Source organism: Cydia strobilella, chromosome 6, assembly GCF_947568885.1.
Source record: "Cydia strobilella chromosome 6, ilCydStro3.1, whole genome shotgun sequence".
Classification (NCBI taxonomy): domain Eukaryota; kingdom Metazoa; phylum Arthropoda; class Insecta; order Lepidoptera; family Tortricidae; genus Cydia; species Cydia strobilella.
The window spans coordinates 6,973,242-7,045,330 of NC_086046.1; the positions used below are offsets into that span (position 1 = coordinate 6,973,242).

General features: G+C 36.3%; 1 protein-coding gene across 1 annotated transcript; it reads right to left on the reverse strand.

The window, feature by feature from the left end:
• Nucleotides 1–21,424: 21,424 nt before the first annotated feature.
• On the reverse strand, nt 21,425–60,245 carry LOC134742044 (uncharacterized). Its single transcript, XM_063674971.1, has 3 exons — nt 60,111–60,245; nt 54,909–55,091; nt 21,425–21,848 (listed from the first exon to the last, which is right to left on the reverse strand). Exons 1-3 carry the CDS (start codon nt 60,204–60,206, stop codon nt 21,456–21,458), a joined length of 672 nt encoding a protein of 223 aa, XP_063531041.1. The 5' UTR covers nt 60,207–60,245; the 3' UTR covers nt 21,425–21,455.
• Nucleotides 60,246–72,089: the final 11,844 nt, after the last annotated feature.

The window sequence follows — 72,089 nt, forward strand, 5'->3', positions numbered from 1 at the left end:
CCGGTATGAAGCTAGGAATTTCGACGAATACATTGCTCCTATCGATTAGCCGCCTCTTTTATAAGGCATATCGTGATATGCCTGAGTTAATCTCAGTCAGATCATGAAATGACGGCGTTTCATGATATGCCTAGGAATATCTCAATGAAATTATTTTACGATGCGCCCGGTATGAAGCTAGGAATATCAACGAATGCAATTGGTATGATCGATCTGCCGCCTCTTTTATTAGGCAGATCGTGATATGCCTGGGTTAATCTTAGTCAGATCGTGAAATGGCAGCGTTTCATGATATGCCTAGGAATATCTCGATATGCCCGATTTTACGATCTACCGCCGACAGAAATAACATAACAAATTAACAATGCCCAAATCTAAAAATAAAATAGTGTACTTTAAATAAAATGGCCCAAATAATAAAAAAAAGTATTGAATATTTAAATACTTGTATGACTTTTACCTCTATAGTACAGTCAGCATCAAATAGATAGTGACTGCCAAAGTTTGATTGTCACTATCTATTTAATACTGACTGTGCCTTTTAACCACAATATCTACCTACTACTTTTACTAGGTAAGTAACCTATGACTATCATGATAGCAGACGTAATGTGTACTACGGCTCTGTGTGTCTGAGCCATAATATAATAACAAGATATTTCATAATAACTATTAAAGATCATGTGCCATTACAAATGCTTGAAAATATTTTACTATAAGGGTATTAAAGATAGTTATGGCTCATCCAAGAGGATTAAAGAACATACTCGCACAACCCTAACCCAAACTAGCTTGCGCTTCGTATATTTAGCAAATGTTGGTCTAAAAGACAGATAAGAAGCCTGAATAGGCCGAGACGAAGGCTGAAAAGCGGTTTTCCCAAGCATTATGTCTGTAAGTTTGATATACAAAACAAAAGTAAAATTTAGTTAAGCCAAACCTGTCTTATTCCTTCCGAGATGAGAAGGAGATTGTAATGGAGATTATCAGAATGCCTGTGGAAATTATTTAGGCGCACAAATAAACTAAAATAGCGATTAGTTCTGTCTAGCCAAAATAGTATAATAAATACTAGTATAATAAATTTGACGAGTTTGATGGTGCTTGATTTCATGAAATATATATTTACGTAATACTTGATAAAAGAATAAAACAAATAAATATTATAGGACATTATAAAGTAAATTTATTTTAAAAGATAAAAATGGAACCCAGCAGGGTGTCTTATTTATGCACGTCATTAATAAATAAATAATACCTCCAAAAGTACAAAGAACGGGAAAGTTAACAAAACTCGCCGATGTTTCTGATTACTTACATTCAAACAGATACAGAGAAGTCAAATTGTACTTTCCCGTTTGATTCTCGTTTGAAATTCCCGTCATTTAGATTTAGACCGATGCTCGACTCGGGCCCTTTGTTTCTGTCTATTTATTTATCGGGCCCGTAATTAAATGACCCTTGTCACTGAATGGGTAGACCCACACTTCAGGGGTACGAGTACAATATAACAAACCTGTGCTGGTTTTGCTACTGGCTGCTAGTTGGTCGGGGGTTATTAATTATATACGAGTATGCTTGAGCTGCGTAATCGATACTCAGATTGTTCAATAGCAATATACTGTAAGTACCTACAATTCTTTAAATTGTTAAGGAAACGAAAGTTAATAAGTTGAATTGATATGATAAAAATTACCGAGCCATTTATGTGTAGGTGGAGCCTAATGAATACACGCAGGAAACATAATCTCAAATTATTTCAAAGTGTTAAAAGAATTTCAAACTGAGCATCAGTGCGGGGCACACATATGCATTTCGGCATTCAAATCAAGCAATCGACGAACAGATTATAAATCGATTTCTGGTTCCGAATTGTTAACCTTTTTCCAGTTTCTTTTCAATAACTTACAAAGGTAATTTAAAAATGCAGTGGATTTTTAATAACCCAAAAAACAGATATTTTCTAAGTGCAGAAAAGAAATGGCTATAATCGTGAAGTTATGCAATACGGTGTCTGCGAGGCAGTCTCATTTTATCTTCCGTAATGGCTTGCTTAGGGCGATTAGGAAAGTTTGCTTCATTTCGTTTTGAGATTTGTTCAGCAGAAATATTAAAATGACTTAGTTTTACTATTATAGCCGGTATAGTTTGTTGCATAAACAAATGTGTATATTCGTACAAAAACGAACAAATAAAATTCTGAAAATATGCTAATTTAAACTAAAACGATTAACACTCATATTTTAAAACTAATACGGCCAAATAATAACGTAGATAACTAGCGACCCGCCCCGGCTTCGCACGGGTAGTTCAACTAATTTACACAACACCTTTACAAATTATACATATAAACCTTCATATTGAATCACTCTATCTATTTAAAAAAACCGCATCAAAATCTGTTGCGTAGTTTTAAAGATCTAATTACTATACTTATCTAATTATAGATTTAAGTTTATTCTTTAACACTATTATTCAGATGGGCAACCTTATTTGGATACGTTCTCGTTAATTTGGACGTATATGAGAACAAAGCGAAATTGATTTTTGCAATTCATGCGCTAGGTTTCGTTTTATTTGAAAAGTTTCCTGATAGGTACGTATTTCGGTAAACGTCAACGTTTTACCACAAGCGACCCTTCTCATCGTAACATAACAGCTTTTTATTTCAACCGTTCTCTCATATTCTAATTCAGGTACTGTTTTATTTCTGTTCCACGTGTAAGCGTACACGCTAAAATGTAAAACAATTAAAACAATTGTATTAAAATACAGAAAAAATAAATGCTTAAAAACAGAATCTTTACGTACAACGTACGTTTGTAAGTACAACGATACGCGTAAACTGTAGAATTTGTTACCTATTTGGTGTTTACATGATGTCAATTTGATCTCATACCCATTGACTTCTCCAATTTCTCCATGCCATAGGTTGCCGTCGCACTGCTGCAAATTCCTCATCCAAGTTTCTGAAAGTATAATTAAATGTGTCAGAATAATATCGTTATAGTAGATTGTTAACCAAGGGATGAAAGGCACTCATGTCTGCCGAGGTTGTTTGGCGCTCGAACGCAGTGAGAGCGCCAATAGCCCGAGGCTGAAATGATGCCTTTCACCCGAGTTAAACACTCTACTTTTCATTTCGAATACGAGGTAAGTAAAATGCATGTGTTATTTTAAAAACATGACTAAGTATACATTTTTATAGTATTTCTTGAGGGTACTTTCAAATAACAATTTAGGCAAAAGTATCGTTATTTATGGAATATGGATATTTATATCAGAATGGAAATTTTATAACTAATTCATTTAAACCCAAAATTTCAATTGCTTATTGTGAAAAAATAGAAAAAATCGTACTTGGAACGTAAAATGCTCTAGTGCAGACACGTATCATTTTCTGCACACCTTTTAGAACAACAATGACCCTCTTTCAGAGCATGAGAAATGAAAAAGAATAATCCGATCTTCTTTATCACACATAACAAATTTAGGTTTTTATGTACATTATAACCATGGCGGACACAGCACATATAAATAAATAATTTACCCTTCCATAGAAAATGGACAAGCCAAAATGTATGAAACAGCCAAATTTTTTTTCGCGATTTCGGGGTTGGTCCCGTAGTAAAAGTTGCTCAGTATAATCCCAAAACCTCCCTGGCAACGGCAATGCACTTATTTTTTAGCCACCGTGTATATGCATTTAAGGTGTTACGGGTTTTCGAGGTATAAAAGATAAGCAACTAACACGTTTGCATACATTTAATAAGGAACTAGTGTTATAATACTAAGTAAAATACAATTAGCGGATGAGAAACTTAAATCTAATTATTTTAGTCTAAGTTTGGTGGCGCCAGGAGCGACTTTCTACGATATCTAGAACCATGCCTATCCAGTTGCCACCGGCTAGCGACGTAAATTACACTCGGAATGGTTCTCGGTAATCTCGCTTCAATCGTTATATGACATCAAATTGTAACCGGAACTTGAAGGGCATGACAGAGGCTAAAACAATTGCACTCATTTAATTCCACTGTATTATGGCCTAGTGCTTAAATACAGATTCTGTTTTTAGCTTAATATTAACACTTACCCCTTCGCCGTACAAAACACAAACAAATTGCAAAAATGTCTATTAATTACACAGGTAAAACAAGTTTTACATTTCACATATGCTCGAATTTGCATATCATTTACACCATTGTAATTTCATCTCCATCTTGGAGCATAAACTTAACACATGACACCACCGTATTTACATCGGTGTGAACACGTCCAAGAGATGAGCGGGAATGAACCTATCCCAACATGGTTGTTATTTAAACTCATAAATCTAAACCGCCGTATTGAATGCAAACTAAAGAAAAAGATACTTAGTGCAAATTCCCAAACCTAATAAATTAACCATTAATAAGGTGAGAGGCAGTTATAGTATTTTTCAAACCCGATGGGAACGCTGAAAGATCTCATCTCTATACAATTTTGCGAGATTTTAGGTTTTAAATAATATGGATATGACACTACCCATCGAGTTCATAAAAATACTATCGTGATTGACAATTTTTTTATTTGCATCAAAAAAAAGATTGGCTCTCTATATCTAGATTGGATCGTTATAACGGTCAATGATAAGTATTTTTTTAATATAAATCAAATTCCACCTTATGAAAAGCCGCAAAAGTATTAAAGAATAGTTGAGAAGTTTTGAATTCCGCTGCGGAAATAAGAAAGAAATACTTCAACCGTCGGCCGCTATTGTTTCTGAAAGCAACCTTTGATGTGATTTCATTCTTTAGCAAGCCGGGTTATTTGTCTATTGGTATCAATAATTGCCTTTTCAGCCGTATTTATTTAATTATTTATACCAGGATACACTGTTTTCAAAGGACTAAAAAAGTTTTAGCATGTCTTTCTCCGGTAACTTCCTTTGACGTTCATCCTGAGAGACAATTCTGACGAATGTAGGTAGTTCTTGTACAGCTACAATTTAGTAGGTACGAAGTATTTATCATACCTATAAAAGTATACATATTACATTTTATTTTAGGAGTTCCCGATATTCCGGAACTGTATTAAGTAAGTAGGTACTATCTTTACGAAATAACTGACGTGCTGCGAGTTTTCATTGTGTACCTAATAGGTATTAGGTACACAATGAAAACTCGTAGTGTAATAGGTATGTAGATAAATATAATCCATTGAAATGGTACATTTTGCCTTGCATGAAATCGGGCATTCTATGTGATGAAGTGGTTATGCCAATTTTTACCAACAAGGACTTATTTTACGGCAAATGTCACTATGAACACTTTAAAGAAGATTAAATTCTTAAGAAAGTATGTTAAAGTGAGAAGGCAATACACCGAATAGTTTGTAAGATACAGATGTTAAAAAATTTCCAACATAATTTTTTTTTACGTTTTTTTAAGTTTCGTCAATGTGGTCAACTATGGACCCATTTTACGTCGCAACTCCACATACGTTATTAAAGTACACATCATTCGCAACAGAACGAGACCAATTTGGTCTATTAGGACCTGATAGTTCTTTAGATACAGCTGTTCCAAGTTGCTGAGGTGAGTAAACAAATTAATATAAGAAATGATTACTACTACTACTAGACGAAATAACAAATAATGAAATTGTTGCAATCACAACCTGTACCACGCGACCAAAACGTCGTTAGCGTCGTTAGGTCGCGAGATTCACGCTTCGCTTCTACGGTTTGATGACAAAACGGCAGCAACTCATGGCGCAAAATACTGGTTTACTGTGCCGGTTCTATACGTTAGTAATAATAGTTCAATGTTAGGTACCACTTTTATGTGATCACTTGATCAGTAATCTAGTCCGCATCGTCAGAGAATCGTTATAGAAATCCGTAATAGCACAAACACTACGGTAAGTTCTCTTGGTTACGATCACAACTCCATAAGGAACGTTCTTCTAATAAAATTTATAATTTATTGGGTGCACGTAACATGCTTTCCCAGTTTAAGAGCTGCACTAAACCGTCAGCGCGACAGCACATGACAGCGCGCTTTCCAGCCAGACTGCGCTGTATAAATTCTCAATAATTTTACGTGGCCTTGCATTATGAAGGTTTAATACTAAAAATAAATATCTATAACTATCTAGTTGGGTTCTGACAAAAAAAAATGCATCATTTATATCAAATTTATATTATGTTTATGTCACAGCGGAGGCAAAAAAACCGCACGGAAAACGGTATGGTAAACGGTTACCAAGTTCTTGCAAGCCCAAAAGGGGTCAACGTGTGCGTTGCCGACCTTTATACGTATTAAGTCATTATTAAGTACAAGCAGTTCTAGCAATATTAGAGACCACGTCAAAATTTATATAGTAATATAAGTAATAAGATCTACGAACAATTCTATGCACCCGAAATTTGAAATCCAGAAATGCGCAAAATATTCATTACGACAATTAGTTTTCTCACTATGTAAACGGAATTTGTCGTGTAAATTGAATTTATCGTATATCCCGACGTTTCGAACCCTTTACAGCGTACGTGGTCAACGGGTGACTAACCGAAGAGTGCGGCAATTAGTTTTCTGTTTTGAATGAAAATACTTTCAGGACAGAAAAATAAAACATAAATTCTGATACAGTTATTTGTCATTCCCACGCCCCTTTTAATTTAATTTAATCTAAAGACATCAAAGGTTAAAGGGAATTCGCCTAAATAAGCCGACCTCACATGTTAAAATCAAGTCAAATGTCTGAGTTCAAAATATCAATTCCTGGTCCCGGGCGGGATAAAGTATTTAATAGTGAAAGGATTTGCTTCTGGCTGAGTGCTTCCCAGCGCTGCCCGGAATCGAAACTACTAATAGACCGCGAGCCAGGAACAGATTAAACTTTTTTTTACATGTTCATATCATCAACTGACGGTCTTTCCACCGCGATAAAACCGGCTGACTACTTTTTTAAATTTATGATAGTATCTAAACTATCATCTGACAAGTATTAGCCGGGAGGCGATGACTGACGATATATGCTCCTGGCCCGCGGTCTACCTTATACTTTTTGGAAATTAATATTTTTTTCCATAATGCCCTATATTTTTACTATCGTAAATCACAGATATTTCGTGAATATTCAATGGGCTATTCCACAAAAGTGAAGCGAGTCAGATTTCATTTAATTTTTATTTATTTATAATCCAAAATATACAAATTTAAGTGTCAATATATCTTGGGATAGTTGGGATATAGTAAAATTTTGTCTAGATATAATTAAATTAACACTTGGGTACTCTTGAGTCGGAGTAACATACAATAAATTCCATACTCCACGGAACCCGAGACCTCCCATCCAGTCTCTTGCCGCCCGTTTTTGATATGCCGATGCGATGCCTATAGCTAATTTACACGCTTTTGTGCTAGCTCCCTCTTAAAACTCGTCTATAGTCTCATGAGTACTTATAGTCTGCATGTTGGCGCATGCCACGGCGCGTGCGGCGCTCACACACAATGGCACACAATGGCCGACCGCTCGCACAAAAGAGACAATGGTTTTTGTTTAATAGATTACCGTCTTAGACGAAAAAGTCCTTTTTTGATGATGCAGACTATAAGTACTCATGAGACTATTAGACGAGTTTTAAGAGCACCTGATGATGCGGCAAAACGCTACGTAAGTAGCAAAGCTGGAACACATGCTCCGCTATACGGCATTGCGATCTTATATTTACGATCTAGCTTGCATGCAAGAGTGCAAATTTAATATCAATGAAATTACACACAATAAATTTAAATCAATATAAAATGTGGGCAGAAATAATTAATTTAATCAAAACTACTAAAGGACATTAAGGATCAAATATTATAAAAATAAAACTAGAAGTAAACCTAAAAATAAAATTAATTATAATTTTACGATCTATATTTAGCATTGTCCTTGTTCAATCAACAACGTGACAGTGACCACTATAGCATCAATATCAAAGATACATATTGTAAGTGATAGTTATCACTTATTAAGTAGTTCATAGCAAGGAACGTAATAGTAACGTAAATAGATATCCAAGTACGATAGGTCCGTCACTTGACATAAATGTATGTCGGATCAGCTTCTGTTACAAAGTACAGAGCCCAAGAAATGAAACCAGTAAATAATTATTAAAATATTCAGGAAGTGATGACATTAAATAAATAACAATAAGGACATCGTGCATACTTTAAAACGACCTTTTAGGTAATATAATATTCAGTCCTCACATAAAGCGTATGAAACAAAGTCGTTTTATTTCATTGTCACGCATGGGAGGAGTTTCATTAGAACCCATCACAGCCGCATTAAGCAAGCGTCGTATCTACATTTGAAAAGTCATTCAATTGCTTACCTTTTGTACGTGCAATAGAGTACACAATTGAATACATTTTTTATGCAGTTATGAGTATTGGCATATTGCGAGCTGCGACCGAAACAATAAGCTTTGTGTCGACGTCCCTAAGAGCCCTCGCAGCCAACGAGGCATTCAGATAACCAAGAGCGATACGCCAAAAATTAACATTTATCAATCTTTTTGTCGATACTTTCTATTTTTAGCATAAATTGTTTTGTTATGAGTGTATGGCCTATCCTTATGTATATATATTGCTATCAAATTATGGTAGCAAAATGTTGGGTGTATCATAGTTATACGTACTTATACTTAGAAAAAAAGACAGCAACATCTTCTGTACAGTAAATAAATTGGGTGGTTGGGTGTTGTTGAGTTTCTGTATGAACCTACGTAGCTAATTTGCCCTAATAGAATATTTTCCACCACCAAACCTAAACCAAAAAATTCCGTACAAGCACATTTTTTTATCTGTGTTTGTATTAAATGTATCATGTCTTTGTTTAAAAAGCACTCTCGCTTTATCATAAGTTTAAGTCAATAAACGTCGGCTGCTCTGCTACTTTGATAACTTTTATTTGCAATCCGGTGGGCATAAAGTTAATAAACTGCCTATAATAATAAAGTGCCACTTTCCGGGCTTAAAGATTCTTTTTCCAAATAAACACTTGATCCGGTCAATTCGAACAACATGATAATTACTAGATACGAGAACAATACGAGATGTAATAGATACGTTAAAGTTTAGTTCTGAACTAGTTATCTTTCGCAGTTCGATTCGAGAAACGAATTGTCATTTCACGCTAAAATTATTGTGACTTTTGGGATATCCATTAGATATCCATTGGATGTCTAAGTAATATCTTAAGCAACTCTTAAAGAGATCGTTCAAGAGGACATTCGGAATTGCGGAAATGCCAAATTTGACATGACTTTCTTAAATATCTCGTTATCGTTTCTGTTTCATATCTAGTGGATATCTAGTTGATATCTAGATAAATGTTCGAATTGGCCCGGAAGAATCATTGAAAATTTCTCAGATCTTTTAGAGAATGTATTTATAGTATTGTATTGTAGTACGGGCAGGTTTCCGCAACTCGACAACTAGCGCCTATTTTGCGTGACATATATCGGTTATTTATTTTTAGTAGTAGCAAAAATAGTTATCTGATACCTAAAATCACGTGATGATGATTACACATAGTAGATATAATTGCAATTTCTGTTTGTACAGAAATAAAAATATTTTTACTCGAAAATACAAACGAGATAATTTACATATACTTAACAAAAACGTACAAAGAGTAAAGTGCAATTTCCTGGAACATGCTGATGCTTGATTATTGCTGATTTGATGATGATGATGCTTTTTTAGCGATTAGAAATAGTATTTTATACAATTGTGATACAATAGAGAACTTTTCAGTCGAGTACCGTGTTTAAACAACGAAGTTCGCTGAGTTGCTTAAGTAAGGTACGAGATTGAAAAGCTTGATTATATCACTATTGTATACAATACTTTTTCTACGAGACAAAAAAATAATACTTTCAACTAGTAGAATCATACTACCAAACCAAACCAAAACCAAAAGTATACAGCTAAGATACGCGAGCTGCCACGGCCCGCGATACCTTCATACTCGTACGCGCCCCGGCCGCCGGGCCCGGCGCCCCCGGCGAATTGGTCAACAACACCTCGTAACTCATGAGGACCTGGTACCTCCTGCTCCTTGCTAAATTCAATTTTAAGACATTTTTTTCTCGATTTTGGCCACCGTAGCCTTTGGAGACTAACAAGCAACGCTAAGCTGTTTTCGTAGGGTATGGATGTTGCTATATGAAGGGTGTCACATGCGCGTTTCTGACTTATGAAGCAATTGTTTCTACTACAACGTAAAATAAAATGTTTTTGTTGGCCACCAATCACAAAGCCGATGCGACGCAGCAGCGTGTTTAAGTAGGCTAATTTGCATTTAATCGAGTCTCCTCAAACAAGAAATATTTTATCAAAATGTATGAAGTTCTATTTAAAAAAAAAATATAATTGACTAAACCGTATCGATAAAATTCTTATGCGTGAGTCGGAAGTGCCATAGACTATCCAACGTTGAAAAGAGTAAGGTTGTAGTGTTGCATGTGAAGTTGTAATACACAGATTATACTCGACGAGTAGAAAAAGTAAATAATGTATGGGTATAACAGGTTCAAATCACATGACATGAGATTCGTTTGATACAGTTGCCGTTAACGATAGACAAATGTCACATTGCGTAGGCTTAAGTCAATGTGCCCGGTTACCAACAGAAGCCGACTTAACCAATCCAGTTTAGACGTGCGAGTTTAAAACCCAAGATTATCAAATAGAAGTTTGCCTCGTATCAATAATTTTCTCATTTGTCTATTCCCCAAAAACTCAGTTAAATGTCTAGATTGGATGATGACAATAATAAAAACTAATGCCTACACCACATCGTCATTTTAAAACCCCAGCGAATCACGAGCTCCTTTAAGTTGCAAAAGGCAAAGAGCTAACATGGACGTGCACCTGCACTCGGCAGTGATCGAGCTTGACTATCTTCATTAGGTTGCTCTGAGATCGGCTGAGTTGAGAAATAAGTACCTAACACAAATCCATTTTACGTCTCTTATTGAATCCGGCCGCTGTAGCAAATTACAGGGCGCGTCGCCTGATTGTATTTGAAGTGAAACCCGCATTTTCATTACTAACTATAACAATATCGGATCAGATGAAATATATTTATCGCGAAAGCAACCCTTCATATTTTAGAATAAGGTTCACATTTCCAATTTTTTGTAATGCGAAGGATGAGATCGGGGAGGATGACCACATTTCTAGCTGTCGCCTTGATGAGTTCGTGGCATTACGCTGCTGCAGCGGATCCTGGTAATGATGTGTCACTTACTAACCAAGGTAATTAAATTCGCTTTATCTTATACAGACGTATATTCAATTTTGCAATTAGAAAATATGTGCAGGTACGGTACTGATTTTGGAATAATCTGGGTGTAATTTATTAAATAAGGGTCGGCTGATTATCCAAGCTAGAATCCCTAATTATTTAGTTTGATAATTTACTCTGATACGAATAACTTCCATTCCAAAATAACATAACAGGTTGTAGTGCATAATTGATGTATCACTAATTAACAAAATCAACGAATATGTAGTATACATATTACAGTAGGTAATATTAACTATTTTACCCAACTAGGGAACAAATCAAATTATTTTATTATATATTTTTGGATTTGTTCGTTTAGATAAGTAGTCATGCTACTAATACATATATGTGGTATTTTCTATAGAAAAGGACCATATTCGCGATGGCGTTTACGCCATTATAAACGATGCTCCTAAGCGCCATCGACAATAAGGTCCCTTTTCATGGAAAATGCCCCATATATATATTATAAACTGAAAGATATCACACACTAAAGGAAAAACCCGCCCCTCGCCCACCGCCACCGGTGGACTTTTGTCACTTTTTCATTAGTGTATCATATCTATTTCAGTTTATAGGATATTTTACCTACTTTAACATACTTGATATTTGATACCAGTTTTTTACCAGATTACCTATGTATGAAGGGAAAGATTAAAGCAAAACAACGTGTTTATAAACTGCATGACTTAGGTAATTAGAGTGGCACATAGTCATAAATATTTCTTCTTATAAATCAACCAGTATATTCTTTAGCCTTAGCGTCGTTCCACAGTCCTAGTTCTAGAACTAATGATTTCAATCATTTTAAATTAGAACAGTTGCATTTTTGTTTCGTTCTATTTTATAACTAATTAAAATTAACTATATTGTGTTAGATTGAAATAATAATGATGAATGAATTATTTTTTCCCATATGGTGGGCCGGGCCGCTAGAGGTTATATAATCTTGAAAATGAAAGAGGCCGAACTAATACAGTACCTTTCCTTAACTTTCGGATACATAAGGAATATTCTTTTATTTTTCTGTTTGACCCACATTCCTCTGTATGATTCAGAATAGAAATACATATAGGTAGAGCTTATAGCTCAATAATAAACCTATTATTGTTTTTCAAAAGCAAACTGCTAACAAAGCATTTTGTATCTTAATTAAAAACGTAACAATTTACAAGCTTGTTTTTCCAATACAAAAATTGGTTGTTTTTTGATATATCTGATTCAAAAGATAGATGGCACTTTTATAGTGAAGTGGGGTTCACGAAGCGTTGTCAATTAGTTATATTAGTTCAGCTTAAAGCAACTAAAGAACTTTCTAGGTAGCTCGTCTCTTGACAAACACCGAGGGGTGATTGATATTTAATAGAAAACAGGTACCTACCTGCAAAGTGCTTTAACCTCGTGAGTGTAAATGTACATTAAAATGTACATATTCATTGCAATCTAAATTGAAACTTTCATGAAACAAATAAATTAGCATTTCTTTTGTTTCACTGCGTTGTAAAACAAACGAAATTCGTTCCAATTTACTTACAGCACAAGGTTCAAATTAAAAATTGCAAACCTTTATATGGTGGGTCTTACGAGGTTAAGAATCAAATAAAACATTATGCTCACACTTCTGTTCCATAGACTTAACATTACCTAAATATGTACATGTAACTATTATGTAAAGCTGAACACATGTCTGCTATTATGTATTGTAATAATTCGCGCTTTATTGAATTTTTTTTTTTGTCATACGAGTGTTTTCCTTCTATTTTTTATTTTATTTCAAAGAATTAATAATTAATCACAGTAAATCTCTCAAAACGGTGATGCAGTATATTTTTGGTTCTGGAAACTATTCTTGTTAGCTATATTGGATAAGTGCGTGACTCTCGAGCCGCATGGCGGTATTTTGCCCTAAGGGGCCCACTGACTATCAGTCCGCCGGATAATATCGGCCTGTCAGTTGTTCGGAACTGCCAATTTTTTGTTTTAACTGCTGTCAGATGGCGATATCGTCCGTCAGGCTGATAGTCAGTGGGCCCCTTTATACTTAGCTATTTAACAGTTCATTTATATCTAATAGACCCAAAATGCACCAGCTCCGAAGAATTTTACTGTTGTGTTTCGAGTGGCGAATAAGAAGCTCCCGATGATACAGCGTTGCCGATGAGGGAGATACGAGTTAGGTACCAGAATAAGTAGGTAATAAATTATCTTTTGAAGAATTCCTGAATAAAAATACAAGAGATAATAAGGACACCCAATATTCATGATTTTGGAAACATGTAAATTTATAGTCCATTGTAATTTGAAAAGAATCTGAATAATCCTACGTAGCTATAGGTATTTTCTCTCCTTTATTACGAATTCGCAGAAAAGATCATCTTTAATGTTAGAGCTGCCGCCGCCGCATTCAAAATTTCTCTAATAAATAAAAACAAAATTTCAAACGACAGAGAAGCGGTTAACCACTTTTTTAAGTCGAAAGAAAAAGAAAGTGGGAGAGTCAAATATCGTTGTTTTGCCTTTAATTTTCACCGAGACACAGCGTCGAAGTATCGAAAACATAGGCTATACTTTATCGCTGACTACTGGCGCACCTGTCAAACTAACATTGGGTAAATGTTTCCGTATTTTATAATGAATGCAAATATTGTTATTCTAAGCACAATCTGCTCTCGCAGCGGTTGTTTGCCAATATCGAGAGCTGAGACGTGTATGAGACAAAGTAAAGTGCCGTTGGAATTCAAATAAGAAACAAGGCATTGACGTTCGGGTGTTTTGCGTCTCGGATCGTTGATCCAAATAAACGTTTTATCTATCTATCATATATTACAATTGTTATATACCTGGGCATACTGGAACAGAATTCTTATAAATGTGAATGTTTATGACTGTAGGGTAGACCGAGGCGATTCGGATCACACTCTGCATATATGCAGTGTGTTACTCAACCGTGCCAAAACATATGAACAAAACCTGCATTAACTTAACATATCATGCTACTTTATCACCCAGAAGTCATCCTCTAATTGGAGTAAGGAGTTTGCATGTAGGTAATACGACACTGGCACATTAACAAGTTCCACGCAGACAAAGTCGCAGCAGTTGCTTTGTGTAAATTAACGGATGTAATAAGGAAAATTCGTATTAAACAAACATGTCGTTATATACCTTTATTATCATATCGCTTATATAAGATCTAGTATAAGTAATATCACATCTTACCCAATGTATTAAAGTGTCTAACTTCGTAGCTAGTATACGTTCTTGAATCCCAGTGAGAATCCTTTGTGACGCTCCGTCTACAAATACTAAAAACAGAATAAAATATATATTTAAGTGGGGCTCCCATACAACAAACGTGATTATTTTGCCGTTTTTTTGCGTAATGGTCGGAACCCTTCGTGCGCGAGTCCGACTCGCACTTGGCCAGTTTTTTAAATATTTACCAGAGAGTAGAGTTGTGATAACGTGTACGATACGGGTTATTTCACATAACATAATCATACTCAATACGAAGCTTTTATTTCTCACGCTTTTGAAGTGTTTTCTGGCCATGCCGCCTGGGAATAGCAAGATTGATTACTTGACGGAGGTTCTTTGTTAAAATAAATCAAGGTATTTTAAAAGCTTGTCAGGAATTTGCAAAAATATAAAAGTACTTATATCTAAGAAGAAGTCTGAAATAAAATTATCGTCCGATCAGGCGACGAAGGTCCTTGTAAGATCTTGTGAAAGCCAATTATTTATTTATTTAGTTATACTTTATTGCACATAAAATGTACAAATGGTGGACTTAACTATGTCGTATATATGGGTCAGCAGCCGCATTCGAGGGAAGCCAGTGCTGTCAAACTGGTTTAACTTGGCAGATATTCTGAATCAGATTAACTAACCACCTTAATAAACGTACACAATATCAAAATGGAAAAGTAATGACTTTAACTTCATATATGGATGATTATATTAAACAAACATAATACAAATCATTAAAAAGGGAGAGGTTATTTAAATGGGCTATTTGGTAGAAAAAGAGTACCTAGTTAGTGAGTGAGAGAGAAAAAGAGTATGAAAACGATCAGGACCGCTCCACACATATTTACATTTTTAAACGTAAATACAATACAGTACGATTTATGCGCTGCGTCCCTTCGAGTACCTACTTACTTTCTGAAAGCTTTTTGGTCAGATAAATTACTTTCACCCATATTGCTCCACTCAAAATATCAAAAAACATCCCTCTTACATATTTTCCATTCATTTACCTACTTGTACTTCTTATGACCCTGTTTAACCATATAAAATAAAATCTGGATTTTGAAGTGTTTATTTAAGGTTACCCGGAGAAGGTCGGATGGAGGATAAGATCGCATGATCGCAATTGCAATTGCTAACAACGTAGTTATTTTACATCACTAGCAATACAATGTGTGACGCAATTTCAACCCGCCCCTCTTGCCACATTGTAGAAACCGCTCAGTCGTGTCAGTCGTGGTGTAACGAACGTTTAAAAAAAAGTGAAAAGAACAGAACGGATTTTTTCAACGTATGAAACTTATTTTCCTTGCTTTAGAGCTCGAATTAGCATTAAGCCCAAGAAAGTTTTTCGGTTTGGTGTCTTGAAAAAATCTAATTCAACTGAGTTTACAATTTGCTTTTACCAATAAAGTTCTGTATTCTGCAGTGAAGATCTTTGAGTTTATATCAGAGGGCGTGTCATGTCCTATTGTTACGAACAATAATATTTAATATTTATTTTATTCCTGAACCAGAGCTGCCAAAATCACACGAAATAACCTAATTTGTGTAGTAAAATGAAATAAAAGAGCATCGCTGTAAAGGAAAATTGAGTAAGGCCAAAAATGAATATAAAATTTCACTAGTAGTGCCATGAGCTTTATCGAGCGGATGGGCAGAAACAGTAGGTAAGTGCAGGCTTTGTGGACTGGCTGTATACAGGGTACACTAAAAAATAAGTGCATTCCCGTTGCCAGGGAGGTTTTGGGATTATACTGACCAACTTTTACTATGGACCAATACCGAAATCGAGTTTCATGTTCATGTGACATTTAGGCTTTCGATTTTTTTATGTACTAGCTCCATTTGATATATGTTAGACATTAAATAATCGCAGTAATTTAGATCAGATCAAGTTGAGACCTTTAAATATAAATGCCGGCCCGGGTGATTTCCTGCAAATTTTGGCTGTCTACGTTGTCATTTTCTATCACCGATTGTCATTGTGGCTAGGCCCCCTGTCCCTTTATGTGGATAAAGTTTTGTTTCAAAATCTTACATGACACTCTATCTCTGGGTTGGTTGAGACACCTCGCTAAGTCGGTAAACTTTTGGAATAACTATTATGAGATAGATTAGACGGATAATGAAAAACATAAATGAATCAGGTTTGGGCAAAAATTTCATTTTTGGTACAAGCTTTTATCGCTGTTCTTTTTTTTTCACAGGCAACTTTTACCCATCGAGACAACTAAAAACCCCAAACACAATTAGTTTTCGTTGTTTTATCACAGAGTTCCTACGGCCACCTCCTGTCTCCATCATCAGGTCAGCTCCATTGTATCATAATATTGCATTGTCACCCGACTATGATGTATGCAAATTTTCAGCTTCTATGGAAGTCAGGAAGTAGGTCAAATTTACCTTGCAAGATTTGACCCGTACCTACATAAATACATACATACATAGGTACATTGCAAGTAATAATAATAAACAGCTTGTAAAAATGAAGTAAGTAGGCGCTTGCATTGAATGTATTGGAAAATTAAAACGGATATTTCTAATGTCGATATTTTATCGTCACCACGCTAACCGATAGAGGTCCACCGCTGTAAGCATCATCACTAATAAGCGATAGTACACAGTATACATATAACATAGGATACTCTGTTTAGACTTGAAAGTTCAATACCTAAAAAAAGATAATGGGCCTTTGAAAGATCTAAGAGCCTAATCTGTCCTAGCATTGAAAGTCCCTAATGTTCAAAGGGTTCATGCGATTTATTCTCTATCAACGACATTAAACTAGTTGAGATTACTTGAGATTCCCTTCAGGATACGGAGACAAACATCCTTGATCCCTTTAATTGAAGTGTGAACAAATACTGGAAACATATGTATTACAAATTAAGTGCGGTTAGGGTTGAATGCAAGAAAATATCTATTTTTAAATCATCATACGTGTGCCCATTAGGCCAAGCAATAAGAAGGTATAGAGGGAAATGCTTGAAACACAATTTTAGACTTCGTAACTTTGTTTAGACTATTTTGGAGGTGAACATATCAAAAACACATTACATAGGTTTATTATACTACCGAAAATTCTATGACTATTTTAGCAAGTACACTATTACCTATTAGTTTTTAGTGCGTTAGTTATAACGAGTACACAATTAATTAAGCGTCAGTGTAAAATGCAAATTACTGGCAACAACTGGCCGCGCAGTCGTCTGTACACGAAAACATCGAGGAATTAACTTGCAGAGCAACTGTTGCATACCAGCAGCGGAGCAGGTACTCCTATGCCTGTTAAGCTTTAATAGTACATTACTACAGAGGCCGGGAAGGAAGGGGTTGCCGGCCGAATAGAATATACGGCCGAACGTAGTGAGGTCGGATAGTTATGAGGCCGACAACCCGTTTTCACGCCGATGTATGTATAGTGCTTTTCTCAAACGTTTAATATAGGTATATAGTTTGTCAAAGGACTGTCTTATTTCAAACATAGACAGAGAGAATCATACTATCTTTGTCTTACACTAGTACTAACACCCAAAAGAAAACGATGAGTATAGTTTTTTTTGTTCTTATTTACTGACAAGATTTGCTTGACCAACTATATTGTATATCAATCAAATATCGTTTATTGTTTTTTTTTTAATAGGCGTATTGGCAGAATGTCATAAACGAACCAAAAAGCAAATATTGCTTATAGTTTTTTTTAATGGCTGAATGCCATGATGCTGTGCCACAATTATATGTGAAATAGAAATTTAAAAAAAGCCACTTCCCGGCCTAGGCCTGCAACTTTGTATGAAATTTCATTACAGACCTCTCGTCTAGCCGTGCCTGAAACGTGATACTTCCCAGCCTAATATAAAGAACGTAATATCAATATTACATAGCATGTTTGAGAAAAATACTATTACAAGCCAAGGTTACAAAAATATATTTACCTACTCGGCCTTATTGTCAGTGTCTTAGAGCGTGTAAGCACATATAATTTTGAAAAGATGTTTCTGAATTCGACTGTACCAATTAAGGAGGTTTGAAATCACGACCTTCCCTTCTTTGTGTCAATTTAAGTGTATGGTAATATGAGCCTCACGAGAGTAGGTATTCTAGTAATTACTAGCGAGCCGCCCCGGCTTCGCACAGGTTAAACAAAACTTCAACAAATTGTACACCTAAACCTTCCTCAAGAATCACTATATTGAAAGGTGAAAACAGCATGAAAATCCGTCTAGTAGTTTTTGAGTTTATCGCGAACATACATACATACAAACATACAGACGCGACGGGGGACTTTGAGGTGTAGTGATTATATAAAAGCTTTTTAATATACTATTTAAGATGCGCTCAAACTTCCTTCCAGTTGGTGGAAATCCTATATAATTGTTTACATACGCACAGCGCCTGTATGGCGTGCCTCTGCGCCGTGCTTTGCATTATAAAATGTAATAGTGGAATTCCAGAGCACAGTTGCTTTAAGCTGAATCTCTGTAAGTTATTTCTCTGTAGCACTGATGACATATGATACTACTATACCTACTAAACTTGTACCGCATTCAAGAAATGAATAAATTACGATTATGATTATGATTAAAACTACACAAGATGGCGGATGTCACGTGACAAATAACGTATGTAATGTATCCCATAAGGTAGCACCTCTGTTATTTCTTAAAAAGAAATTCGGATATTACTATTTTATTTGTATATTCTAAGTTTACTTGGGCACAAATTGTACATAGTATACGAACCTACATACAATAGGGCAATATCCGGTAAATAACATCTGGTAAATAAAGCTTCGAGTATATGAGATTTACTAGTGTTAATTATCTGTGGTTTTGTATCGATGGTTTCGTGCTACTTTTAAGTAAGAATAAAAATAACCCATTTGTGTTTTGCAGAAATATCGGGAAAAAAACGTACTACGTAACCACTAACCACCAACTCTAAACCTACTTTTTACTGTTCAAAGTGAACTGAACCTTCACTTAAAAAGTGTACTGAACCTAAAGTAGAAAATTTTATGTAGATTACTTATTTAATAGAACATTGTTGGCTCCGTAGCACACAGTTTAAGAATTATTTACGAAAAACTATAAAAAGGGACCTATAAACCTTTCCTACCCGTTAGCTTCACCCCCACCCACGGCGGGTACTTTTAGTATGTTGTTTAATACACCATTATGTATGTAGATTACTTATGTAATAGAACATTGTTTGCTACGGGCCACCGTTTAAGAATTATTTACGAAAAACTATAAAAAGGGACCTATAAACCTTTCCTACCCGTTAGCTTCACCCCCACCCACGGCGGGTACTTTTAGTATGTTGTTTAATACACCATTATGTATGTAGATTACTTATGTAATAGAACATTGTTTGCTACGGGCCACCGTTTAAGAATTATTTACGAAAAACTATAAAAAGGGACCTATAAACCTTCCCTACCCGTTAGATTCACCCCCACCCTCGGGTACTTTTAGTAAATATGTGGTTTAATACACCATTCCCTAATCCTACAACTATGCCAAAATTTGCTTATAGACGAATTACTTCCTTCGATTGGCAATGTTTGGTCTTCGTTTGGTGGCCTAGTTAGCAACAATCAAATAGCTAGAGCGCAAACGACCACTTTGTAGCGACACTAATAGCGACGTAATGTGGGTTTTATGATGTTTTTGGACCAAAAATTAAGTGTTTTATTAGTAACAGCATTTGTCCCACATTGCGTTTTAGAGTTCCGTACAAAAAGGTAAAATAGAACTCTATAATGCAAATTTGTTCGTCCGTCTGTTTGTCACATCGCTAATGCGACTAAAAATATTAGCAGCTAGTTAGCTACAACAAAAAATGCTATTGGTACGCAATGAAAAACATATGAGAATAACAAAATATACCGATATAACTTTCTACACCAAAATACGCGCGACCGCGAATAGGTGAATGGCTGAAGGATTATGTTAGTTCTTTCATCTTAAATTCGTATTCGTACGAGTACTATTTATTGCATCGCTTATTATTAACGAATAGGTTCACTTCAGAGATAGGAAAAGGTGCCTTACGTTATTATGTAAGCCTGCTACATATATTATGTAGACTGGTAGGATAGTATTTTTAGAATCTAATGCTTAATTTTTGACAAGCGAAATTCGAAATATGTTCTTAATGCTGCTGTCCGCAAATTTTCTTTTAAATTCAGAGTGAATCCTTCGATTTTATTGAATTATGTCCACTTTTAACTTTTATCCTTGAAGTCATAATCGAATTCCTATCAGACTTTAAAACGCTAACTTATTATTTGACTTTGGCAGGCAAATTGGTGACTCCATCAATTAGATTCGAAATTGATAAAAAATGGCCTTTAAAATTTGTGATTTTTCGTTTAGGTATTATAGACTAGCATCTGCCCTCGACTTCGATAGTAGTTGTTAAAAACATGCAACTCAATTTCCAACCTTTAAAAAAATATGCGTTCTAGCTGTACAACATTAGTTGAAGGATATATGTTTCAAATTTCAAGGACAGTTTTCTCTCAATCACAATAAACACAATTAATCGAGAACATAGGTAGGTACCTACCATCCATTGAGTAGTTATGTAACTGCGTACTTAATTTACTAAAATTCACTACATCAGGATTAAACGTAAATCCCCTATTTTACGCAATTGAACTTCGGTTAGTTATGTATTTTATCGTTGTAATAGGTAGGTATTGTAGTTAATGAACTATAACGTTTTTAGAGGTAGGCATCGAACTTTTTGAGTATTAAAATTGTGTTGAAAAGCGTTAATCGTATTCAAAGAATATATCATACAATGTCACTAATTTAATGAAATAATATATCATATAATGTTATTAATTTAATAAGTACATGTCACGCTATCGAGTAAGATCTTTTATACGTAATTCGCTTACTTCTACAGAACTTCCGTTTAAATTTCTTTCTACTCGTAATCGCTTTAAACTTTTCACTTTGTGAAATCACGTCCACGAGGTGCGTCCACTTATCATCAGAATCATCCGGGGGTCTGTCATTGACTAAGATTATAGGTTTGATGAAACGATGACTGGCATCCGCTACGTTGCTCTTTTGGCTCACTTTGGAAGAGACCCTGGATAAATCCTTATGCACGGGGCCGTTAGGAGACTGTGGACGAGGACTGTTCTTCCCACTGGATTGTTCCTCCCTCTTAGCCTGTTCAGCAGCTAAAGCTTCTTGTCTTTCTCTCAAATGGTTTGCGGTGATTGCTGCTTCCAAATCAAGGCGCTGGAACAGAAAAAAAAACGTAAAGTATGTAATGTCTAACAATTTTCTAAGATAATTCTAATAAGACAAAAAAGTCCTAAAGTATATCTAAGCTTGAATGTTAACCAATCAAACCATGGCCATAACTCATGACCCTGCGAGCTTAGATAAGGAAGTTCCAAAAAAGTTGCAACAGTATATAATATTATTTAAGTTATTATTATTAAGATTGTGTCTTATTAATTTTAGAGTCTATACAAGTATTACTCTTTTAATATTTATAATAAAATTTACGTAATTATATATTATAATTTAATAATTCTACCTCAGATTTGACGATTCTGCGGAATCGTTATTATAGCGTAGGTAGGTAGGTACGTAGAGTTTGCTGATCTGATCATTAATAGAAATGACGGTTCGTTAGCAGAATGGCGATAGAATTAACATTTCTGATTACCATAATATTTATGTATAATAATGTGAAAATATATAGATACCAATGAATATAGATATTAATTATTAAATTCGTAAGACAACTTGATGGTAGGCAGGTACTTTAAAGGTTAATCACAGCCTAGATAACAAGCCTAGGGTAGACCGAGGTGAATCGGATCACAGGCCGAATAGGAACAACATGAGAAATCCGATGATATTAGCAATATTGCATTGCTATGAGCACATTAAAATGACACCGTAAGTCTCTCCTCTTAGCTTGCGATGTCTGTCATTAGAAATATTTTAAATACCAATTTTCAGACTGATCCAATTCACCCAGTGATCCGATTTGCCTCGGTCTACCCTAACTTCAGTAAGCTTTACCAACATATTTTTGCTTGAATCTCGTGAAAACTAACAAAATAATCTAATGGCCACTAAACCTACTTACGGCCCAATTCGAACAACGCTTATAAGATATCACAGCGTTATGTACGATACAGATCTGTCAGTATCAAAAGTGACGTTTTTGGTTGAAGAAATGTCACTTTGTCAGGTGGCTTTATCCGGTTAGAACTCATTAATCGCATTAAATATTTCCACCCCCATTTCAGACATTTTGGGATGATTGTCTAGATAAAATCGGATGGGTTAATCTAGGATTTCAGGTTAAGCAGGTATGTATTTTGTGTGCTAAATTTCATTCCATATTCAATATTGTCTGCGGTTACCGCGATAGGTAAAGGGTTCGAAACGTCGGGATGGGATAAATTCAATATGAATGAATCAATGAATGAATATTTTTATTGCGTGTCATCATGGACACATATTTTATTAGTAGAACTTACAAACTAAGGGGTTAGTATGTACAACGAACTTAGATTTAAAATAATACAATACAGATGGGGGAATGCAATCCCTCACAGTGCGACAAGTAGGGACAGTCAACCCTGTCCGCTATCATTCGTAGGATGCTGTTGGGACTGCCACGCACCCGGCGCACCAGGGATGCTGCGCGTGCACGCATGGTAGTATAGAAACATTCCACGCGAGCCGTCGCGAACATCCCCGATGCGCTACAGAACCGAGGCAGCCCCATCAGCACCCGGAACGCATTATTGTACTGGACCCTAAGAGCCCTGTATGCCCTGTGCGCCCACAGATTGCAGGTGTAGAGGGAAGTGCAAAATGCCCTAAACAGTGTGACTTTCACCTCTTTAGAGCACCTTGCAAATCTGCGGGCGATCATCCGGGGCCCGGACCGACAGGGCCCTTCGTTCCCATTCCATATCCATGTCGTCTTTGAGGTCGGTCGCGATCACATGGCCTAAGTACTTAAAATGGTCCACTCTATCTATGGGGGTACCATTGAGGCAAATAGCAGGAACATCCATTGATTTCTGATTCTGATTGATATATGCGATATAATCCGATTTCATAGTTTTATTTCATTCCATATTTTCATATACCGAACCCTTAACCTCAGAACAACTGTTAAAAAGTACTTAATGAAATAAATGCATTTTTATTTGTATTTTACTTTCACGCTTAGGCGCTTATCACACTGGATGCGATTCGCACGTCACTCCGATGTTTGAACGAGACAACGCTATGCGCGTACTATAGCAACATCCCGCTCGCACATCGGAACGACGTGCGCATCGCATCCAGTGTGATAAACGCCTTAGGTACTCGAAAGTAGGTAACACACTTCAATTTCAAAGGAACCACAAACTTTCAAATTTATTAGATTAAAATGAAATCTCGCTCACAATATCTAGACAAGCAATTCAATTATGTTTAAAAAGTACTTAGGACCACTTGCACCATTCGGGCGGGGTTAACCAGGTAAACCTGGAGTTACCATGGTTACCAGTATAATTTGACACTGGGTTAACGGTTTAAATGAACCCCGGGTTAGTGCGATGGCGCTTAGTGTCCGACCCAACTTCCGCTTTCAGATTTGGCATAGTTTCAGCGTATATTTAAAGGGACCCACTGACTATCAGACCGCCGGACGATATCGGCCTGTCAGTTTTTCGGAACTGTCAAATTTTTGTTCTATATAACTGCTAGCCGATATCGTCCGGCGGAATAGTCAGTGGGGTCTGGGGTCCCTTAAGTTTTACGTTAGATGGAAATAAATAAGGATGTCGACTATTTTTTTAAACTGTTTTCATTTTATACATAGACATACAGGGACAGGGAGGGATATTGTCTTACAGGGACCTAAAGAGCCTGGCCGAGGACCGAGAAAACTGGCACATACTCCACCGACAAGAGCCATGCTCTTAAATTATGATGATGACGTAATTGTTGCAAAAAAAACTATTTTATTATTTATTCATTAATTTTTAATAAATTAGTGATCTGGATGACGTAACGAGGTGATAAACAAACGGCTGTCGGTGCCAGAGGACCACCAGAGGACCACCAGGTTTGACAACTTGTCTGTGCGTGTATCTCACGCCGTGACGTCACGCGCTCCGATTTACGTTTGCAGTCACGTGATGCTGGGCATTATTTTAAATACTTTTAATTATTTTTAATTAATTTATTATGCATATTTATTATCTGTTATAATAATTTCTGATGCGTTTATATTAAACCATTGTTTTTTTATTTATTATTGAGTGCAAATAATATGAAACTTGGATAATAATTTACAAATGTAGTATTTAGAAAACAAATTTAGATTTTGGTTTCAGTCAAAGCCAAAATTAGGTTTCAGTTTCGGCTTAACAGCTATTTTCAGTCAGATTTTGTATAACATTATAACTCCTAAACCACTCCCAACGTATTTAGAAATGAAGATATTTTCTTCGAAATACTCATTTACGTAGGTATTTAGGTAGGTAGGTAGGTAGGTAGGTAGGTAGGTACTGATACATGTAAACCTTTTCTGTTGTCATCTTATACACGTATTCTGGCAAATAAAGAAATTCTATTCTATTCTATTCTATGCCGTGACATGTTCTAAGAAAGGTCTATTTTCTTTCCATTTAGTTTTAGTAAACGAAGATTCCTTTAGTTTAGACTCATCTACTGAAACAATTTACATTTACACTCACAGACAATAATCCAGGAATAGACGATAGTTAATACTAAATACTAGCAGGAATTTATGTGCAATCAACGTCTTTCGACGACAATAGTACCGTGAACAACAAAAACAAACAGCCATGGAGTTAATACGCTTTAAAACGTGTTTCCGAAGGCAGTTAAATTGAAGCCACTAGTGATGGCCGGATTGGCGCCGCTTCTGCTTTGAGGCCACAAAATTAGTCCAGTTGACGAAGATTATGTACGGAAAATGTATTGTTTGGGCACAGAATAAATAATAGTACTAGGTACGGAAGATTCACTCTCTAACAAAACGCGTCTATTTTTTTTTTATTATTTATTCTATATTAAAATCTTACATTACATCAGACAGAAAAGTGCCGTGAAACCCTATCGGGTTTGTATCACTCTATTACGACACATATGACCGCAAGGTAGCGCAAGCGCGAGCAGGCGTCCGTTCCGTAGCGGTGCGCGGCAACTACTATGGCTAGACACCAAAATTGGTGTGGGCCGCATGTACTTGTAGCGACGCGACGAAATCGCGGAGTGAGCCACGCCTGGTTTGGGTGGCAACTGCTGCCTAATCAAAGCTTTTCTAATGTTTTGCAGAGGTTAGAAAACAGCGCATCAAATTTCCTCTCTCTGCATAATTATATTTATCTGCTAATTTACGTATCGTACTTGGTAATTCAATTACCCGCAAGCAAGATCTGATCTTGCTTAGAACGGGTAGTTAATAAGTTTCACCGCCATTTTAATTTAATTTAACCACTTATCCCTAACGTACAGGCAGCGTCAAAATGTTTCACTAGATACTTGTCAAGCTCAATAACGCGCTCTACTCAATTAGTTGACTTAGATGAGCGAGCGCAAATATTACAAGCGTCACTTCGTTTACCGAGTGTCGACTTACTGTAAATTTACGGTGTCTAATATGCGCACTGTACATATTAAAGGTCCGACCTCACCGGAATTTGCCGCAGTCTACACTTAGTGACGCGACTCATTAAGTATGCGTTGCGTTTTTACACGCTTTGAATTAGCTTGACTCTTTTTTAAATCAAGTCTTGGAAGTTAAGTTTTTACCATTTCCCGGTGATGTACTTATGTCATAATGCAGTCGGTATAGACACTATGATTTCAACTGTCGTTTGTATTCTACTCTTCAACCCGTCAGTTACTCCGTGGAGATACCATTTGCCGAAATATCAGAAACACAAAGAGGCAAATATTTATAGATATTAAATGCCCCGCTTTTAGTAATAATTTTAAAATAACAGTTATTTGTTGTCTAGTGTATAAGTTTACCTTTGGATGCGACATCGTTTTTAGGCCTACCTACTCTGTAGTGATCATTTAATAATATTAGGCTCAATGCTTTCTAGAGAACTTACTACGGCACCAAGTCAATACATTCAACTTAATTAATAACTTTAGATTTTTTGCTGAATTTTAAAAGGAGTTTTAAATTTTACTGTATCTACGTTTCTTTATTTTGCTGTATAACACGCTTTATGATTTCATGTTATTGCATAATTCACTTTGACATATACTTTGCTATAAACTACAGTTTCAATAATTAATATTATACAATTAAACCTAAAATAATCCGCCCTGGATCGTACCTGGCTCAAAGGTCCCCAATATTCCCGCTGAGTTTCCCCGCTGCAATGGATACTTGCTGAACCAGATACGACTCAGTTCGCTATATAATATAAGTTACATGTTTGATAGATAATATTGTCTTCGGTTACGGCGATAGTTACTCATGAAATAAAACTATGAAAACGGATTATATCGCATATTATATATTGAATTTATAATACATCCCGACGTTTCAACGGGTGACTGAGGAAAAGCTACAAAGTGATGATGATGATGATCTACATTTTTATGGCAGATAATAATTTACCGTCAAGTATTTTAAGATGCTAAAAAGTAGAATGGTAAATAAAAACATTCTAAAATATTCTATTATAAACTTTTTTTTATATAAAAACGCCTGCCGCAGGACAAGCAAGAAGTGTCTCGGTGTTCCAAACAGCACCAAACTACACTATAAAAAAACTTCTTGTAGATGCTCTTGAATAGGTACAGCGTATATTTTAAAAGAACCGCAAATTCAGTATCATGAAACGATTTAAAAAGTTTTTATTTTATTTAGCCTTAACAGGCCGCATTTATTGTTATTTTTTCGAGCGGCATAAACACATTGCCGCATAGCCATTAGTGAAAGTTGGGACGTCCCGTCAGTAAGTGCATCGTTTTGAATAAAACCAAAATAGTGATACATTGCGCGCTGATTTATTTTATAAGGTAAAATAAAAGTCGTAATTTTTTAGTAAAAAATATGTAAGCGTATCAAAAACACACTCTATATTTAGGTACCTACGTATCTTAATAAGAAAATTATTTTAAGGGTTCTGTATCCATTGGCAAACCGAAATCCTCGTACTTTTGTGATGCCCGGCTGGTTCGTTTATTAGTCGTAAAATATTTACCTATATCGAATATTATTTTTGTACAAAATGTTTTATTAACAAAAGATGGCCAGCAAGAGTACCACCCGACATATTCTCAGTTCTGTCGGGTTTGCGCTAGAGAATTCATAAATTAAAGGAAGTATATAGGTAGCGTTAAGGGTCTTTCGAGATTTTTTGCATTTTTGGTATCGTGTACCCTTTATGCGTGGCGAGACCCGCCCTTAGCCGGATTTTTATTCAAGAGATAAGAAAAGCAATGAACTGGATAATAAATTCCGCTCTTTACCTGTCTTCACCCAGATTTCACAGTAAATGTTAATGAAATTTACCGTCTGAGCAATGTTATCGTTTTGGCGTTCCCTCGTAGGAAGCCTTTATTACGGCGCTCCATGCTGGGTGCCTAATGAATTAGCTTTAATAGAGGCTTTTTCATAAAATTGTCTGACTTACTCCAGTCAAAGAAACTTAATAACGTTGTCGTGTTGTTTGTTGCATAGACAAAATACCTAATACGAAGTAAAGTTGTGCAAAATATTGAAGCTCTAGTTTAACAGAGAATTGTATGGACTCGTACATTATACTGTAGGTAAGCGCTTATGATTAATGGCGTTATTCATAAACGCGTTACTGGCCTGAATTAGCTATGAATCGTTTGTCTTTATCTGTCATTTTGACTTATGTATTTGTAAGAAAGGGATAAAACATAATTTAACTATATTAATTTAATTTAAATAAGGCCCGTAAAGTTTTATGAATAAGGGGGTAACAATACAAATACCACCAAATGCCTGTCGCTATTCCGTTCTTACTGATTCAGCTTTCGAAGCTTTAATTACAACTTCTTTACATGTCCTGTCCATATTCCTTTGTCTATGGTTAATTTAAAGCTTACTAACTAAGATGCATAATAAGTGTGTATCTCTAAATGTATCATCCGTCATAATTTTATATGAAAACATAGTTTTGATAAAAATGTAACAACCCCACTATAAGTTTTGACCATTGAACTAGTATTATTACTAACGTATAGAACCGGCACAGAGAAGTCAGAGAACCAGTATTTTGCGCCATGAGTTGATGTTGTTTTAACAACAAACCTTTGAAGCGGAGCGTGAATCTCGCGACCTAAACGCGTAAGCGCCATTAATTTTACGGCGCTTACGACGTTTTGGTCGCGTGGTACAGGTTATGATTGCGACAATTTCATTGTTCGGTAATTATTGGTATGGCTTTTCTATAGTAATAATAACTCAATGATTTTTCTGTTTCCGATTTTTATTTTAATACTTAATTCCATTTGCAAATAAATACCCAAAGACTAGGTATGCAAATCATCTTGATTCCCAAATAATATTTCGCATCGGAAGACCGACATACCGACACAATAGCTTTAAAAGGAAAATATATATCTCCGTCTCTGTTCACCTCGGTAAGTTTATCAATAATTTTCTTTACTATCGGTGTTGTGAGTGTTCTCATCAAAATGTTTTAGATCAATGCACATGCATGTAACGGAGATGCTAGGATTGCTAGGTCAAGCGACAAGCGAAGTAACATTGAAATAAAATGAAAATATTAACTCGGTCAGTAAGAGTATTACAAAAAAAAATTAAACGTTGTAGGGTAATTTTACCAAAGATTTACTTAAGTATATTGATTGTATTAGATGTGTAAAGTATCTGTTATTTTGACTTAGGTACCTAACATGTATTTGTAAGAAAGAGATAAAATATAAATTAACTAATTGAGTATTGTAACTATGGAAGGTAGAGGTTACTCTATACTCCATAGATAGAGAGAGATTTATTATTCAAAAATTATACATACAATTTATACAGTTTGTAACGTTTTATGAATAATTTGACTAGTTAGACCAAGAAAAGTCTGCAGAGATTTTGACAGCACACGCAATGCCAGTGTTATTAATTATATGTCATAATTTCATAGTTTGACGTATGGACGGTATAGAAATCACAATCTCTTATGGCAGAACTATTGCAAAAGTGACCAGCTTTCAGCTGTAAATAATAGTTCCTAATCTCTCCGGTGGCGCTAGTTAGGCTCTGGGACATGAGTATAACATGAACCATATAAGGTAACAAATAACTCGACCAAATTACGTACGATTAGGTTGTTTTTGGTAGTATTTCGGTGTATGGTGGCGCCGCCTAATTACTGTGTTTTGATGGACACTTTTCATACATAGAGATTTGGCTCCTTTATATAGTCTCCATGGTTTGACGTTTAAAATAACACCTGGCTCCTATTTCACCACGGCTACAATTGTCAGTGACATATGTCGAGCGACAATTGTCAAGCGACAGGTGACTATTACAATTTAATAATTAACCGATAATTCTAATTATGTCACATTTTGTGATAATTGTCGCACCTGTCACCGATGTGAAATTGGGGCCTGCACTCCGTGTGCCGTCAATATCTCTGCAGGCTTTTCTTGGTTTAACTTCTACTAGTCAACTCAGTTTCTTTTTTCGAACTGTCAAAACGATTTGCCACTATGGAATTTATATGAAATACTAGAAAATGACGTTACGGTTAAGTTACCTACTCTGTATAGTTCTATACGGTTTATAAAATAGAAATGCTGTCTACGTTTCTCTGTTAATGTTAAAGTTTCTTTTAAATACAGCCAACATCCCTGTGCTTCGAAACTGACTGCCAATTTAGATGCCACCATTGATGAAGTTGACGTTTGACATGAATTCAGTGACAACAAAATATATGTACAAAGAGGATATAATAAGATAGAGCGGTACTGTCATAGAAAATTTTGTAACCACTGTAAATTCACTGCCATCTATCGACATACTTTAAAACTAAAAATGAAGATTTATAAAAATACGTTAAAATGTATTTAAATATGGATAAATGATTTTTTATTTGCATTAATTATTTTTATATGATTTTGACCTATGTTCTTTCACTGATATGCGTTAAAATTATAAATAGCAAACGAAACCGTCAACGCCCTCTATACGAGAGTAGGCCAAAGCTAGTGGCGCCATCTGATCGAGAATCAAATTTTCGTGATTTTCGAGGAACATTTTTTCCTTAGACTGTATCCATCTATTACGGAGTTATATCTATCTTTGATATGTATAACGCCGTATAGTGTTATATAAATCGCCTGTATAACTCTGGCACGATTTTTTCTTACACTTTATATCTCTTTGTCAATAACTCTTTGATTTTACTAAAAAAGGTAGGTAGGTACCCAAGCCAGTCCATATAAAGTTCGAAATGATTTGAAATACCCAACACAGCTTTGCATCTGGCGTCACTTTTCAAAAGATAGACGATATTTTCCCAAACTCGCATTTTAGCCAACGCCTTTTAGGATTTCACGCTCGAAACAAGTTATAACAGATGGTATCATTCAAACGACAAGCGTGTAAACTTCAAATAAGGAAAATAGGCTACTGGTGACTGAGATTTTGCTTGTACATATTAGGTAGGTATTATATTATATATTTTTTACATTTTCCTAATCATTTTAAATGGCTGTTTAATGCTAAAAATCGACTTGCAATTACCACTTCTGATCACTTCAGTCATTTGTCTGAAACATAAAACCAGTCCACGTTCCACGTCAAAGTCATTGTCCATACCCATAGCAGCTTTAACGATTTCTCGGTCGTAATTATTTCTATGACTCGGTAATATACTGATACTAGCTTGCCCGCGACTTCGTCTGCGTGGAATTAGCTTTTTATTACACTACTTTTCAACCCTAATAAGGATGTCAACAAAAGTGCGAACATTCCTTATTTAGGTCTTATAATCCCTTTTTTAAGAAATTTATTTATTTTATTTATTTATTCTGTATCTTCACTTCACTTCCATTTCCAAGTTGGAGAAGTTGAAGACATTGGAGAAGTTCAAGTTGAAGGACTTGAAGTTGAAGAAGTCAAGTTGATTGGAGAAGTGCGAGTTGGAGAAGTTCAAGTTGAAGAAGTTGAAGTACAAATTTCTTTTTTATTTCGGGGATGAAATCTATTTTATATCCTTCCCCACAACTCAAACTATCACCATACCAAATTTCATTAAAATCGGGCGGTTATTGATTGCCCATACAAATATCCACCTTCCCAAGGGGTGAGTTCTGGGATAAAAAGTATCCTATGTCCTATGTATAGGTACTTTATATTATGCATTTTAATGATTTTAAGAGCAGTGCTCGTGACTGGTATCTTAAGGTGGTCTTCACATTGGATACTGATTCGCACGCCGTTCAGCTGCGCGAGTGGGACATCGCTATACGTGCATAGCGCTGTCTCGCTCACACATCGGAGCGGGGTGCGGATCCGCATCAGTGTGATAACCGCGTAAATTAAAACTGGGCGGTGATTGGCCGCGGCCGCTGCGACCGCTGCGGCTCGTTAGACACACGCTGGTTATTAAGAGGACATGCGCTCACATAAAATAGATAAAAATAATTTTTAAGAAAAAAAAACCGACTTCAATGGGGGATGCCGCTGAAAGTTCACTTATTGTTATTCCAGACAATGAAATGAAAAAGACAGCATCTTTTGCCTAATTATGTAGAAAAGGAGGTAAAACGACCCACTTTTCTAGTAGCATTTCGTTTTTGTAAGGGTCGCAGTTCTAACCTAACCTAACCTACTTTTCTGATAGCAGTTCTGTTCTGTGAGAATCGCAGTTCAAAACCCACCCACCCACCTAACCCACTTTTCTAGTAGCATTTCCGGGTCCGGGTCTGGGTCCGGATCCGAGTCCGGGTCCATGTCCGGCTGTCCGGGTCCAAGTTTGGGTCAGAGTTCGGTCCGGGTCCGGGTCTAAGTTGAGGTCCATGTTCAGACCCGGGTCCGGGTCCGAGTCCAAGTCCAAGTTTGGGTCTGGGTCCATAAGGAAGAGAACAAATCGCCAAACGTGAACTATGTGTCATTGAAGAGTTCCATTCTGATCATCATAAGCAGTTCCACTTCATCAAATGTCACTTTTTTAAATGTAGATGCTGGATTTGTTGATGAAAATACAAAAATCACTATATATGGGATCACTATATATCACTAAAATCACTATCAGGGGGGATCGTGGTCAAACACCTGCCTATTCATCATAAAAAAAAAAAATTTGAGGGGTTCCCTCAGTTCCTCTCGTGGGTCTCATCATCAGAACTCGAGCTTGACAAAAATATGTCTTAAAAACTTAAGTTGCTTAACACACAACGAAGAGGACAAATCGCCAAACGTGAACTATCATCATTGAAGAGTTCCCATCATCAGCAGTTCCACTTCATCAAATGTCACTTTTTTAAATGTAAGTGCTTGATTTGTTGATGAAAATACTAAATTAATTATTAACAAGCAGAAACGTCTGCGATCGATGCTATTAAGCTTAGAATAAATTTAAAAGAGGAAAAATTACTGCCTTGGGTCCCCTAGACCCATATAGTGGGAAGATTTGCTGACTATGGATGAGGTCTTGGTGGCTCAGTTGGCAGACCGCTGGAGTATCGATCCAGAGGCCGTGAGTTCAAGTCTCACCCAAGGCAGTAATTTTTCCTCTTTTAAATTTATTCTAAGGAAAATACTAAAATCACTATATGTATGCCTTTAACATTTGAGGAGTTCCCTCGATTCCTCATGGATCCCATCATCAGAAGTGCTTTTTGACAAAAACGGGACCAATCTGTATGTATATACTTACAATAAAAAAATATATTCGAAATCGGTCAAGAAATGACGGAGTTATGGAGTAACAAACATTATATAAAAAAGGGGGGTTGTTTTTTTTTCATACTATATCAATATGGGTACCGAATGAAAGCTAGTGAAAAGATCATTTCATAAAAATATGTAAACAGTCAGGTTTTTCATTTGTTTTAATAATAGTTGCAGTTTAATGTAACAAAAAATTATACTGTTATTCAGCTTGATGTACTTTTTTATTTTTGGGTATATTTGGTTAATTATTTTTTAACACTATGAAGAGGATATTTACAGTCACTTGGTATGTATTTTAGAATAATCCATTTAAACATTTTCAATTTAGAGCAGTTCAAAAAGTGTTTATCAAAAGATTGTAGCTTGTAATACAAGCGGAACTCACTTTTTGACAGCTTTTGTTAGAAAGGGACTTCCACTTGTATTACAAGCTAAAAGCTTTTGATAAACAGGGCACTGAACCTATCTTGTTTATTTTTAGTTTATTTTGTTGTTAATTGGCAAAAAGCATTCATCTTCAAAGTTCATTTTAAATTCAGAATATTAGCCTTCTTCTTCTTCTTCTTCGTCGTTCCCTCATGAGTGAGGATCGTGACCAAGAACTATATCCCTCCATTTAACGCGATCAAGGGCTATGTGGGCTGCCCTCTGCATGGAACCACATGCTTGTCTAATGGAATCCGACCATCTTGCCGGGGCTCTTCCTCTAGCGCGCTTGCCTTCAACTTGCCCCAGTATGATGTCACGTTCGAGGCTGTGGGGTGGCGATCGCATTATGTGCCCAAAGAATCTGAGAGCCCTCTCCTGGCAGATTGTTGAGAGTCGTTTGGTGGTTTTTAGTTCTCTCAGAATGGACTCATTTGTTCTCATTGCAGTCCATGGGATTCTTAGCATCTTTCTCCAACACCACCTCTCGAAAGCATCGATTTTGCTCTTGTCCAAGCTTTTGATGCACCAGGTTTCTGTACCGTACATAAAGATGGAAAATACCAGCGCCCGCACTAATCGTACTTTGGTAACAAGGCCTATACCTCAATAACTTTTTGAGGTTAGTCATAGCACTTTTAGCAATTCCAGCACGTCGGCGAATCTCTTGCGTGCAGCCACCACCATTCGTTATTAAGGACCCTAGGTATACAAACTGGTCCACTTTCTCATAGCCATCTAGAGCATTGGATTGGGGAAGGACTTGTGCTCTAAATATTAGTAGGTATTCAATAATATACATATTTTTGCGTTAAGTCCGTAAAAAGGTAAAAATTAAAATGTTTATTAGGGTCCTCTTTTAATTTTTTTGGTGGTGAAAGGCCTAAAAATATAGGTATCGTTTTTTTAGTAATGTTTTCAGCGGCCTACTTCCCACCTTACTACACCCCCGTTAAGATTCATGCACCACTAAGCAGAAGAAAAATGATTTCATTATTTGGATCATAAAAGAAATATTCAAGTTGCGAATTTTTTGTGACAAGTTCAAATTAATTTCAGTGAATATAAAATCAAAGATCCGTATAAGATGAATAAAGTCTAAGGAAAAAACGTGCCTCGGAAATCAAGAAAATTTAATTCTCGCACAAATGGCGCTACTACCAATACCAACCTTTGGCCTATTCTCGTTTAGATGGCGTTGACGGTTTCGTTTGTTATTTAACAATTTTAACGCATATCAGTGAAAGAACATGGGTCAAAATCATATAAAAATAATACAAATAAAAAATCATTTATCCATATATATTTTTTTTTTGTTTTTTTTATTTTTTGTTTTAATCGTGTGTCGATAGATGGCAGTAAATTTACTGTGACTACAAAATTTACTATGACAGTACCCCTCTGTCCTATTTATTCTCTTTGATAAAACTGAAATAAATAAATATTATTATATTTTTTAAGTTATCTTACTTTACGCCTTATAATAAAGGAATAAGGTCTAAACTTGTATACATATTTTTCGATATATAGTGTAAACTCGGACCACTCCTTTGTCCGCTCCATTATATAGGGTAGTTCCACGTTCCACCTGGTGTTTGATAAGAGCTATTTCAGTTATCATCTCTGAATATTAATTATGCCGCCTGTAGGTATTTGAAGTGCAACTTATTTAAATTCAGTTTAAATTTACTACTCAAACACAATAGCTCGGCCAATTAACCACAACCGAAACCAATATATGAAAATTATAATAACCACTATTAAAATTGAATTGAACAAATGAGAAAATTATTTACGTATAGAGGCACGTAAAGCCTAAGATAGTAACCGGGGTGTGGTTGCCTTGCCTCAAGCCACTATCATACCACCCGCGCGGCTGTAAAGTAATGAGAACATTGCCTACTATAATAACTTGTCATATTTAAATTACTAGCTAAACTAGCTTCTTTAGGTCACGTTAACTTGTAATTGAAATTATATTTAAACAATTAATTGTTAATTTTAGCATTTTATCGTTCCTTGTAAAACCGATAGGTAGATGTGATAATTTATTTTTTAATACAGTTGCTCAAAAAGTGGTACTTTTTGTGGCTGCGTAGCGTGCGAGAAGCTCAATTTCTCGAACTAGTGCTTTTTACTTTTTAGTTCCAAACTATACTTTCGAAACGCAGTTAAAATTGAATTTAGCGCGGAGCAACCAGGGCCTCATGAGTTATGAGGAGGTGTCGTTGACCAACCCGCGCCGGGCCCGCGGCGGCCGCGGCCGGGGCGCGCACGAGTATGAAGGTATCGCGGGCTGCGGCAGCTCGCGTATCTTAGCTGTATAAGGTACTTTTGGTTTTGGTTTGGTTTGGTGGTATGATTCTACTAATGATATAATAATTTATTATTTTTTCGCAATTGTATTAAAAAACGTCGTTTACAACACGTGTGAAATGTCTTTTCACACTAGTTGTAAAATGTACTATTTTTCCGTTATTCCAACAGCTACGCTTTAGTACGTAGCAAGTGGCAAAATGCCGTGCCGTAGCAATGACCACTCGTAGAGGAACTGGCGTAGCACTTTAACACGATATTTGACAGGCCAATTTGAGTTTTTAGTTATTAGATCAGTATCATATAGGAAACAGATCAAATAACTAATAATAAGATTGAATTGGCCTGATAGCGTCATGCATAAGAAGAATGAGATTTTGACGTCGAGATTGATTCATTCAATGCCAAGTACCGATCACCAATAAACCATATTTACTAACGCGTTATTTCCGCTCTTGATCATAGATCGAGTCTTGTACGGCATGTATGTACAAACTTTTGAATTCCAAGTAAAAAAGCGGGGAGTATGTAACAATAACAAGTCGAGCCAGACAGTTTGGTACAACCGGCCCTTGTAAGTAATTACAGCCAGGAGCAAATTGCTGTCTTGTTTTCATATTGACTATGATACATTACAAAAAAAAATATTAATTTCCCTACGCAACGCAATAAACTAGCTTAGACAACCCATCTAATAAACAGAAAATGTTTAATGAACTCACATATTTACGCTGCGCTATTCAAATTTGCTCGCAGCTTTTCAATCCAGAAATAAAAATATGTAAACACTATCGATCACCGCCTCACCTGTCATAAATTTATAAACCAACTTAAACAAACGGTACATTTAATGGCGCACTTGACTTTGTATATGTAACCTTGGCGCAAAGTATGAACAGCGAACAGTCTATAGTTACTTCCTCAAACATGAACCGTGAACTTCAAAGAGGACCCCCAATACTGACGAATAATTTCAACGTAAGACGTGTCCTTAAAACTCATTTAGAAGAAGAAGAAGAAGAAAGACATTTATTCCATAAACGATTTAAAAGATAGCTGATTTAAATATTTTTTTATTAACTGTCAGAGTATGTTAGAATTGTTAAATGTTTATCCAGTCCGTTCATTTATTGCTAAGAATGAATAATAAAATAGTTTCTTTATACTAGAAATTAGTGATAATAGTATCTGCCTGGTGTTAACTTAAGAGTCTCCGGCAAGCTCGGTTCTCCATACAAACGTAGTTACGCTCTCATTTTATAATAACTAGATTGCTCTGAAACTTAGGTCATACAATACAGGTAGTACAAGGTATATCTAGGTCTAAAATTAGTTCATGTAGCTTCAGGTACCATAGTTTAAAAAAATACACCGAATTTAAGTTTTTCATACAAAACTAGTTTTTGCTCTATTTCAATTGTTTTATATACTAGAGCTATCAAAACTAATTTCAGACCTAGATATACCTCATATCATTGTATGTGCAAAGTTTTATTACAATCCAACACGTAGTTTTAAAATGAGAACGGAACTCCGTTTGTATGGGAAGGTGACGGGCATAAATAACAGTTTTGAATGATTCACGGTTAGTTTCACAAGATTTATATCGACCGGGATATGGACCGTGATTACCTTTTGTATTGTTTTCGAGCTCCTGAAATTTCGACGCAGTTACAGGCAACTTTTTCACGAGTAACAGAACTGAAGATAGCGGGTGGGTGTCAAATACAAAAGGTAATCACGGTCCATACCCCGGTCGACATAAGTGTAGCCTATATAAACGTTTATGACGATTCGTTGTGCCGACAACATAAGACCTTGGCTTCTTAAGTTATGCACGCCACGAACCTAGGAGGATATAACCAAACGGAGCCGCCACGTCTGTAATTTGCTGTGCAAAAAAGTGACAATTCTTGCGGGGGAGGGGAACGTCAAATGTATGCGTAACGGTAAAATAGCCATGTCAGATAAACGTCAGTCCATACATTGTGTATGACCATTGGCCGACTATTTCGACAGAAGGGATTGCCTGTTAGTGGCTACTCCTTTTGGTTGTATCCTCCTAGCCACGAACCTCCAGTGTACCAAAAAGACAGTAATAAAACATAACATGTCTGTGAAAGACGTGAGAATTATGGTGACAACATGAACTAGCGTATATGTGAACTAGCAAACTGTGGCAAGCTTATTTGGATCTAGGCTAGCATTTAGCTACAACTAATCAATTAGAATTTAATTTAAATTCAAACAGATTAACGGCCGTATTCGAACAATGCTTATGTCACGAATGTCACGATACGACGATACCCATCTGTTAGTGTCAAAAGTGACGTTTATGGTTGAAGAAATATCAATTTTGACACTGGCAGATCGGTACCGTATCGCTGTGACATCTTATAAGCATTGTTCGAATACGGCCCTAAGAGTCACACGAACCTAGCCGCCCCCATACAATCAATGGTTACACTCATTTTAAAGTTTTACATACAAAACTTCTACTTGTTCTATTTTCTTTTCGTATAACAATTATTAGCAACAAACTATACCCAACTAGCAAATTATGTCGTAAGAAAGGCACCATATAGTACCTACCGTATATAGATATATGTTATAGTATGAATTTTTTGAAATGATTTTTACGCCTAAGACCCTAATTTGTTAAACAAAAGCCATTGGTTTTTTTGTGCGAGCGAACGGCCATTGTGTCTGAGCGCATGCCATTGTGTCTGAGCGCGTAGCACGCGTTAAGACACAATGGCCGACCGCTCGCACAAAAGAAACAATGGCTTTTGTTTAACAGATTAGGGTCTTAGGCGTAAAAATCACTTGAGAAGATTCATAGGTACTATGCGTAAAGGTCTACTCCAAGTTTCATGTAATTTAAGCATGTCGTTTTAAAATGAAAGCGTAACTTCGATTGTATGGTAGCGACTTTTGGCGGCGAGTTCGTGAGACTCTTAACAGTGTATTGATTCTTAATTTCTTACACAGTTCACTTAAAAAGAGTCAGCGTCGTCAGCGATAGTGCTTTTAAGATTAGACTCACTTGTTAAAAATGCTCTAAACCTGCGTTTTAAGATCCTAAAGATTTTCTATGATTAAGGCTGTTCCATCGGTTTGCCGCTGTCTTTGTCACATTTCACAAGAAAGAACGGGAAAGAACATACGCGCCAAGTGTCAATTTTGACCGAATTTTGTCGGTTTTTATTTATATTAAAAACGTTACCTTACAGTATCGAAATTCTAAAGCTATGAAATTACTATTTATGTTAAGATTGTTTTTTCTTCTTTTTTTTATAGTATCACATAATAAATAACCGAGTAAAGTAGGATTAAAAGTCTGAGTTAGAGGTGACGTTGTGAATTAATTGTATCGAGCGAAGTGTCATAATTCGTGTATCGGAAGCTATGTTGTTAAAGATAATATAGTCAAGAACTACATATATTTTTTCCACGTCTACGAATATCAACGCCTCTTAGAAAAACATGATCATATAAGGAGATTTGTCGCCTTCTGGCTCAGGGAACCGCCTTAAGCACAATTGCGTAAGTTTTAAGGGCTAGACAGAGTAGAAAGTAGACAACCAAAATGTACAAAAGCATAAAGGCAGGCAGTGCGTTTAATTACCTAGCACGTCAAGATTGCGCCGGATGCTCGGGTTGTTTATTGTTTATATTGACTCTATACAGTAAACTACATGAATACGGCCTCACCTAATATCCATCGGGCTATAATATTGCGAACTGGCGAGAGACCGGCAGGATGTTATGAAGGATTCTATCTCTGGATCTATTGGAATAAATTAAAGTTAAAAGCTTTGCTACTGAATATTATAAACGTGTATTCAATACACGTGTCCAACATCTATTTATGATTGGGCTTAAGACACTAACCACATAATCCTTATTATGAGTAAGTGACCTATATTACAGATTTGATAATGTTAAATAAACATTGGCACATATCGACAATAGTACGTATTTACTAATAAGTAGTAAGATTTAGCAATATTAACTCAATAATTTGTTTGAACAAAATAATTCTATTTCGTTATTTTTTGCAACGAGATCATGTCACAATAAATCGAAACGGTAGGTAGAAAACTAAAGGCTTATTTTGATTGTAATAAAATAACAGGCAATAAACTTTTGCATATGCATATGATCTGTACAGGTCAAAAGTGATGTTTCTGGTTTAATATAATCTGGCTGATAATTTAGAAAAATAAGAATTACTTTGTGAACAGATTTTTTCCGTATATAACTTTTTTACCACAATTAGGCTTCTGAATCTTTAGTTGGATCATTATTAGCGCCCTCCATGTTTAAAAGTATTATGATAATGTACTAAAGACTTACACAGGGTAATAGCGTGTACAGTGTGGAAAAAAATTATGGGCCCTGGAGGGAAAGTGCCTTTAAACCTCCCGAACTTAGCTCATTTTACTTTAAAAAAAAATATTCTTTTATTTTTAAAAAGAAACAAAACTGGGAATCGAACCGACTAAAAATTACAACAAAATTAAACTCGCTGTGAATAATAACTAGCTATTTTATTCTACTAGTCGATACAGTTAATGTTAATCATTAACATTTCTCCAAGAAACACTCTTATCATTAACAATCTTACACTCGTCTGTCGTACAAAACATCCATAAATCAAAAATTTCGGACAGGAATATTTTTAGACAAGCTAAATTGAACAAAAAATTAAAAATCTATGAATGCACTTTTCTTTTTAAGAATAAAATCATGTTTCCTTTAAGTTAATGAGCTAACTTAAGGCTTTAAAGCACTTTCCCTCAAGGACCCATAATTTTTTCCATTCTGTATAAGAAGGTTTATGCCTCATAGCATTAAAGTCCGCCTTTTGTACGATTGTATTTTCTTTTGTGCAATAAAGATTAAATAAATAAATAAAGTTTATAAAATGCGACCAACTGAAAAATCGTAGACTATTCGCAACCTAACGCAATAACAAAAAGTTTAAAATAAGTAAGTTGATTGATCTAGATATTAGAAAGACTTTTAGATAATATTTATATCCAATCGTATAACCATAGACGTAAAATTCAGACTTTATTTTACACCTAAAAGCGTTGAGCTAATTGAATAATTTTAGGTGGATACTTATCTCCACTAGGTACGCCCGAAAATTTTATGAAGGCTCGGAAAACGGTGCTACTAGTAGGTCATTACCGTTCTCTTAAATATTTACAAACAGATTTCCCGGCTGCTTTATCATTGCGAAACTTAATTAGCAGCAACGCAATAAAGGAAAGGAACCAATGAGCGTTTAAAAGCTTTAACCTTCGTAACCAAATAAACGGTATGCCAATAAAAGTTAAAATAACGAGGCAAACATGCAATTAGCGACGCCTCAGGTGACCTGGTTACTGGAACAGTTTTGTGTCGATGTGTCAACATGATTCAGGAATATGTGCGTCACAATAACTCTGACATTGGGCACAGGGTTATTGTTTCCGACGCAGCACTGTGAAAACGACGCCATACTTTGTGGTTGGACATGGGTATTTTCTGGTTTTTGACGATAACTTTTTATTGTCCTAACAAAAATCCACGAAATTTAGTTAGGATCTTAGTTTTTTCAAGAATATCCCTACCAAATTTTGCGACTCTTTGTCAATACCATAAAAAGCCTTCCGATCAAGGACTGGTAATACTAGAAGATGTTAATAACTTACGAAAAAAAGTTTCAAATATTTGCTAATAAGTCTTCTTCGCTAAACTACGTACCTAATACCTACCGTATAACCGGTATAACAATACAACACTATTTGGTCTCGCTTGCAAAGTAGAGTTTGAATTGTTATATGAGGAACTCAGAATTGCAATTAGTCAGTAATTTTCTAGATCCTCTGCTGGTTTAATAAGTTTTAAAATCTTGAGATGCTCAAGGCTCGAGGTAGTAATTCTCGTTCTAGTTATAAGTTCTAGTTATTATTATAATATTTTAATAGGTAATGTAATAGGTAAGGTAGTTTAATTATAATGTTTGACCGAGCTAAATTTTTAATGACATACTTAGGTTACAACAAAAATATTTAACTCTCTTTTGTATATTCTGTGTAATGTGATTTGTTCAAAGTTTGACTCCTCCCACGGATGTTGGGAACAATCTTAATACTGTTGGGATAATCCCATGGGAAAGGTATTTGACAGTATTCTTTGCAACTCGAGAGTCCTTAAGAACTTGTGAAAGGAAAAACTTGTGTCAACAAATCTCTCGGCGACCCCATTTTCGATATATGCTCAACAACAAGCTTATCTGTAATATCAATATTGTAAAAATGCGTGACGCGCTGTCCAATAATTAACCATCTATGTTTCTGGTTATTTACCTATTTTTTTAGCATTTGTGAATTGTATTAATTTGTTTTTCAGAATCTTGGTTTTCAATTAATCTAAGTTCAAACAAACAACATGGGTAAACACGTAAACAGTTTAAGAGATGATCTTTTATAACCGAAAGTTTTTTTTATATGTTTTCCTTTGGAAAAATTGGCATGATGTCTGCTTGCCTAAGTACTAGCAATAATATTCCTCTATCGTCACGACCGTCTAAACAATTTGCCCAATAACAACACAGTGTAAGATAGATTCAAGCACAGAGGGTTACGTTTCCGTAACACATTTTATTTCTTTTTTTTTAGAGGACTCTTTGTATGTTTTTTTATTTATGTTTTAGTCGGATTGTAATGTCGTTGTAATCGGCGGATCCTATTCTACAACTTTCTAACTTATCCTACAACTTCCATCTTCATATCTGATAATACCCAGAACCTTCGGAGTACCTAACTGGGGTGAAGTAGAATAGGGCAGAGTACCGTTCTCTTGTATCACGAGGCCAAAATCCTTTTTGGATCACTGAGCCAGTGAAATAAGTAGCCTACAATTTCGCTTACAATTGAATATCCAATCCGTAATAACTCCAACTGTCCAAATCCATCATCGCTAATAAAGCTAGTCTGATGGCAATTTCCGCGTATGAGAACTTTACTGTTCTCCACAGCGCTCGCACATTATAATCCAGCTTGATAAACAAACTGTCAAACGATCAGTCGATCGCGCGCTAACGCGGCATGTTTACGTTTCGGCAGACGGTGTGTGAATCAGCCGGAATGTTTGTGGATCGCCTAACCGCCAACGTACTATTACCACCGCTACATCATTACCATAACTTATCGAGCGCATGGGGCATGTTCAGATTTATAAAATATGATAATAATTTAATTTCAATCTTATGGCATGTTGGTACACATACCTACAGGAGAGCGAAGATCGATACCTGTTCTATTAGTTCGTCTCATTGTCAGGCAAATTCATTATAAAATTCTATGTGACATCAGATGATCAGAAAACAAACGAGAACGTGCGCTAATATTTCATTTCAAGTACATAGTTATGTATAGAGTAGTCTAACAGCATAAGTTCCCACTTTTCGATAGACTGCTTTCTTAGGGGGGATTAACTCAACGTGGCTAGGATATCTATGAACATTCGTGAGCTCAAACTTTCATGATGGTACCTATGTCATAATTAGGTGCAGTGGCAGACGTAGGCACAGCCTGTCAAGGTCAGTGCAACCAATCCGTAGCTAATCCATACAATCCATACTAATATTATAAATGCGAAAGTCTGTCTGTCTTTCTGTCTGTGTGTTCCCTCTTCACGCTTAAACCGCTGAATCGATTTAGATGAAATTTGGCATAGAGATAGGTTGAGTCCCTGAGAAGGACATAGGATAATTTTTATCCCGAAAATCATCCCTTATGAAAGTAAAAAGCGGGGTGGAATTGAGATAATTAATGAAGTGCCTGCTAATTTGTGTGCATAATATGCTGAATAGAATGGAATGGAATGGAATGGAATGGAATGGAATGGAATGGAATGGAATGGAATGGAATGGAATGGAATGGAATGGAATGGAATGGAATGGAATGGAATGGAATGGAATGGAATGGAATGGAATGGAATGGAATGGAATGGAATGGAATGGAATGGAATGGAATGGAATGGAATGGAATGGAATGGAATGGAATGGAATGGAATGGAATGGAATGGAATGGAATGGAATGGAATGGAATGGAATGGAATGGAATGGAATGGAATGGAATGGAATGGAATGGAATGGAATGGAATGGAATGGAATGGAATGGAATGGAATGGAATGGAATGGAATGGAATGGAATGGAATGGAATGGAATGGAATGGAATGGAATGGAATGGAATGGAATGGAATGGAATGGAATGGAATGGAATGGAATGGAATGGAATGGAATGGAATGGAATGGAATGGAATGGAATGGAATGGAATGGAATGGAATGGAATGGAATGGAATGGAATGGAATGGAATGGAATGGAATGGAATGGAATGGAATGGAATAGAATAGAATAGAATACATTTATTAACGTCACATGGTACGTTACATAAGAGAGTGTAAAGAAAAGGAGCGGACGAAAAAAGGACCCCCACTCAGCTTAATGCCACGGATAGCCGCAGCGTAATGCCACGGCTGGCCGCAGCGCTGATCTTCGGTAGGGACCTAACTAATAACTAACATAAGATTAACATTAAAGTTACAACAAACAAACAATGAGAAAAAAAACTAAACAACAAAAGAACAAAAAAAAAATGAAAAAAAAAAAGAAAACTTTTTTTTTTTTGTTTATTTAGAACACAAACAGTCACATATACAACTGGATTTGAAATACAAATGTACTTAACATACTTAAGAAACAGACCTGGAGGTTCATTATTAAGTACATATAATGTTAACATACACACTAAAACAACAGAGATAAAAAGAAGATCAAAGAAAAACAAAGAAAAACATGATATGAAAACATGATGATATTTTATTTTAATAACAAAATTTCCGTGAGACACAGATATTGTTGCTGCTAATTTGATTCAATTTGAGCATATTATGCACACAAATTAGCAGGCACTTCATTCAGCTGCTGTTACTAAGTCCACGCAGACGAAGTCGCAGGCAAAAGCTAGTAATAAATATACGTATTCAAAAACCACAGCGGTTCACAAGAGGCGACCACTCGCCAGCGCTCGGCAAGTAATGGGAATATCATTCCAGCTAGCTACACCTACTTTGATGTTGCGTCGGTTTAATTAACAATTTGATTGGGCTAAACAATGCCGCGCGTATACAATATTACGATAGAATTTACATAGTTTGATTACGGATGCTGGATACAGGCTGGATAGCGTATGTCATAATCGCAAACAACGGGAATCCGATGAACTTACGGTTAGGCAAATACAATTTGCGTACTAAGTTATACCAGTAAGACGCTTACAATTATTAATACATACTCGTATTATCGAAAGAATGTGGATATTATTCTATTACATATCCAGAATACTAAAATAAAACACGAAATTATTACAATGAAAAGAGAAATAACTTTTTGTCAACAATTTCATTTTTTTTATAAGCTTTTATCGCTGACTGAGGTTGCGTTGTTTTATCATAGAGTTCCTATATGGTCACCTGTGTCCATCATCACCCAAGTTTGTTTGTCCGGCTGCTCATTTGCCTCCTATATCATAAAAATAATCCATATGTGTGTGAAGTTTCAGCTCAATCGAATAATGGGAAGTGAGTCAAATTTGCAAGATATGAACCCGAATGAACATACATACTTACATACAAACATTGCAAGCTAAATAAAAGCTTGTAAAATGTGGAAACTCATAACAATGTTCCAAAGCTTTTATGATAGCATTATTCGACTGAAGAATTTTAACGGCTTCACTTCTTGGTAGTAAGTAAATAAAAGTTAAATTCGATTATTTATGTTCCTAACTTTTGTTTGATTTAAGCGTCTTGTAACATTTTTTTTAGTCCTTGTAAATAAATAAAACGTTTATTTCGATTATAAGTGATTGAAGTACTTTGAGATTATTTGTTGTTTTATTTATATCGTGTAAGGTTTATCTTATATAAGACAGAACCGGGACGGGTGAAATAAATAAAAAATAAATAAAAGGTACTAAAATCTACGCAAACTTCGACCTGCCTTACGCTGAAAGAAATTGACGAGAGGCAGAATTGCTAAGAACATTTTGTTATTTACATTGTATACCTACTCGTAGTGTGACTGGTCGTATCCAAATAGCTCAGTATTAAGCTCATTTTTCATTACAAAAAACATAGAAGATGGTAAAATATACCTTTGTAAAACTGAAATCCTCTTCAGTCGCACATTTCGTTCATAATTCCACTAAGTATTCTGACAGATGAAACTTGAAGCACTTAATTCCATGTTTTATTATTTAACACTAGTGTTCTCGTTAAATTGATCCGTATTTTAACTTAGAAATAAACAAAAAGGTTCAATAACAAATTGCAGCGCGCTGACAATGACACGGAGACTGACAGCTTGACAGGATGTCGAACTGACGTTTAGGTGCTCCTGGTACAATATGACATGCAATAACGTTTTTGATACTACATTCTGATCGTAAAATTTACGTGTAAAAGATAGTTAAATCTTAATTTCCGGAAGTTGTTTTAAACATATTTGTTATTAATAAACGTAAAACACGTTGAAGTGAGTGAAGAATTCGGAAATAAACTAAAAATATCATAAAGTAAAATAATATATCAGATTCATACGTAATGGATTTCAGAACGCACCTTCTTTTATAATTTGTTTGGGCTCCTCAAACGGAACTGCTATCTATGTGTGCGTGAAATGTGGATGTCGTTGTAAATGTCTCTGTCCTTCTAAAACATCGCGTGCGTGAAAGGGATAGATATCGGGGAAATCGACATTTAGTGATTGTAAACGTTAAGATATAGGCCGTAAGGATTAGTAATCACAATTGGACATATGACCTTCTTCTTGAGTCGAGCGCCGTTATGTGCCATGGGGCGAACGACCTCCTTCTCAATTCTGGTATCCTGGTACTTTTTGGATAATGTTTGTCTTAATAAGTCGCCTGTCGCTTGTCGCCGGTCGCCTGTCGCTTGTCGCCTGTCGCCTGTCGCCTGTCGCTGGTCGCCTGTCGCCTGTCGCCTGTCGCTGGTCGCCTGTCGCTGGTCGCCTGTCGCTGGTCGCCTGTCGCCTGTCGCTTGTCGTCGGTCGCCTGTCGCTGGTCGCCTGTCTCTTGTCGCCTGTCGCTTGTCTCTTGTCGCCTGTCGCTTGTAGCCTGTCGCCTGTCGCCGGTCGCTGGTCGCCTGTCGCTGGTCGCCTGTCGCCTGTCGCCTGTCGCTTGTCGTCGGTCGCCTGTCGCTGGTCGCCTGTCTCTTGTCGCCTGTCGCTTGTCTCTTGTCGCCTGTCGCCTGTCGCCTGTCGCTGGTCGCCTGTCTCTTGTCGCCTGTCGCTTGTCGCTTGTAGCTTGTCGCCTGTCGCTGGTCGCTGGTCGCCGGTCGCCGGTCGCCTGTCACCTGTCGCCGGTCGCCTGTCGCTTGTCATCAGTATCCTATTGTTATGTCGCCGGTCGCTTGTCGCCAGTCGCCGGTCGCTTGTCGCTTGTCGCCGGTCGCTGGTCGCTTGTCGTCAGTATTCTATTGTTATGTCGCCGGTCGCTTGTCGCCGGTCGCTTGTCCCTGGTCGCTTGTCGCCGGTCGCCTGTCGCTGGTCGCTTGTCGTCAATATCCTATTGTTATGTCGCCAGTCGTCGGTCGCTTGTCGTCGGTCGCCGGTCGCCTGTCGCTTGTCGCCTGTCGCCTGTCGCAAGTCGCCTGTCGCTACTAAAAGGTATAAAAGGCCGGAGCGGGCACGGGGGGATTCATTCTTTCTTCAACCATCGGACTAGTCGTGACTCTGGCTTTTGGGCGTAATTTTCGTACTGGTAAGCGAAGTTTCTCTGCTACTTTTTCTGTGTTTGTTTTTACTTGGAATTATCTTGGTAAATTAAAACTTAGAATTTGTGTCTGCGTTTGGTTTTACGGGGACAATATCGTCGTAACGCTGAACCTAGACTATTGTGGAGATTCTTTGCTGCTATGTATGGGTTTTATTTTATTGTAAAGTTTTCGATACTGAATTATTCCGAGTGCCGCCACGTTATGCAGGGACAATATCGTTGCATAGCAAGGACTTGGAATTGGTCTGTGTTTGGTTTTACGGGGACAATATCGTCGTAACGCTAAACTAGGACCATAGTGGAGATTCTTTACTGATGTGTTGTGTGTAGTGTTGAGTGCCGTGAAGTGAAATTTTCTACACTGTATTGTTCTAAGTGCCGCCACGTTATGCAGGGACAATATCGTTGCATAGCAGGTACTTGAAATTGTGTCTAGGTTTAATTTTGCGAGAAGTAATTTTCGTAATGTTAAGCTTGGATAATGGTGCCTAAGGGAATTTCACTTCTTTATTTAGTTTGTTTGTTTTGTGAGAAATTTATACTAGTAAAATTACTCTTAGTTATTTTAGTGTTTTTTCTATGGGGTCTTTTGCTATTTTTGAAGCCAGATCATTGCTTGGACTGACAGTTTGTCCAACTAAACATTCATCACGCCTGGCGGTGTTAAAGGTGATGGGTGGTTAGGAGTCTTTTAGTTCCAGGCTTGAGAGGGCCTGGCATCTCTTCTTTACCAACATAAGAGATGAACTATCTCCCAGGTCTCAAAGCCCAGCTGTTAGATGGAAGTGAGGGCATCACGTGCGTGCCATTCGGAGTAATCTGAGCTCACTAAAGTCGGCAGTAATTGGGATCTGGTCCCCTATTAAATATATTTATATATTTCGGTGCTCTGGCGCATGCTAGTGCTGATTGCGGGGAAGGATTCTGTCGTGATTATTATTATTATATACTTAGTCTTAGTTGCGGCAGGACTTCTCATGTGGTTGGTGCTGGTGTGTGCAAAGGGTTCCGATCCACTGATAGACACGGAATAGGGCGACTTACCTCCTAATTCTTTGGCTTGCGAGCATAGGAGGGGGAGTCAAATACACGGACCATTAGTTTTGCTAATCTCGGTTTGGTCTACCGAACTTTCCAGCTTCTAGTAGGGATACACTTGTGTATATTCCAAGGCACTAGGTCAATGGTAAGTGCGATCTGTGCTTTGGGTGTACATAGAGTAGGGCCAGAGGGTAGGATTATAAATAGGGTAGAGTCATACACTATTTGTCTGTAGGGTCTCTTTTATGCTTGGTCTAAGAATCTGATATGGTTGATATAACTTCTTCTTTTAAAGACTTAAAAATATGGCTTCATTAACCTAAAATATGTGTATTTAAAAGGTAAAGGATTCTATTGCCTAAATCTTTCAAACTTTTAATTTATCTGGGGAAAATAAATAAAATTCCTATGAAATCTTTATTTTTATCTATTAAATTTCTGGTTTTTGGAGTAAAGACGAGGTACTAAGTTTTGCAATCAGGTTTCTAAGGTATTTACAAAATAAATTCTTAAAATATCAAGATGGGTTTAGGCATACAGATCGTTCTGGGATAGAAGAATGGTTTGTTTTAGGGACCCCTTGGCAGGCAAGAGCAGTCCAATGGGAATTTGAGTGGAATAATGCTCAACTTGATATTTCAGTCTCATAAAATATAGCAAATAACATTAGTGCTTCGTTTATACATCTAAAAGACTAGAAATTTAGTCTATACTTTTAGTTCTGGGAATTGGGAAAAGGGATTAGTATCCCTAGCTTTTGAACATAAAAAAGAAGTAATTTTGATTGACTGATGATACTTGGCGCTTCTTTCATCAGATCATCTAGGAATGCTTAGGTTGCGAAGCGTTGGTCATAGCCCGTCTGGCTACAATGTTAGGATAGGTGACCCGAATGATGTTTTAAAAACGGGATAAGGCCTTCTGACCCGCATCGAGCATGCGAAGCAGTACGTGTGAACTCACACATCGTTTAGAAGGTGATAGTATAATTATAACTTTTCCTAAAAAGCTAGGGTGTAAATGGGCTTATTCCGGGAGTGCTGCTTCGTATGTTATCCCGAAGGCTTAATAGGCGTAGCGGGACTTCACCAAAAACATTTTTAAACTCATTTTTCCAATAACATTTTTAACCTCATATTAACCATATATGCTGCAATTACCTAAATAATGTCATATGTAGTAAGCCTTTAACAGCATTTACATTACACAAATAGATTTAACAAAATTGTAATATTAATTTCATCACTATGCTCGGAATACTATTTTAGAATGCTTCGCTACGCTCAGTTTTCAATTATGGAATCATTTGCTTCATTCAGGATTCGATGTGCGGCCTCACCGTAAATATGTCAATTTCCTCCCAAGCTACACAAACTACTATTTCTACTACTGTAACTATTAAAATATTCTTTGAATTATTCTTTAGTTTCATAATAATATATCTTCAGTACCATAAATATTTATTTCTTAAAATATAGGTAATAATAGAATAATACCAGAGTCCAAAATTTAGTCGATACTCATTAAAGAATCTAGGGTTCCGCGGTACACTTCGAGGGGTTCTAACTACTATCTAGACGATCACATGGCCAAATTTTAGGGGTAGATTTTTAAGAGGTGTTTAGAATAAGAGTAGTTGCAATAGTAATAGTTGGGGTTGGTGACAGTAGGTACTATTATTTATGTTAAGGCAGGTAGAGAATATTGAAAAACATCTCATTTTATCGTTATTCGTAATTTAGACCTCCGTATCACCTTCATTTTTTACACAAGTAAATGGGAAAAAGACGCGGATGAAGATGATCATTGCAAGTATCAATTGCAAATATGATTAGATTACATCAGATTAGTTATATTTATTTCACAACATATGATTACAGTACAAATTACATTAATGTCATTTATAAGAATCTACATTGTGATCGTCAGAAATAAATTTAAATAATAGGAAAATAATAAATATAATTCAAATGATAGACGAATGATGATGAATTAACTATAAAGATTTTCCACGCCCGATTTACATTGCAATACTAGTAGGTATATTATTATTCTTTTTTTTGCATCGTGTCTGCCATATACGAGTACTTACTTATAAATCACTAGCTTTTGCCCGCGACTTCGTCTGCGTGGACATAGTAACCCCAGCTAAAGTAAGAATAGCGCCTGGAGAAAGTCTTATAGCAATTATTCAATTTGAGCATATTATGCACACAAATTAGCAGACACTTCATTAATTATCTCCATTCCACCCCGCTTTTTACTTTCTTAAGCGATGATTTTCGGGATAAAAACTATCCTATGTCCTTCTCAGGGACTCAACCTATCTCTATGACAAATTTCATCTAAATCGATTCAGCGGTTTAAGCGTGAAGAGGGAACACACAGACAGACAGACAGACTTTCGCATTTATAATATTAGTATGGATCAGTAGGTAATCTTTAACAATCAAATAAAAAGTAATAAGATTTAGTGGTTAATACTTATTAGCTGAACTAATTACCTACCTAACCCTTATATCTAAGAACAGCTGTAAAAAATTAATAAATTCATTTGTATTTGTAAACATTATGATGTAGGTTTTTTGGCGCGCAATACAATTCACATATATTATGTACGAGTATTATTTGATTGTATTTAACTGAAACTGAATACCCATATGATGTACAATCCATTCTGTGCGTATCAGTAGGCGGATCACATGACAAAACCTTCGACTAAAGGGTGATCTGGGTACGGACTGCAACAGAAGTTATTATTCTTTTTATGCATTGTTGCCCAGAAAAGCCTAAGGTACGCTATGCCTACCTACTAAATAATAACGTTCTGATCGTCACGTGACTTTTTGTAGCATCTGAGTGAATTGCAAAAAAATACAGTCGCCATCAGATATATCGGAGCGGCAGAGGCGCTCACAAATATCTGAACACGCCTCTATTGTAAAGGCGCTAGGGTGCGTGTTCAGATATTTTTGAGCACCTTGGCCGCTCCGATATATCTGATGGCGACTGTACATAGTTAAGGAATGTAATTAGTCTAAAGTTAATTAATTCCATTTGTGTTACGACAATTAAGCCATTTCTATTTAAGTTACGTGCATGAAAGTGTGTTAGCGTATGCTATAGACTTACTCGTATATGCAGGCATCGTAAACTGCGAGCGAAATCCATTTAAATGACGTATGACAACCTGCAGTAACAACCCTAGTACTTCAATGGATTTCGCTCGCAGTTTACGATGCCTGCTTATATGTGTATGAATTGAGTACAATAAATGTAATACAATACAATTTACATGGTGGATAATTTTCGTAACACAAATGAATCAATTAAATCAAGACTAATCACAGCTTCTTAATTACGCACAATTTTCGGATTTAAACTAAAACAAGTGAGTATAAACCGTGAAATTATTTAATGTTACACACATTTTTTTTGCAATTCACTCATCCTGATCGATGTTTTTAGGGTTTCGTACCCAAAGGTTAAAAACGGGACCCCTAGATAGTTGAAATTTTCACAGATGATGTATTTCTGTTGCCGCTTTAACAACAAAAACTAAAAACAGAATAAAATTAATATTTAAGTGGGGCCCCATCCCATACAACAAACGTGATGTTTTGTCGTTTTTTGCGTAATGGTACGGAACCCTTCGTGCGCGAGTCCGACTCGCACTTGGCTGGTTATTTACTTTTCGTTTGGCATTTGTCGATGTACGATTGTCAGCTTGGCTAGGCCCCCAGAACGGCTCAAGCGATAATAGTCGAGCTTCGTGACGGCATGAATGAAACGTCATCTTGAATAACAAAAGCAGTCATCAAAATTACAATAAGGAAAAAGTGTATGTAAATATATAGTTATTATTATCGTTATATGTAGAAACCTGATATCTATTAAAATTTATTTATTTTCCTCATACAACGCCGTAATTAGGGGAAGGGGCCTCAAAATGTCACGCAATGTGCCAAAAATACTACTTTCCTTTACCGCTTAAATACATGATTTACTTGGTGAAAAGCAGAGATGTGTACTAGCGTACCTTTTTTGTCTATAAAAAATGGGTACCTAAGTAATTTCACCTCGACAAGCAATATTAGAACTTGCAATGCAACACTTCGGAACACACGTTCCGAAATTAGTCGGATCATGGTCGACATAATAAATGCTCTTATTTTTCTTTCAATAAAAAATATACTGATGTTAACAAAATTTCGCTATCACACAGAACATTCCGTTCTACTACTTTATTACTAATTACGTATTTGTAAGACATCTCCAAAACAAAACAATTTCTTGGAATACACTAAAATATAATGCTCAGCTAAACGAAAACCTACATGATTATATTCAAATTACCTTATCTTTTTTCCTGGAAACCCACAAAGGAAAACGAGGACAGGGCGCGAAACCGGCTTACATGATGTGATTACGAGTACGTCCGTCGGTTGTATCAGAAACTGTTTACCTCGAAAAACAATATGATTTATTTTTTGTCTTTGGCACAATGTTTTAAATATAGCACTAGAATGATCATTTTGATTATGCTAGATTTTTACAAATAAATTCGTAAATACGGTAAAGATCAAAACTACAAGAAAGAACTATTAAATTGAAGCTGCTTAAAATTCAAAAAGTTGAAAGTCAAACTGCAAAAATATCTTGTGATCCAGGGGACAAAGGGCGGACTTCAAACTTTAAAATATGGGACATAATCTATTTGAAATTTATTTGACATTAGGTAGTCTCAGCGCAGGTCGTTTGTGTCAATATATAAGTAAGAGCACGCAATATTAAATCAGTTCAGATTTGTAATGTTCCTCCGCAAATAATAATATGTAGGTATGTCGGCCTAAGGCTAAAAGTATTTTGCCACAAAAAAATTGATCGAACTGTGTTTTGGGATTATTCAGGTTTATGCTAATTAACACTAACATTTCTACAATTTTAATAAGATTCAAAGTTAAAGTTAGGTTAGTATTATAATACCATATTATTATATTATTGTTATCATAAATAAGCAATAGACAAAATGGTCGATATACTTTACAACATGAAGTTAAGCTTCACTGTAATGCTAATAGTTACTGTAGAGACTTTTTTCAGGTACAGTGAAAAAATAAATAGGGAAAAAAAACACCATCCTTTAGGATGCAGCGCGGTGCATCAGTGGAATGCTTTTAGCATCCGACCGCTCGCAAAAGATAATGGCTTCACAGATTAGAAGTTCACCTCACTAATCATGCCTACGATATCACTGAGCTACTGAAAAAGCAACTTACCCTATGCTGTTCCCTGTTGGCAGAAAACAACGCCTATCTGGGATGGGCGTTGCCTATTAATTAAAAAGTCCTCTTAAATTTAACATTTGCAGGATTGAGCTGCAAATGCGAACATTCCTTACCTCGACAATAATGTTTTATTTAATCGGAGCTGCTTAAGACTTAAAAACCGGCCAAGTGCGAGTCGAACTCGCGCACGAAGGGTTAAGTACCATTACGGAAAAAAACAGCAAAAAAATCACGTTTGTTGTATGGGAGCCCCATTTAAATATTTATATTATTCTGTTTTTAGTATTTGTTGTTATAGCGGCAACAGAAATACATCATCTGTGAAAATTTCAACTGTCTAGCTATCACGGTTCATGAGATACAGCCTGGTGACAGACGGACAGCGGAGTCTTAGTAATAGGGTCCCGTTTTTACCCTTTGGGTACGGAACCCTAAAAAACTACAGAAAAAAGCAACTTACCCTATGCTTCTCCCTGTTGGCAGAATACAGAACCCATCCCACGTAAATGAACATAATGAGTGCGGGAACGACTAAACTGGCCACTACTGGGATCTTCCGCACCCACGCGTGGTATATCGCCAGGAGTAGTAAGCATATGCCCACTAGGATCGCGATGTACCGCCCAGTACGCTGCCGCTCTTCCTGCAAAAAATGAATAATTAAATAACCGATTACTGTTTCGCCAGTATGTTTTTGTAAAACCCTTAAGTAATAAGATCTTGGCAGCCGCCACATAATTAAAGTTACGCTTTCACTTTAAAACCATAATAATATGCAACTTGGTTGAATCTTGGCATGAATATTTAAGTAACATACATATTTATAACTCTCCCGACACTTTATTTAGTAAGAATTTATTAATGAAACCGATTTCGATTATCGACAATAATACAGCCTAGAAATCGGAGAAAAATAGAATTTAATCTCGAAAATGCTCATAGAATTTCCACTCATTTCAACAGTTGACAGTGCGCACGCTAACAAGGATAAGCTGTACTCGTACGCTTAATATAAATAGGTATAGGTAAATATTTATATTCATTAATAGTTTTCTAGCTGTAATTACTTTCAAGAGCAATGAAAACGCTAGTGAACCGTGACCCGACAGTAATTTACTTGACAGAAAAATTGCACTGGTGGTTTTCACATGAAAATTAAACCATTAAGGTTACCTACATTTGGATGTCGATTCAGCATCGTTGTTGTTGCAGCGTTACTGCTACAGCATTGTAGTAGGGTCATTCTACAGCAATCTCATTCCCCTGGAGTATATTCTCCTATTCGCAAACTCCCAGGAAATTCTGCTCAGCCGTTATGGTTGTAAATGGAACTTGGCACGGGTTACGCAGTCACCAAAAATGAGATGCTAATAAAGCGGGATCTCCTGGAAATTTGCGAATAGGTATGGCCAGGGGAATGAGATTTTTATAGAATGACTCAGTAGCGGAAAACGTGAGATATCCTTGATAAAATGAGTGATAGATTGAACGTTCTAATCGCGACAGCAATGCAACAACGACATCGCAATTTACTAATTTGCGAACAGTAACGCTGGCGCTGCTTCAGTCATCATCTCAATGAAACCTTAAAACTTGAGTGATATTTTCAATTACGAAGCCATAATACAATCATTATGATCTTCACCAACATATTTCGCGGACTTATAAAATACCACTTACCAGCCACAAACCACTTATTATTTTAGCTAAGCCCAATCAACTATATGAATTTCATTAGTTACTCGGTAAGTGTCCCCCGGGCTGGTAGGACCTCGGCAGTCAATCAGCGGCGCGATTGAATCACAACTGCAAATACGGGGAATATTCAGTCGTGGCGTGGCTTGTTTTGCCTAATAGTTACCGATGAGATGCGCATGGGGATTGACCGTAATTTGGTAGTCTGTCTCAACTAACTTTGCAACCATTTGAACAGAACAAAGTAAGGGAGTTTCATTATATACGTTATATTTTCATAGAAATTTTACATTAATGATGGGAAAACCACACTTTGCCATTGCAAATGGCATGCAGGTTTCGCTTGGTCCGCCTGTAGCCGTTTCGATTAAATATTTTTAGAAAACTGGTTAATTAATTTAATTAATTATTTAATTTATTTAACTAATTAATTTAACGTTTCATACAAGAAATGATACGTAAGTTCGTTACCCTTGGATCTATATCGGAATCCCTAAATTTTTTTATCCTATTTTTGCATTCTCTAATATTTTGTCATAATGATCATTTGTCCTAACTCATATGCTCTAATTTTGGTTTCCCTAATATTGTACAAATGATTTTTTTTGCCCTCTTATTTTATTTCATAATGTCACTTGCCATATTGATTATTTATCCTACTGTCATGTTCCATAATTGTTATTTGTCATAATTATTATTAGCCTTAAGATCATAATATATGTCCTAATCATTATTTTATCTAACTCGGGGGTCGCAGTTCTAACTTTTTTTTTTTGACCCTGCGTCAAGCTAGCCCATAGGTGGTATGTGGGACTCGCTCCTCCCAAGGCTCCCTCTGCTAGTCAGAGAGAGAGGAGGAGAATACCCACTAAAATCCCCTGCGGCGTTTCCGTCACCTGCCGTTGACGGGAGGCGCCATGTGATCGCTAGCATTCTAACCACGACGCGTGCCCAGCGGTCCTGGCTATTCTATGCTAGGACACCCACTCCAAGGAGGGGAGAGTCAGAAACGCTTGACTCTCCCTCTATCCCGTAGGGCCAAATTCTGCGGGTCCCCAACCCGCTGGCCCTACTGAGGGAGAACGCTATTTGCATTGGCAAATTGCACGCGTCTTCTCCCTCTCAGTCTGCGCCGGCTCGGGGGCGCATCCGAACTTTCCTCGCGCTCCCTCTCCGCTGCCTCCTTCCCGGACATCACTATATCACAGAAGGAGGCCACCGCATCCCAGGATCTCTCGCTGCGCAACATTGACGCCACAACACTGTGCAGCGAGAGATCCACTACTCCAAGGACTGTTACCAGGTCCGCCCGTTCCACAGCTCAGCGGTTACACACCTCAGGCGTGTGCTGGGCCGTGTCGTCGATATCCCCACACTGACACGTGACGGACAGGGCTGGCCTCTCTTTTTATTCTGTGCAGGGACCGAAGCACCCGTGTCCGGTCAGCACCTGCGTCAGTCTAAAGCCGACCCTACCGTGTTTGCGGTCCAACCAGCGGTCAAACGACGGGAGGAGTGCCCCTATGGTGCGGGTTCCATAGGAGGAGTCCTCCAGGTCTCTCTTCCACTGGTTTCTTTCCTTCTTCCGTGCTCTTTTCCGGGCAGCCCTCACCTCTTCAGGGGCAGGGTACTCACCTGTGTTACTGCTCCTGACCCTTTCCTGGTATGCCTCAGCAAGCGTCCCAGCCTCAAGCTCCCACGGTGGGGTGCCCGCCAAGATGCACGCCGCCGCCCCCGTCACCGTTATATAGCTCCTAACTATTCGGATGGCCACCACTCTCTGCGGCCTTCGTAGCATGGCCCTGTTCTTCTAATGTAATTTGTCGGCCCATATGGGTGCCCCATAGAGGGCCATGCTACGGGCAACGCCCGCGTAGAGGCGTCGGCAGGCAGCCGACGGTCCCCCCACAAAAGTCGCAGTTCTAACCTAACCTAACCTACTTTTCTGGCAGCGGTTCGTTTTTGCGAGGGTCGCAGTTTTAACCTAACCTAACCTAATTTTCTGGCAGCGGTTCGTTTTCACAAGTTGATTTTTTTCGCAAGTTGATTTTTTTCTTTTTTTTCCATTAAGACAAAAAAGTTAGGGCAAGTAATATGAGGACAAACGTTGTTAGGGATTGCGAAAATTATGGAAAAAAACATTAGGAATATTGATCGTTATGGTAAAAATGCTTAGGACAAATGAGTTTTAGGACAACCATTACATGGAAAACGATTGTTATGACAATTGATCGTTAGGGCTAGTGCCCATTAGGACAAAACAGTTAGGGCAAGTGACTCTAGGACAAACGTTGTTAGGAATTCCGAAGGAGACCCGTTACCCTCATACATTTTTTTACGCTTTCGATTCAAATAAAACTCTTAATTTGCTTATGCCATAATATTATACCGATCGATTACTTTTTAAAGTGATTACTTATTAGCAAATATACTACCTGGAACCAATTTTAATAGACGAATGACGGACGTAACCATATATATATATTATTTAGTTTAGTAGCACTCTTAGTTATAAACATAGCTAGAGAATTATATGAGGCCAGTATGAGGCATACTCATGGCTACGCATTTCAACACGAGCGTGACCATTCATAAATTTACAATTCCGACAATCATTAAATGCACAGAATATTTTAATAGCTACCTACCTACATTGCTAGTTATTTTGCACGTGCTAATGGTTTATCGACTAGTTGCATTGAAAACTCGAGTCAAGATTCATATTTTTTTGTTGTTGTTTTTGATAGACCTTTTTACGACCTTATTTTAGAAATACTTAACTACTTATTTTTTTTTTTACTTCTTTACATTTCATATTACAATGCAAAGCAGTTCAAAGAAAGAAACAACAACATAAAAGAACTACTTAAAAACTAAAGGAATGGTAAACATACACTACAAACAATTTTATAGCTATTAAAAAAACGCAGGTATGTTATTTAGTGTGATGGTGAGATCAAAACTTGTCTAGTTTTAAGGGTTTGATCTTAAACGTATTTTAGAAGAGAAGGGCCCCCTCCATCTAGCATTAAAACCGTGAGTCCAAGAAATGTGACAAAAAACCAAGAAAACAATTCCTAATAAAAAAAAAATTGTTTGGATTTTTTTCGAGTAGGTACACAACCTTTGCATAATCGATGAAAACTATATCTGTTATATAAGTATAAAGGGAGGACGAAGGTGCCCTAAATATAGGTTTTACTATGGTTGGTTTTTTTTTTTTCGTTCGTGTACGATGGTTCGACACGCAGGTTTTTTCATTTGCTGCAATTTCATATGGAAATGTGCAGGTGTTTATTTATATTGCCGTTTTAATAAGTAAAGGAATTATTTATTAGAATTAGGGTGTTAATAAACTCGTTACGAGTTATTTTTTTCATAATTGTTTAGACACGAGTAGTGGTTAACAGTTGCACGGGGTTAATGGTTATGCGAGTAAGTAATTTAAAACAAAAGTCATAATTTAAACGATAAGGTTTTGGGATTATCCTTTTTGCTTAACTATGCATACATGTTCACGATATAGTTATTATATGTATGCACGGTTAAAAAGTCTAGCATTCATATAAAACCCAAGTGCTCTATTTAATCATTTGCAAAAAGAGAGGTTAATTTAGCAAGGGTACCGACCTACTATCTGCTCACAAAAGTTTGAACCGCACATTGGGTACAAAAAGATAGTAAATTACCTACTAGCGCCATGTGCCTAGTTTCACTAAAGTTTGACTAACACTCAGTTGCACTAGGTATTGTTGATCAGCGCTCACTTATTATTTGACATAATACATAATTATCACATGATCGTGTGTATAACTTGGCAAAGTTATATAGTTCACTGGGTATATATATACGTTAGAAAGTTTTTTTAATAACTAGAAAAATTTACAGTATTTCTCATTATCACACACTTTGAACTTATGCCGGTATATAAATTAAACTTATTTTCTTTTGCAGGGACTTTACCCACCTTAATAGTTGCTGAATTTTTTTTTACTTTCACCCTCGTTGCCGGTCGAACGTCATTGTTCAACTTTAAGTTCATCTTGCTGTCTTTGTAATTCATATTAACATTATTAATTTTGCATTAGCAGACTCATTCATAATTTATACGAAAGTTCGTAGCACTAGGTATAAAATATATTTTAATGTTTCGACGATATTCCTAATACGAGATTTTTTCCGCACGTTATTCAAGCGGTCCATGCGTGTGCGCGTTTTTCGCTACAGGCGCTAACTGCAGAAGGCAGACACTGCATAATCCCGCGCTCGGCCGAACTCGCGATAAAATCGCGTAATGGCGCAGTCAATCTCTCAGAACTAAAGACGAGCACAATACATAATTAATCACGATCAAGTAAATATCGGCACTGGGCTGAGATTTGCCAGAGTATTACAGTTTTACGGCTGACGTGAACCAAACCGCTCGAGCGTTCTTTTAAGTTTCTTTCTGGAATAGTTTCAATGTGTTGTCGTGCCCGACTTTAAGGCATAACGAGTCTAGGTTTCGTTTTCAACTTCTATAGCGTATTGGGATCAGTCTTTTGGAATACATTTTATAGTTTTCTGCTTTTTTATTTGCTACTTGTTATGTACGTTCATGTTTTAAACGTCCTGTAGAGTTTTATTTCTCATCTGAGAAGGAAAGCAGTATATGAAAAATGTACAACGATAACAACAAGTATGACTCCATGCAGTTAAATTGTAAAGCACTATTTTCTTTTTTAGCCTCTGTTACTTTCTAAAAACGGAAATAACCCCATTCAAAATCATAAATTACTAGGAATTACAAATCTGGAGACCACCAAATTTGTAAAATACCACAAGTTATACAATATCCAAGGGTACAATCGTACTATTGCGTTACACCATGCTCTAATGAAATTCCCCAGCCGTCATTAAAGTCAATGACTTGAAAGAGAAACACCCCCGTTAAACTGAAAAGCTCTTTAGAAAGTTTTCCATGACTTATCTATTGTCCTCTGGGAGTTCGCCTGTTTCAGAGAATCCTGTTTCACGCTGCTATTATAAATGCCTTTGTTATCTTTTCACGCTTAAACCGTTTTTAGAAAATATTTGCAATGAAGATAAATTTAATCCTAGACAAAATAATAGGATACTTTTAAGAGTTCTTCGGACTCCAAGGCAGTAACTGAAATGAGTGCATCATTTCGCCGTTAAACGCAAGTTTGGCGAACCTAGTATAAGTTTAAAATGTATTATACTTTTTTGAAAAAAAAAAAAAAAAAGATGCAACATGCAAGCGGGATAAAAGCTATATTATTTTGTTGTCCGTCCGTCTGTCTGCCAAGACCCTTTATCTCTGAAACGCGTGGAGGTATCGAGTTGAAATTAAAACCATATAAGTGTACTCAGGTCTACAGCCCCTTGAAAATAAAAAAATCTTACTTTTAAGTGAACGTAAAAAACAGTTACGGCCGTTTATGCCGCAAAAAATGTATATTTCGACATTCTCTACGGAATGAAAATTTATAGGGTACTTCATACATACATATTAAGACCGTGGACCTAGAACTATGAAATTTGGCAAGTAATATCATCTAACACTACAAGTACAACACAAGATCTGAAAACTATAAATTTGAAAAAAGTTACATTTGTACGGAACCCTCGGTGGGCGAGTCCGACTCGCACTTGTCCGGTTTTTTCCTAGCTCAGGAAAGCTTTTTATGTATGAAGGGTTCTAGGTCGTGCCTTTTTTTCCGAATACCGTTTATATTCATTGAATAACGGCGCGTAGTAGGTGGGCTAAGTTAAATATTGTCTGTGAATTTTTTTGTTCACTTTGCTTGAGAGTATTGAACTATTATATTTGTTGACTTTGTCTGCGTGGAATTAGTAATTTGTATACCTTAATTTTTAAACAAATCTGCTTTTTATTACACCTTTTTTTTCATCCCCAAAAGGGATTAATAATTAGTCAAATGCGATTTTGACTCCAATGTATCGGCCCCATTCGTAGTGCTCGTACGATACGAAGCAATATATTTGTTTAAGAGCGTAAGCTGCCTCGGCCACCGATGGACTTGGTCACTTTTTATTAAGTATATGATATCCACATGATATCTATCTCAGTTTACAATAAGTAATTGTTGTTTTATAAACTATCCAAATAAGCATTTACCATATCCACGATCTCAATCAATCAATGTTGTGAATCATTCATTCAGGTAAATATTGTAGACGGTACATTTTCAAGCAGAAAGAACCATTTCTTACTTAATAATACTCGCAACAAACATGTAAAAGTTTATTGAATCGCAACCACATCGTTGCATAAAACAACAATGTTATGTTTTGAATTCCTCACGTTAACATTTCAGGAACACTGTACGAATAAAACGCACGATCCAGCTACATCTTACACGGAACGAAACGTCGAGACAACCCATATAAACTGGTGATTATTCATACCGTGCAACACGAATAAAGTTCACGCTTCTGTTATTTAATTTATTTATTAGGTAGGTTGACATTATTTGTAAATATTTTTTTATCTTGTGAGCGTTTGTGAGTCACCGGTAAGCCCGCAAGAGATTTTCACAAATAAAATAAAAAAAATAAAAATAAAATATAAATCCTTCCTGCATTAGGCTCTTGTGGTTCGTAACTTTTCGAGTTCAACAACTCGGGGGTTTAATGCGAAAAGTCGGTTTAAGCCGATTCTACGTACAGTAGGTATCTACATTTAATTGAGTTAAAGTTATTGTAAACTACATGCTTAGGTACTCGTTACAATTGTAGGTATTTGATTACGACAGATTTCTCATTTCATCTCTTCAGGAATTTCAGCAAATATCAGTGATGCCAGCGGACTCTATTACTTTTACTTTGAAGCTCGCTACTAGGTAGGGGCCATCCAAACTGTTTCACATAAGAATTTAGATCATATAGACAAAGCCTAGATTCGTTTGTTACTTTGGCATACTGACCTATAATTTTACTACCTATCTGAAAACTAAAAACCGGCCAAGTGCGAGTCGGGCTCGCGCACGAAGGGTTCCGTACCATTGCGCAAAAACACGACAAAAAAATCACGTTTGTTGTATGGGAGCCCCGCTTAAATATTTATTTTATTCTGTTTTTAGTATTTGTTGTTATAGCGGCAACAGAAATACATCATCTGTGAAATTTTCAATTGTCTAGCTATCACGGTTCATGAGATATAGCCTGGTGACAGACAGACAGACGGACAGCGGAGTCTTAGTAATAGGGTCACGTTTTTATCCTTTTTGTACGGAACCCTAAAAACAGGATTTCACACGAGATTCACGCTCATTAATGTTGTTTAGTGTAATCTAGCCAGCGTATTATGCAGTGGAAGTTTGCAGCTAGTGAATAATTAATCTTGAAACGCGTATTTGTAAAGTCCAGCTATTACTTTACTAAAAGCAACTAGGTACCTAGCAACGTCACGCTCTACGAGCACATTTTGAAATTGACGAAAATTTGAAATGACATTGGCGAAATCATCATGATGAAAGCCAGTTTTTAAAAGAAGAGGATCTAAAAACAGATTCTAATTGTAATCTGGTTGGGCTTGGCGCCGACGCGACGCGACGCACCCTAACATTCCGTTTGATACATAGCGCACTGCGTTGCGTCGCTGCAACAGAACTTTATCACCTACTTCTTCCCAGAAATTGCACAGCCAACGACGTGAATATATGTTGTGTAAGTATTAGTAGATATAACATTTTCAATGTAGGGATGGAATTAATTTAAAGTATACTTAACTAAAAATTGCGAATACATCTAAGTATCATGTAGTATTTTTAGAAATCGGTCTGTGTATGAGAGTTTTAGAAAAATAACACCTACCTTTCACTATCTAATTTGGTAGGTTGTTATCTGACATCGATACTTATTTACTTAAAGGCGCTAGCAAGAAAAAAGTAATAGAAAAAAACCGGACTAGTGCGAGTCGGACTCGCCCACCGAGGGTTCCGTACAAATTTAATTTTTAGTATTTGTTTTATAGCGGCAACAGAAATACATCATCTGTGAAAATTTCAACTGTCTAAATAGCTATCACGGTTCATGAGATACAGCCTGATGACTGACAGACAGACGGACAGTGGAGTCTTCGTGATAGGGTCGCGTTTTCACCCTTTGGATACGGAATCCTAAAAACACAACATCACTTTATAGGTGTGTCTGTAATAAGCATGTAATAAGTACGAGTATGTAGATAGTAGAAAGAAACAACCTTTTTAACAACAATTAATAATCATAGCAGGCCAAGTCTTACCTATAGGTATTTACTTCAGATTTTATTTTAAATATACGTATTTACAAGTGTGCGAAGCAGGTTGATATTCAAGAAACCCTATCCACACTATTCCCAACTTTTCAAATACTGTAATATACTCCCAGTTCAAAATATGTGTAAACTAGCCATACTAACAGAAGAATATCACCATGTTACTAAACTAAAAGAACACAAAAGATGTACAAAACTAAGAAGTCTACAGAACCAAAACAAATATTGTATACCCAAATATAACAACATATAGGTATATGGCACTAGGCTGTACACATATATATTACCTAAAATATTGAATGATCTGCCAGAAGTTGTTTGTGCTAAATATTTAAATGGTAAACATATAAAAAAGTCGTTAAAATGCACTTATTAAAAACTAACGACACAAGCTATGTATACTAAGAATCATACTTATGATAAGATATAGGATATAATATTGTTTTTCTTTATGTTTTTCTCGAACTCCCCATCGGCACACAAACCTCCATAAGGTTTTGCCTACGATGGGTCTTGTAATAATCTAACAAACTGTAATTTGTTTCCTTATTCAATAAATAAATAAATAAAAAATACGAACTGGTGTTCGCGGTAGGCCCTTTGAGAAGGAACAACCTTCTCTCGTAATTCGCATAATCGATGCCTCTGATTTACCTAGAAAGTTTATTAATGACTATAATTACTGCAGATCATCATCATCTTCCTCGCGTTATCCCGGCATTATGCCACAGCTCATGGGAGCCTGGGGTCCGCCTGATAACTAATCCCAAGAATTGATTTTTACGAAAGCGACTGCCATCTGACCTTCCAAACCAGAGGGGAAACTAGGCCTTAATAGGATTAGTCCGGTTTCCTCACGATGTTTTCCTTAATAAAGCGGTAAATATCAAAAGCTCAGCTCACTTCTATAGCTGACAAATTATTTCGTTTATAATCAACCTTACTAGATATATTCCGTAACCTATGTACGCTTGGTACATTGTCAATGACCAAGATCGATCGGCTCCAAAGCCATAATAAATATTTTTCAATTTCGAACAAATTTTTGTTACTGTAGGTATTTCCTCGCTCGTATATGTATAACAGAAATAACATAACAGTACAATAACCAGACTATAATAACATTTTGATTTGTTTACCTGTCAGCACTGAAGTTAATTTGTAAATGTTTTGTACCGTAATAGTTTTATTTCCCTAACGTTATATTTCCAGCAGTTTATTAATTTTATTATATACATTATTTACAATGTTTCGCTCTTAATTATGTGTAGTTTTAGGTATTTTTTGTCATTATTTATTTAATATTCAACACTTACGTATTATTCAAGTAAACCGCCACAATGACACTGACAATGATGACAACCTATCATTAAAATTATTGCCAGTGTAAGAAATTAGTTCCACTGAAATTCCGCAACATGGCGCATGATCATATATTACTGGTCAGGCATTTTGCCGGTCTCTCTTAGGTGCCTAATATATTGTGAATAAAAATATCCCTCAATAGCAATAGAACCTTTTCGGGTGACTTCCATCAAAGTAAAGTAATAAATATACATTCCCTCGTACTTGTGTCCCTATTCTAAAAAAAAAAGAAATATATTAATTCAGTACGCCTAATAAAAAAGCTTCTCACACAGGATATAGTAGATTGTTAACCAAGGGACGAAAGGCACTCATTTCTGCCGAGGTATTTTGGCGCTCGAATGCAGTGAGAGCGCCAATAGTCCGAGGCAGAAATGATGCCTTTCACCCGAGTTAAACACTCTACTTTTCATTTCGAATACGAGGAAAGTAAAATGCATGTATTTTTTTTAAAACATGACTAAGTATACATTTTTATAGTATTTCTTGAGGGTACTTTCAATTAACAATTCAGACAAAAGTATCGTTATTTATGGAATGGAGAGTCAAATATCAAAATGAATAATTTATTACAAATCCATTTAAACTCAAATTTCAATTGCGTATCGTAAAAAAATTAAAAAAGTCGTACTTCGAACGTAAAATGCTCTAGTGCAGACACGTATCATTTTCTGCGCACCTTTTAGAACAACAATGACCCTCTTTCAGAGCATGAGAAATGAAAAATTCTATTTTTAACTCCTTATACCTAAGCTTTTTAAGGTACTAAATTTTCGTTCGCTGCTAAACTCCGATTCTATTAAGCTTAATTTAGAAAAAGTTTATAAAGGATTTCTTGAATTATATTTTTCATGATACTGTATACTCTGTACAGATAGATACTACGTGTATACATAATAGTTAAGTGTTTCTTAGTTTTAATTTAGTTTTAAGTGTACATTGTACCTATATCCGAATTGGGTTACCGTTGTAACACACGTCGGCGTCGGCGTCATAACATCTCTGTAACACGGTTGTACAATAAAGAACAATAAAGAAAGATTAAATCTGGGGGCACGGCAGTGCCCCCGCCAAGTCGAGCAAAACAAAGAGGCACGGCCGTACCATCCTTTTCTTGAAGCCATTCAGGCCATTTTCGACGTCTTGTAATTTTGTGCTGGCTAAAGCTAGAGCCCTGAATTTTCAGTGACATATAGGGCATGATATGGCTTACATATATTCCCAAGAACATTCAATTTGAACTTGTAGTTTAAGAATTATTGCATGTCAAAGTTCCTTAGTTTTGTCACTGACACACTCACTCACGATCATCATAATTCTAAGGTACTTCTAGCAGACCCATGAGCTCCAAATTTGAAACGTAATTAGTTTTTAGCGTATTAAGTCAATAAAAACTTAAAAATACTGCAATATCAGTCACGTTTTAAAGATGTAATAACTGCACAAGTAAGTTTGTAATCCTATATAAACATATGCGATAACAAAGTTACCTTTGCAGTTCCTAAAATTAGTATGTTAAGTATAGGTACACTACGTTGTACGATGTGAGTATGAATGAAGATGTGTATAATGATGATATGTGTATACATAGTATGAGTATGGTATGGGTATGAGTACACGAAAAGAAGGACTGCCTACAAAAAGAGATGAGATCCCATCAAAAACATTACATGTAAAAAAAACAAAATAACTATAAAAATATATACTTAGTCATGTTTTAAAAAAAAAATTTGATTTTACTTTCCTCGTATTCAAAATGAAAAGTAGAGTGTTTAACTCGGGTGAAAGGCATCATTTCAGTCTCGGACTATTGGCGCTCTCACTGCGTTCGAGCGCCAAAATACCTCGGTGGAAGGAGTGCCTTTGATCCCTTGGTTAACAATCTACTATTACCTATAGATGACAGGAAAACCTATTAGAAATGTGCAGATAAGCGTGAGTCAAACTTAATTACCTGGTTTTTGATCCGACATCTACGGGTTTTTTAAAGATATTTCACTCACGTTTCACATAAAAAGGAACATTGTGAAAAATTGTGTAATGTAGGTACGAAACCCTTGGAACGCGAGTCCGACTCGCACTTGGCAGGTTTTTTTTTAAATAGATAAGCGCCAAACTATAATGTGCGTCAATTAAATTTACTACTATTTTTAATGAAAATAAGTTTTGTGATATTTTAAAATCTCATAATATTTTGATATCGTTTTAACCTTTGCTTTATTACACTTTTAATACCTATCTACGCGGCAAAAGTTTTACTACAACTTTATTACTTAGGTAAGTGATGTTCTACGAAGTTCTATTTAGGTTGGAATACTTAGAACTTCTTGTTTTTGAAATATACGTGTTATCTTAAAATTACGACAGGGAAATGGCCTTATTTAGTAGTTGTTAAGTTAATGAGTCATAAAGAGGTGTAATGTTCAAAAAGACTTTATGATGAGAATTTACAAAAGATTTGGAATTTGCTGACCTGAATAACCTAAATTATGATGTTAAATTTGTAATAAATTATACTTGTGCCGAATTTATAACCAAATCAGGGGCTTTTACCGACCTGGGGACATAAAATGGGATTATTTTCACAGGTAGGTATAATAAATCTAGTAGGTACATACATTTATACAGGTTGGCTATAAAATAAGTGCATTCCCGTTGCCAGGGATGTTTTGAGATTATAGTGAGCAACTTTTACTATAGGACCAACCACGAAATCGCGAAAAAAAAATTTACTCTCTCATAGAAAATGGACCAACCAGCCAAAATGTATGAAACAGCCAAATTATTTTTCCCGATTTCGGGGTTGGTCCCATAGTAAAAGTTGCTCAGTATAATTCAATAACCTCCCTGGCAACGGGAATGCACTTATTTTTAAGCCACCGTTTATATGTAGGGCACATGGATACCTAGCTGCTGAAAATAAAATAAGTACATGTATGTAAGGTATGAGTGACGGATTGAACGACAGCAACGCAATTTACAAGGAAATTTACGCGTCCCGCGTCAACGATGCAGCAGACAGCAGTAACGTTGCTGCGGGCGCAATCTGAATGTCACTATATGTGTGCTTCAAATCTTGTAACTAAAGTTTTAACCAGTTCTCTAATTCAAATGAAATTAAGTAAGTATTATAATATGCTAACATGGGGCTGATTTGATGATGCAGTCGGAAGGTAGCCAAAGGAACTCCTCGATGGAAAAACACAAATAAATACATTGAGTTTACCCTTATTAGAAAGGTCTTCAGAAGTAATCGAATTGAAACTGTCGTGATACATACTAACATGAAGCTAATTTTACAACACGTTGGAATCGTCGTGACAAGTCATGTGTAATGTGTTTTTTAACATGTCGCGCGAGTGACTAAAATCCCAAAAACCATAAAATTAGCTTAATGTCTTGGTACTTGATAGACATGTTAACGAGGAGAAGTACAGTCAGCATGAGTGTCACTCCAAAAAAGTTTGACGCAATTCTCCATACAAACGTAGTGACGCTCTCATTTTAAAACGACTAGCTAGAATGCTCTGAAAATTTGTACTTACAATAGGATAAGATTTTCAATTAGTTTATGTAGCTTCAGATACAATAGTAAAAAAAAATACAGCGAATTTAAGTTTTTTATACAAAACTTGTTTTTGCTCTATTTGCAAAATATTATTTTTGATTTACAAAAAATCCATCCTCTCTCTCCGTAAAACCTAATGGTTAATCTGCAAACTGCCCATGTAAATATCCCTAATTAAATTCTCTGCCTAAAGTAATTAACACACCCAAACCCCAAAAAAGGTAATTCATATAAAACCGTAATTTTCCGCGGTCAGGTATACGTCAGTTATATTATGTAATAAAGTGAATTATTTATAGCACTATTAAACTCTGACAAGATTGCGGGATACAAAGTATCCGGGGGTTATGGGGCTTGGAGCTTTGGGACATAGCTTAAACAGCTAAATCTGTACAGAGAGTTCAATAAAGTTTAAGAATAACGGCTTAAGTAGGTTATCTACCTATCGCGCGAAAAGTTACGTTATAAAAGTTTTTTTTCCTTCATCCCACTCAGCCTGTCTTATTCTTCCATACATACCGTCGTGTCGTCCGTTTGTTGCGTTAAATTACTTATTTATTGTTAAATTGCTTGGACACTAAACTACTTACCAGGTAAGTCTCTCTCGATATTAGAGAGCAGCGGCGAAATTACACACACAGGTAAGTATATAAAGTGTTGACATGAACAGTCTAAATTTAAAATAACATCAACAGTCTTATCGAATATCTATTAGATACGACATTTCTGTGTGCGTGGCCTCTAAATTGTGAGCGTAATTTAGAGAACGGCGGCGAAATTACACACACAGGTAATTATATAAAGTATGGTCATGAACATTCTAAATTTAAAATAACATCAACAGTCTTATCTAATGCATATTAGATACACGACATGTATTGTGTGCGTGGCCTTTAAATTATGAAACCTACAGTCCGCTCGAGCGCTGCAATAGTACATTTCGATGCTAGTGCGGAAAGTATGTCATTACTTCATGAGTACCGAGATACTCGAAGACTCGGGACGAGTGAAGAATGACATATCCGCACGTGTATCGAACGACGTTTTTTAATACAGTTGCGAAAAAAAAAGAAAAGCAACAAGTAAGGAATGGAATTCGAAACTTTTATAGTATTAATTCTGTGACACTGACATCATTGACATTGACATTATGAAGAGGTGTTTTTCTAGCTTTTATTCGACTAGAATAGATTTTGTAATTATTATTGAACCCACTTCAATGAGTTTTTTTTCAAATGCATGTTCTATAAGACAGAAACAATTGTAAATATTAAAACATTGTACTATTATTACCTAAATCTCGTTATTTACGATTATTTGTGTATCGTATATTTATAAAAACAATATCGAATGTTGCGTTTGAAAACTTAAAACATTCTTGCAGTAAGAAAATACGCCTCTTCTTTGACAGGCGTTCCGTTACATTCAGACAACTTATTAAGAACGGAAGTCATGAATTGGAACAAGTAAAAATTTAAAAAAATTGAAAAGTAAAAAGCACAAGTTCGCGAAAACCAACTTTCCGCACGCTAAACAGCCACGAAAAGTAGCACTTTTTGAGCAACTGTGTTAAAAAGATTTTTTTAATACGCATATAAAACGCAATATAAAAGTTTCGAATTCCATTCCTTACTTGTTGCTTTTCTTATTTTTTCGCAACTGTATTAAAAAACGTCGTTCGATACACGTGCGGAAATGTCATTCTTCACTCGTCCCGAGTCTATCTAGTGATATCTCGGTACTCGTGGAGTAATGACATACTTTCCGCACTAACATGGAAATGTACTATTTCAACTGATTCGATGATGAGGACCTCTAAATCGTGGAAGTTGTAAATAAACTTACCTGTTTCTAAGCAGATAATCGCCGCATAAACAGAACTTTTTGTTCTATCTCGATCCACATATACCGTGTATGGTCGTTAACACAAACGACTAGGTACCTATTCAAGACGCTCCGGTAACAAATCCTAGTTTACGACATGGCGCCCATTTTCTGTTCGTCCGTAAAAGTCCCGTAGAAAGTTCGGGAAACTTCGCTAGTTTCTACCAGTACCCGACACTTAGTTCTTTGCTGCAAATTAAAACTTGAGTTGAAATAGGTAACGCGGAAGAATAATTAATTGCTTCCTTCGTTCTTATTTTTGTTTAACTCGCACTTCTTGACGACTAAAAGTTATGAGAAATGAGTGCAAACAAATTAACTTTTTTTAAGTTGGTACTAAGTATACGTTTGAAATGAAATGAAATGTAACATGAGCTGATTAACTATAAGGTCAACCGGGATAATGGCGTCACCGTTTTTTAGGGTTCCGTACCCAAATGGTAAAAACGGGACACTATTACTAAGACTCCGTTGTCCATCTGTCCGTCTGTCTGTCTGTCACCAGGCTGTATCTCATGAACCGTGATAGCTAGACAGTTGAAATTTTCACAGATGATGTATTTCTGTTGCCGCTATAACAACAAATACTAAAAAGTACGAAACCCTCGGTGCGCGAGTCCGACTCGCACTTGGCAGGTTTCTTTTAAATTTTATACTCTCCTTTAACCCCAAGTTACCCTTATTTCGTGAAGTAACTTTTTCGTTGCACTATAATTAAAATATATACCTAGATTTTTTTTAAACGGAAATGTTGACACCTTTGCCCCAGTTGGGAACATTGCGTCTTTTTAAAATAATTTATAAACAATTGTGATAAGACTTTTCAAACCGTACATTAGAAGGTATAA

Coding starts and splice junctions, on each gene's coding strand:
- LOC134742044 (XM_063674971.1), bottom strand. CDS start 60,206: ATGAATTACAAAGACAGCAAGATGAACTTAAAGTTGAACAATGACGTT. Junction 55,092..60,110: donor AAAATTCAGCAACTATTAAG/GTGGGTAAAGTC, acceptor CATTTTTTGCAG/GAAGAGCGGCAGCGTACTGG. Junction 21,849..54,908: donor CCAACAGGGAGAAGCATAGG/GTAAGTTGCTTT, acceptor TTTCTGTTCCAG/CGCCTTGATTTGGAAGCAGC.